Below are 72,089 nucleotides of genomic sequence, written 5' to 3'. Positions count from 1 at the left end.
CTTGTGCTGCTCGACCTGTCGGCAGCCTTTGACACGGTCCCCCATTCACTGCTGCTTGACAGACTGACGGAGATTGGGGTGTCGGGCTCGGTATGGGGTTGGATTAAGTCCTTTTTGGATGGCCGGCTCCAGCAAGTCTGGATCCCCCCCGATGGTCTCGTCACCTCATCAAGTGGGCACGGGGGTTCCTCAGGGGTCTTCCCTTAGCCCCCTTTTGTTTAATATCTACCTTACTCCTCTGGTTGTTCTAGCGGGTTGGGGGCTAAGGTTATTGCCTATGCCGACGACACACAACTTCTGTGCACCTGGAGGGGACCTCGGTGGCCCTTGTGCAGAGGTGCTTGTCCTCGGTTTTTAAGTGGCTGGCGACAGCCCAATTAAAATGCAACAAGGATAAATCCGAGGTTTTGAGGTTCGGCGACTTCCCCCTAGGGTTCAGAGAGTCAATCTGGCCCCCTGAGTTCCCTCTGCCCGCTTCCAACAGTCAGACCGTGAAAAATTTGGGAGTTTATTTTGACTGTAATCTCGCCTTCTCCAGTCAAGTCAAACGTCTGACTGGTTGCTGTTTCGGTCTCCTAAGAATTTTGAGAAGAGTAATTCCGCTTCTCCCACAAGCGGCCAGGGAATGGGTGGTTCGGGCACTTATTCTGTCCCGCCTGGACTATGCCAACGCTCTTTATGCTGGGATCCCAGCTTATGCTCTCAATAAGTTACAAGTGACCCAGAATGCGGCTGCCCGCATGCTGGGTGGGCTGGTTCCCAGGCAGAGTGTACATGGCTACCGTCGCTCCCTTCACTGGCTACCGGTCAAGGCACGTGTGGCATTCAAATCTCTCACCATAGCCCATCGCGCTCTGAATGGGCAAGGCCCCGGGTATCTGCAGAAACGCTTCTCGTTTTATGTGCCTGGGAGATCCCTGCGGTCCTCATCCCTGAGGCTGATGAAGATTCCTGGCTTCCAGCGCCATCGGTTAGGGGGCGCTTCTCTGGTCGTGCATGCGGCCCGCGCTTGGAATGCCCTCCCCCTTTCACTCCGCACTGTCGAAGACATTGGTGTCTTTAAAAAACTGTTAAAAACGCACCTCTTCTCTTAAGGCTCGGTTATAAGTTGTCTGCTCTTGGGCCGCGCCGGGACACTCCTCGGAGTAGCTGCGCGCGTAATAAGTTCACATAATATGGAATACCTCAACTATAAAAAACAAATCACAGCTAGCTTCACCCTAGGTGGAACCCTGGTATTTTTTATTTTTTCCATTCTAAAGGTCGCTATGGCAAAAAAAGAATCCCTCGACATTATTCTACACTTTCTAAACATTGGCAATTTTTTTGAGCTAACATATTAAAGCTGACAAATATCTTTTTGCAATAAATTGGTAACTGCCTTTTGAAGTATTTAATTTTACATTTTAATTCTTCATGTGTGGGATCACGCTATTTCTTTTACATGAAAGAGCATGACACCAAGAACTTAGTGGTTTGCAGGTAGGGTGATGGTGTGATAAGGCATTATAACAAATAAAGCACCCTCTGTTGAGCATTTTAACAATACTGCAAGTAACCTTGGGTTCCATGACCAAAAAAATAAAGATACTTTATATCTTATATTACACTTCTGAAGAGAAAGAGACTGAGACTACTAGTTTTGAGTTACTAGTGGTAATCCTCAATAAGACAACATATATACTAAAAAAGATTGACTAATAAAAGTACACAGTTTAGATCTTGACAACATTTAGTAGACAAAAATGCCAATCTGAACAGCAACAATTTGTTAGACACCATCAGAAGGGATTTTGTGCCCTAGGAGTGACCGCCGTGAGAAGGGGCCAGGAGGAGGGCCCTAGCGCTATGTAGCACACCTGTTCTTCCCACCGAGCGGGACATCCTGAGAAGGGACTTTATGACCCAGGAGTGACTACTGAGAGAAGGCGCGAGGAGGAAGAGGGCTCAAGCGCTATATGAAACAGCTGTTCTTTTGGCTGCATGAGACAACATAAGAAAGGGGCATCTTGTCGAAGGAGTGACTGCTGTGAGGAGGGGCCAGGAGGAAGAGGGCCCAAGAGCTATATACTGCAGCTGTTCTTCCCGCAAGAAGCCATCAGAAGGAACTTTGTGTCCGAGGAGTGACAGCGGTGAGGAGGTGCTTAGAGGAGTGACAAAGCGCTTTATAGCACAGTTGTTCATTGTCTCATGGCAGACTCCATCAGATGTGTATTCGTGTCTCAGGAGTACCCCTGTGAGGAGGGGCCAGGAGGAGGAGGGCCCAAGCACTATATAGCACAGATTTTCTTTCTGCCGCATCGGACGCCATCATAAGTGACTCCGTGACCCAGGAGTGACCGCTATGAGGAGAGTCCAGGCCATGTCCTAGGAGTGACCGTTTTGACGAGGGGCCAGGAGGATAAGGGCCCAAGCACTATATAGCGCAGCTGTTCTTCCCACTGTGCGGGATGCCATCAGATGGAGATTTGTGTCCCAGGAGTGACCACTGTGAGGAAGGGCCAAGAGGAGGAGGTCCCAAGTGCTATATAGCACAGCTGTTCTTCCCATTTCACGGGATGCCTTCGAAATGGAATTCATATCTTAGGAGTGACATCTGTGATTAGAGGCTTGGAGGAGGAGGGCCCAAGCGCTATGTAGCACAGATGCTCTTCCCGCTGCGTGGGTACGTCATCAGAAGGGACTTTGTGTCCCAGGAATGGCCGCTGTGAGGAAGGGCCAGGCCATGTCCCAGGAGTGACGGTTGTGAGGAGGGGCCAGGAGGAGAAGGGTCCAAGCGCTATATTTCCTGCCATGCAGGTACGCCTTCAGAAGGGACTTTGTGTCCCAGGAGTGACCTCTGTGAAGAGGGGCTAGGATAAGGAGAGCCCAAGTGCTATGCTGCGGCGCTGTTCTTTCCACCACGTGGGATGCCATCATAAGGAACTTCAATTCCCAGGATTGACCACTGTGAGGAGGGGCCAGGCCAGTTCCTTGGAGTGACCGCTGTGGTGCCAAGAGGAGGAGGGGCCAAACACTACATAGTGCTGTTGTTTTGCCCACCACACTGGATGCCATCAGAAGGGACTTCGTGTCCCAGGAGTGACCGGTGTGAGGAGTGGTCAGGAGGAGGAGGGCCCAAGCGCTATATAACACAGCGGTTCTTCACGCTGTGCGGGATGCCATCATAAGGATCACTACAAACAAATGATGGACGGAATGCTGACAATGCAGACATTCTCCCCCAGTCAAGAGATCTGGGTTAAATCCATCGTTCTTTTGCCCACTACACCACCCCAGTTTAGACATGGCCATATGCAAATCAGTCTTGACCCTGTGCCTCATGGGAACAGTCCAGCCCGAACTGCCAAGCCATGTCTTCCCTGGACCGGAATCAAGCATCCTAGGACCGGTTTCTGGCTATCAGCCGTCATCAGCCAGGATCTTCATGTCCCAGGAGTGACTAGTGTGAGAAGGGGCCAGGAAGAGGAGGGCCCAAGTGCTATATAGCACAGCTGTTTTTCCCACCACGTGGAACGCTATCACAAAGTACTTCGTATACCAGGAGTGACTGCGGTGAAGAGGGGCCAGGAGGAGGAGGGCCTAAGTACTATATAGCGCAGCTGTTCTTTCCACTGCATGGGACACCATCAGAAGAGTCTTCGTGACTCAGAAGCGACTGCTGTGAGGAGGCACCAGGAGGAGGAGGGCCCAAGCTCTATTTAGCACAGCTGTTCTTCCAGCCGTATGACACAACATCAGAAGGGACTTCGCATCCCAGTAACCACTGTGAGGAGGGGTCAGAAGGAAGAGTGCCCAAGCGCTATATAGTGCAGATGTTCTACCCACGGGAAGCCATCAGAAGGAACTTTGTGTCCTAGTAGTGACTGCGGTGAGGAGAGGCTTAGAGTAGGAGGGTCCAAGCGCAATATAGCACAGCTGTTCTTCAAGCCAGGCAGGACGCCATCAGAAGGGTCTTTGTGTCCCAGGAGTGACCTCTGCGAGAAGGGAAAAGAAGAAGGAGGGCCCAAGCACTATATATAGCAGCTGATCTTCCTGTCGTGTAGGATACCATCAGAACAGACTTCGTGTCCCAGGAGTGTCCGCTGTGAGGAGGGGCCAGGGCATGTCCCAGGAATAAACTCTGTGAAGAGCGGGCAGAAGGAGGAGGGTTCAAGCACTATGTAGCGCAGTGGTTCTTCACGCTGAGCGGAACGCCATCGAAAGTGTCTTCGTGTCCCAGTAGTGGCTGCTGTGAGAAGGGGCAAGGAAGTGGAGAACCCAAGCGCTATATAGCACAGCTGTTATTCCCGCCACTTGGGACGCCATCAGCAGGGACTTCGTGTTCCAGGACTCACTGCTATGAGGAGGGGCCAGGAGGAGGAGGGAACAAGCGCTAAATAGTGCAGCTGGTGTTCCCACCATACAGACGCCATCAGAAGAGACTTTGTGTCCCAGAAGTGAAAGTTGTGAGGAGAGGCCAGGAGAGGAGCGCCCACTTACTAGATAGCAAAGCTGTTCTTCCCACCACGCAGGATGCCATCCAAAGGGTCTTTGTGTCCCAAGAATGACCGCTCTGAGAAGGGGCCAGAAGGAGGAGGGTCCAAGTTCTATAGCACAGCTATTCTTCCCTCCATACAGGATGCCATCAGAAGTGTCTTCGTGTCCCAGGAGTGATTGCTGTGAGAAAGAGACAGGAAGAGGCGGGCCCAAGCGCTATATAGCACAGCTGTTCTTCCAGCCGCATGGAAAGCCATCAGAAGGGACTTCGTGTCCCAGGAGTGGCCGCTGTGAGGAGGGGCCAGAGCATGTCCCAGGAGTGACAGCTGTGAGGAGAGGCCAGGAGGAGGTGGGCCAAGTATTATATAGTGCAGCTGTTCCTTCAAAAGCACGGGACGCTATCAAAAGTGTCTTCGGGTTCCAGGAGTGATTGCTGTGAGGAAGGGCCAGGAGGAGGAGGGCCCAGCACTATATAGCACAGCTGTTCTTCCCACTGTGTGGGACGCCATCACAAGGGACTTTGTGCTCCCAGAGAGACCGCTGTGTGGAGGGGCCAGGAGGAGGAGGGGCCAAGCGTTATATAGCGCAGCTGTTCTTTCCGCCACACAGGACACCATTAGAAGGGATTTTGTGTCCCGGGAGTCACCGCTGTGAGGAGGGGCCAGGAGGATAAGGGCCCAAGCGCTATGTAGCGCAGTGATTCTTCATGCCATGGAGGAGGCCATCAGAAGTATCTTCATGTCCCTGGAGTCACCGCTGTGAGAAAGAACCAGGAAGAGGAGGGCCCAAGCACTATATAGCACAGCTGTTCTTCCAGCCGCACGGAACGTCATCAGAAGGGACGTCGTGTCCCAGGAGTGGCCGTTGTGAGGAGGAGCCAGGCCATGTCCCAGGAGTGACAGCTGTGAGGAGAGGCCTGGAGGAGGTGGGCCTAGCCCCATATAGTGCACTTGTTCTTCTCACTCGGCAGGATGCCATCAGAGGGGTCTTTGTGTCCCAAGAGTGACCGCTGTGAGGAGGAGCCAGGAGGAGGAGGGCCCAAGTGCTATATAGCACTGCTGTTCTTCCCACAACACAGGACAACATTAAAAGGGACTTCATGTCTCAGGAGTGACTGCTGTGAGTAGGGACCAAGCAATGTCCTAGGAGTGACCACTCTGAGGAGGGTCCAAGAGGAGGGCATAAGCGCTATATAGCCCCGCTGTTCTTCCCACCACATGGATGCCATCAGAATGGACTTTGTGTCCCAGAAGTGAAATCTGTGCGGAGGGGGCAGTTGAAGGAGGGACCAAGCACTGTAAAGCACAGCTGTTCTCCCTGCCGAGCAGGACACCATCAGAAGTGACTTTGTGACCCAAGTGTGACCACTGTGAGAAGATGTCAGGAAGTGGAGGGCCCAAGCCCTGTATACCACAGCTGTTCTTCCCACCACGTGGGATGCCACCAGAAAGGACTTTGTGTCCTAGGAGTGACCGCTGTGAGGAGAGTCCAGGCCATGTCCCGGGAGTGACGGCCCTAAGGAAGGGCCAGAAGGAGGAGTGCCCAGGTGCCATATACCACAGCTGTTCTTCCCACCTCGCAGAATACCATTAGATGGGTATTTGTGTCCCAAGAGGGATCGCTGTTAGGAGGGACCAGGAGGAGGAGGACCCAAGCGCTAGATAGCGCATCTGTTCTTCCCACTGCGTGGGATACCATCAGAAGGTACTCCGAGTCCCAGGAGTGACCACTGTGAGGAGGGGCCAGAAGGAGGAGGGCCCAAGTGCTATATACCACAGCTGTTCTTCCCACCATGCAGAATACTATCAGAAGGGTCTTTGTGTCCCAAGAGTGACCACTGTGAGGAGGGGCCAGAAGGAGGTGGGCCCAAGTGCTATATACCACAGCTGTTCTTCTCACCATGCAGAATACTATCAGATGGGACTTCCTGTCCCAGGAGTGACTCCTGTGAGGAGGGGAGGAGCGATGTACCAGCAGTGACCGCTGTGAAAAGGGGCCAGCAGGAGGAGGGCCCAAGCACTCAATAGAGCAGCTGCTCCTCCCACTGAACAGGATGCCGTCATAAGGGACTTCGTGTCTCAAGAGTGACCGCTATGAGCAGGTGCCAGGCCATGTCCCGGGAATGACCACTGGGAGTAGTGGCCAGGAGTAGGAGGGCCCAAGCGCTATAGAGCGCAGCTGTTCTTCCCATGGCATGGGATGCTTTCAAAATGGAATTCATGTCCCAAGAGTGACATCCATGAAAAGGGGCTTGGAGGAGGAGGGCTCAAGCGCTATATAGCACACATGCTCTTCCAGCCGTTCGGGTACGCCGTCAGATGGGACTTCATGTCCCAGGAGTGGCCGCTGTGAGAAGGGGCCAGGCTATATCCTAGGAGAGACGGCTGTGAGGAGGGGCTAGGACGAGGAGGGTCTAAGAGCTATATAGTGCAGCTGTTCTTCCTGCCACGCAGCTACCCCATTAGGAGGGACTTTGTGTCCTAAGAGTGACCGCTGTAAGGAGGGGCCTGGAGCAGGAAGGGCCAAATGCTATTTAGTGAAGCTGTTCTGCCCATCATGTCGGATGCCATCATAAGGGACTATATGTCCCAGGAGTGACCACTGTGAGGAGGGCCAGGCCGTGTCCCTGGAGTGACCGCTGTGAGGAGGGGCCAGGGGGCCAGGAGGAGGAGTGGCCAAACGCTATATAGTGCAGCTGTTTTTCCCACCACACTGGATGCTATCAGAAAGGACTTCATGTCCCAGGAGCGGCCACTGTGATCAGCGGCCAGGAGTAGGAGGCCCCAAGCTCTATATAGCTCAGCGGCTCTTCACCCCATGCAAGACGCCATAAGAGGGGTCTCCGTGTCCCTGGAGCGACCGCTGTGACAAGGGACCAGGTAGAGGAGGGCCCAATCGTTATATAGCACAGCTGTTCTTCCCGCCATGCGGAATGCCATCAGAAGGGACTTTGTGTCCCAGGAGTGGCTGCTGTGAGGAGGGGCCAGGCCATGTCCCAGGATTGACATCTGTGAGGAGGGGCTTAGAGGAGGAGGCCCTAAGCGCTATATAGGACAGCTGTTCTTCAAGCCACGCAGGATGCCATCACAATGGTCTTTGTTTCCCAGGAGAGACCTCTGCGAGAAGGGAAAAGAAGGAGGAGGGCCCAAGCACTATATAACGCAGCTGTTCTTCCTGCCATGTAGGATACCATCAGAACGGACTTCGTGTCTTAGGAGTGACCGCAGTGAGGAGGGACCAGGTCATGTCCCGGGAGTAAACTCTGTGAGGAGCGGCCCGAAGGAGGAAGGTCCAAGCACTATGTAGCGCAGCGGTTCTTCACGCCATGCAGAACGCCATCGAAAGTGGCTTTGTGTCCCAGTAATGACCGCTGTGAGAAGGAGCAAGGAAGCGGAGGACCCAAGAGCTATATAGCACAGCTGTTCTTCCCCACACTTGGGACACCATCAGCAGCCACTTTGTGTTCCAGGAGTGACCGCTATGAGGAGGGGCCAGGAGGATAAGGGCCCAAGCGCTATATGGCGCGGTCATTCTTCATGCCATGGAGGATGCCATCAGAAGTATCTTCATGTCCCTGGAGTGACCGCTGTGAGAAAATACCAGGAAGAGGAGGGCCCAAGCACTATATAGCACAGCTGTTCTACCAGCTGCATGGAACGTCATCAGAAGGGGCACCGTGTCCCAGGAGTGGCCGTTGTGAGGAGGGGCCAGTCCATGTCCCAGGAGTGACAGCTGTGAGGAGAGGCCTGGAGGAGGTGGGCCTAGCTTCATATAGTGAACTTGTTCTTCTCACTCTGCAGGATGCCATCAGAGGGGTCTTTGTGTCCCAAGAGTGACCACTCAGGGGATGGGCCATGGGGAGGGCATAAACACTATATAGCCCAGTTGTTCTTCCAACCACATGGATGCCATCAGAAGGGACTTTGTGTCCCAGAAGTGAATTCTGTGAGGAGGGGCCAGTTGGAGGAGGGCACAAGTGCTTTATAGTGCAGCTGTTCTTCCCACCACCCGGGATGCCACCAGAAAGGACTTTGTGTCCTAGGAGTGACCGCTATGAGGAGAGAGCAGGCCATGTCCCAGGAGTGACGGCCCTAAGGAAGGGCCAGAAGGAGGAGGGCCCAAGTGCCATATACCACAGCTGTTCTTCCCACCACGCAGAATACCATCAGAAGGGTCTCTGTGTCCCAAGAGTGACCGCTGGTAAGAGGGGCCCGGAAGATGTGTATTCGTGTCTCAGGAGTACCCCTGTGAGGAGGGGCCAGGAGGAGGAGGGCCCAAGCACTATATAGCACAGATTTGTTTTCTGCCGCATAGGACGCCATCATAAGTGACTCCGTGTCCCAGGAGTGACCGCTATGAGGAGAGGCCAGGTCATGTCCTAGGAGTGACCGCTTTGACGAGGGGCCAGGAGGATAAGGGCCCAAGCACTATATAGTGCAGCTGTTCTTCCAGCAGTGCAAGACGCCATCAGAAGGGACTTTGTGTCCCAGGAGTGACCGCTGTGAGGAGAGGCCAGGCCATGTCCCAGGAGTAACTGTCCTAAGGAAGCGCCAAGAGGAGGACAGCCCAAATGCTGTATAGTGCAGCTGTTCTTCTCGCCACACAGGACACGATCAGAGGGGGCTTCATGTCCCAGTAGTGACCGCTGTGAGAAGGTGTTAGGAGGTGGAGGGCCCAAGCGATATATAGCGCAGCTGTTCTTTCCACCACAAAGGATGCCACCAGAAAGGACTTTGTGCCCTAGGAGTGACCACTGTGAGGAGAGGCCAGGAGGAGGACAGAGGCATTATATAGCACAGCTGTTCTTCCCGCTGCACAGGGTGTGCCCGGGTCAAGGGCAGGCCCACCTGTGCCTGTCAGAGCCCGGAAGAGGCTGGGCCACCTTTCTGGGATCTTGCTTTTTGTTGACCTGTTAAATGTTGTCGAAAAACAGCAAAGAACTAGTAAAACAATAGTATCTTTTTGAATCATGCTGTAGGGGAACTTACAGAAGAAATTTCCAGTGTGGAAGACCAGTTGACTCTAACACGCCTTGAGTCAGACTTGTCCAGGGAGTAAACGCAGGTATTGTCGAGGGACATTTTTGTACAAAATACAAATGATATATATGATACCCAGCGCTGCTCTACTATGCAGGATATGTTGGGCAGCGTTGATGGAGCGCGGGTCACCAGCTCTGGTCACTCATACACCTAATACTCGCCTGGGCCCAAACCACATTCACACAGTAAGCTAGTGAAACCCCGCTGGCATCAATTTTGAGTAATAATACCTGTAATTTTGTTATTCACTTTTACCATTGCATCTCAACCTATGTGAGTGTCTCCGTGATACAGTCTAGTCATAGGTGAAAGCATGCTGTCTGGAAATACAGGTCTATCGTCTAAGTAAACCCACACACCATCTTCAATCCTTTGTGTACAACCAATGTTCACCCACTCCTCTTTCTCTTTTGTTTCTGCTTCTTTCCATGTTTGTAACCCCGACATTAGCATAAGTTGGCAGCTGTTTTGACAATTTTCAATGTTTCTGTTTATTGCCATTCGGTATTTGGTACAATGTTGGGTGACCTGGTCAGCATACCGATTGCCTGCAATCACACGGTCATTTCCTGACTGGTGTGCGGCACATTTGACCACTGCCACTTCTCTTGGTAATTTTATTGCTTCTAGTAATTCTTTGACAAATTTTCCATTTTTAATGGAAGAGCCCGAAGAAGTCAGAAAGTCTTGCTGCATCCAAAGCTGGCCAAAGTCATACACAACCCCGTAACAATACTGACTGTCATAGTAAATGGTTACTCTCCAATTGTTCCCCTTTTTGCAGGTATTGATTAAAGAAATCAATTCGGCTAATTGTGCAGACCTGACTCCTGGTAAATAGGATGCTTCGACTATTTCAGCCAACGTACACACAGCATAAGCAGCGCTTAATCCTCCCTCCTCATGGCGCATGCATGAACCATCTACAAAGAATTCATGTTCAGCATCTTTTAGTGGCTCATCTTGTATGTCTGGACGTGGTTTTGTACTTAGTTCTGTTACATCAAGGCAGTCATGTTCTGGGTCATCTTTTACTTCCTCATTATATGGATCTGGTAACAGAGTAGCTGGATTAAGTACAGTACATCGAACAATGGTCACATTCTCTGCACCTAAAATGATTCTTTCATATTTAGTTAATCTGCTCGGGGGGAGGTATTGGGTACGTGTTCGTGTTAAAAGAATAACAACTGCATGGGGGCCCTTTACAGGGTGTCCTATCACAATTGTCTCCCTTTGCTCCAGACTCACGCATGTTGCTGCCACAGCTTTAAGGCATCCTGGCAAAGGGGATGCTACAGGATCTAAGGTAGCAGAAAAGTATGCCACTGGGCATCGCATCAGGCCATGAATCTGCGTTAGAACTGAGAGGGCACAATTATCTCTCTCACAACAGAATAAAGCGAAATCTTTTGAATAATCAGGCATACCTATGGCAGGGGCTTCACATAAACAATCTCGTAATTTCAGAATAGATTTCATACTCTCATCATCCCATTCTATCTGTTCTTTTGCTCGTTTCTTTGTCATTTGTTTCAAGGGTTTCACCAGCATGGAGAGCCCCATAATCCATTGTCTGCAATACCCCACTACCCCTAGGAACATTCTTATTTCCTTCTGGCTTTGCTGCAACTACTTTTGTTTTATTATTTTTATTCTTTCAGAGGTCACTCTCCTTTCTCCACGTTCTATCTGGTGTCCCAGATATTTCACCTCTTTTCTACAAAACTGTAGCTTTTCAGGGGACACTTTATGTCCACCTTTGGCTAAATGGTTCGACAAAGCTATAGAATCTGTCACACAGTCACTTTTTGTTTTTGAAGCGACTAAATGATCATCAATATACTGTACGAGAACACATTCTTTAGGCATTACTAAAGTCTCAAAACATTTTTTCAAAAAAAATTGATGGACTTTCTGTGTACACTTGAGGGACACGATTCCAAGCATAAACATGATCATCACATTTAAAATAAAATAAAAACTGGCTATCTGGATGCAATGGGATGGTATTTGGTACAGAATCACTGCAGGTTTGGGCAACACTGGACAACAGGGGACAACAATCTTATTAATCTTTCGTAAATCTTGAACTACCCTATATTTGCCAATTGGTTTCTTAATGCCAATTATAGGTGAGTTACAGGGACTACTTAAAATCTCTTTTAATATGCCTTTAATATGCCTTGTTCGACCATTCTGTTTATTTCTGCTGCAACACCCTCTTTGACTTCAGGACTTATTTTATATTGCCGGGTGTTTGGAAAAACCACACCTTCCTTTACGGTTACTTTTACAGGGTCTACATCTGTCATTAATCCTACTTCTTTTCCAGTGAAATCCCACACATCTGGATTTACAGTCATTTTTACTTCTTCTGGCAAGTCATCCTGAGTTATTATTGAATATAACTCATTTACTTCTGCTTCTTGCTTAGCTAACATGATTTTGTATATTCCGTCTTCATCTGGGGTTTGAATGGCAACACCATCCGTTGTGCAGAATATGGTGCAATTCATTTTGCACAACAAATCTCTTCCTAATAAATTCTCAGGACTGGAGTCACACACTACAAACTTGTGCATCTCTGAAGTTTCCAATGCATACTTCCATTGGCTTTGTACTAGGGGTCCTAATTTGTTTATTTGAAATGCCCACTACTTGGATCACTTCTCCCGAGAGGGGTAGGTTTGGAATGCCTGCTGTTCTCAAAGTAGAACAGGTAGCGCCAGTGTCCAACAAAAAGGTAATGTAATTTCCCTCTACCTTCCTGTCGATATACGGACCTGACTGATCTGCCGGTAAGGATGCGCCAAGTATGCAATCCTCATCCCCCCTCTCAGGCACCGTCATTGATCTTGGTTTTCGAAATATGAATCCTGCATGTTAGGTAATTTTTCTTACCACTCCCTTCTTGAAATCTGGTGTCCATACTGTACTTGGCTTGACTCACAAATTGTGGCATAGGGGCAGGTGGCAATTGATTCTGCAGGTTTACAACCTGTTGTGGTTGACTCATTATCACCTCATTCTGCGTCCGGGGATTTAACCTCTTCTGTGCCCTGGAGCACGGTCGCGCTGTGCCCATGACGAGACTATCTCGTCATGAAACCCACCCGCTTGGGAAACGCCGGGCACAGGAGGGGGAAAGGGCGTGGCACCGAAGGGGTTAAATTTTGATTTGGGCTATTATTATTTTGTATATTCTTACACTCGTTCTTCCAATGCCCCAATTTTCCACACCCATGACAAGGGAATTTCTTCTTCGCTTCTTCTCTACTTAATCGCTCTTTTGGTTTTGCCCCATTATTTTCTCCATTTCCCAGCCCTTTTCCTGATTTCCCTGCCATGTTATTTAACTGAATTTCCTGCTGTTCTGCCAATTTACCCTGAGCCCACATTACCTTTTCTTCTAAAATCTTTCGTCTATTGTCAATTTCATCTCCACAGTAATTTGCATATTTTAAAATTTCGTCTATGGGCTTTGCTTGGCAACACAAATTATGCTGCTTAATCATTTCAGAAATTTCTTTCTTTAATCCATTGTTTGAACACCTGTAGCAGGCGCTCATAGTACGCATGGACTGATTCATCTTTTTTCTGAGTGGTTCTATCTATTTTTACCCAATCTGTCTCCTTTGGGGGAATTTTCCCTTTCAAGAAAGCTATGACCTGATTATATTTCCTGGTTACTTCTTCAGCTGGGGCTCCTGTTTTCTTGTCCCTTGGATACTCATCATTTGGCCAATCAACCGTAATTTTACATTCAGCCCACAAATCAGCGTGTACCACTATGTCAAACAACCCATCCAAATCTTTCAACAGAACTTTTGAAACCTTCACAAGCCTTTCGACTTGTCTATACCATTCCACAGGCTTCTCCCTTAGCTTTGGGAAATAATTTGTAAATGACAATATATCCTGTCTAGTCCATGGGACATGTACATATCCTCCCCCTTCAACTTCTCTCATTGGGTACAACCCTTCGGCATTTTCTGTTTCTTTCATTAAATACTCTGATGTTACTCGAATGGCCTGTGCTTCTTCCTTTTTCTTTGTCCACCTTGCTTTCCATCTGTCTAGGTCTCCCCATTTTTGTAATATCGCCATTAATTCTTTAACTTGAAATTTTCTCCCAGACACGTTCATAGTTTCTAAATCTTTATCAAATTCTGCTCTATAGGGTTTCTGTAGAACCTTGGATCTTCCCACATCGATTCCCATTTGTAAAGCCAAATTAATTAATTTTTCATGAAACATTTTTGTATTTCGGGTTATACTTCTGCAAATGAACAGTAATTCTTCCTCATTAAAGGTATTCAACCTTTCTAACCCTACATTTCCCGCTATCATCTCTTCCAATTCTACTCTTAGCTTAAAAACATCTAGTATTTTTGGAGGTGGATCAGGTTTCTCAATGTCTCTTGTCCATCGGTCTAACTCCTCTGGTGTTATTAGTGTGACACTCTTTGTTCCTGCGGATGTCTCAAGTCTCACTTCTTTTGAACAACCTGGTGTGACTCTTCTAGCTGTGTCATTTATTTGCCCTCTTATCGGCAAATCCAGCAATGAAATTGCAGATTCACAATCACTAGCTTGGTCATCGACGATTATTTTTCCTTTTCTAGGTTCAATGATTGGTGGGGTCATGACAGGAGTTTGATTTATCTCCATAAAGCGGGACAACAGGACCTATAGTCACAGCTTCAGGATGTGTGTTTAGCTGAGTTATCTTTTGTATTAATTCTTCCCTATTTTTATTTATTGCCTCTCTTTCTTTTTCTTGGAGTACCCTTTCCATTGTTCTATCTAAGGGTGTCTCTAGAAGTGGAGCGCTTGGGGCAATTTTACTTGGCCCTTCCAGATATGGCGGAGGACTTTTCATTAATATCCCATCTGAATAATTTTCATCAGTCTCCTCCACCTGTCATTAAGTGTATTTTCTTTTCTGTGCATTTGCTTCCTGCCTGTTCATCAGCCATTAATACAGGATATAATCCTTCAGTTAACATGGCTTGTCTCCATTGTTTCATCTGTTTGTCTCGAGTTTCACATGGACATTTTGGGTAGAAATTACTCAGATTCCTGTTACACCTTGGTCTATCTCATTCAAATGCCTCAGTCTCCCATTCTTCTAATGCCTCATATACTGAGTCATCCTAGGTCTGGGTTCTAATTCATTCATTTTTGTACGTAAATTATGTAAAATTCTCCCATTAAATGTTCTGTATTCTGGGAAAACCAAAATTCCATCATCCTTTGTATATTCGATCCAATTTTCTAACCATAAACAAGTATGGTAACCTCTTTCTACCATCATGTATGATGCAGGAGTTTTGGGAGGAGGAATGAGAATTCCGTCTCTCGTTTTAATGGGCTTATCTTTTTTTAAGTAATTCTTTATTTTCTGCACCGTACATTTTTCGTGATCTTCCTCTCAAGTATTGCTGGTAAGCAAACCCTAAATAATTTCTATCTGGGCAACTCCCAGATAATGTGGGATCGTACATACACAATCCGTTGCCTATTATTATTCTTGGGACTTCTATGTTTATAGTTACTCAATCTTTTTCCTCCAATACTAGCGTGTCTCTTATTTTCGTATCCAATCAGAACTCAACTTACTCTGTGTGTTTAGCCAATGCCAGTGCGGCTTTAAATAACGTCAGTATCACTCCTTTCAACTGACCCCTCCTTTACAAAAAAAACTTGCGTAAGTCACACACCTGCTGTCCTACCAATCCCAGCGCTGCTCTTTGTGACGTCAGTTCAGCACCCGCAACTGACCCCTCCTTTACAAGGTAATGCGTAACTTAAATTTCTCAGTACTTTTCATAAGTCGACAACATAAAACGTTCACTACTGTCAGATTCTCTAAATTCCAAAGAATAGTCAGTTTTCTTTTACTGCAAGTAAACTTTTCCGCTTACCCTTCACACACTACGAGTAAAAACCTTTCTGCTTACTCTTCTCTCAAGCATCAGAGAACCTGCTACTTTTTCAGTATTACCCTTTCTGGGTGATATAAGACCAAAGTTTTGCCAATGACCTCTTTAGCTACCAATTACTCTTACTTACATACAGAAATAATCCCTAAAACAGTGCTTCTAGTTTTACCTAACTTTCCGCACGTTCTTGAATACTGACAAGTAACCTCACTGCAGTATGGTTTCCATTCACCATCCGCTATTCAATATTCCCGGGAACTTCAGACAACGTGAATAACGATGACAACAACAACAAATGTTAATACATATATCAATAATTTTAATTACAATATTCCCTACCTAACTAACTAGAACCTAACCATGCTTCTGCTACCAAGAAAAACTGATGGAGCGCGGGTCACCAGCTCTGGTCACTCATACACCTAATAGTCACCTGGGTCCAAACCACAATCACACAGTAAGCTTGTGAAATCCCGCTGACATCAATTTTGATTAATAATAACTGTAATTTTGTTATTCACTTTTACCAAGTCTTATCAATTCAATAAATTTCATTTCATTTCCTCGACGAATCAGGTTGCTAAGCTAGTTTAAGATAGAGGGACATTTACCTCTTTTCTCTGAATAACCACAGACGCTTTGAAAACCTTTATCTAAATGTTGTGAGTTAAGAATCATTTACAGTAACCGCCTTCAATTCAAGAGGCAAAATAAAAAAAATCAATCATAGCAGAGTTACAAAATGATCAATGAAGACGGTACCTGAAGAAGGAGGGAAAAGGAAAAGCAGGCATAAAGACAGATTTATGCTGATTATATTTACCTATTGGTCAAAGATGAACCCAACTCCGTAAATTGGGGGACCAGATAGAATCTCCAGGACAGGTTACAGATAGATGATCAAGCAGATTCAGATCTGGGAGGATAACTTCTTCTAAAGTACAACGCCAGCATTGCACCCCTCTCTGGCACTACTCTCCAAGGTGTCCCTTTTCCGCAATCCCTCTAGGCGAATAGATTTATCGATCAGTATCTCAAACTCTCAGACAGTGTTTCTGGCAGCAGCAGGGTCTGAGACAGTGTCTCGGACAAAAACTGGAGCAGCATACGTGTTGGGTCAGTGACGAGTCGGAATAACAGATCTGACAAGTCGGACAGAGTTTCTAGCTATCTTACCTCAATTATGCTGCTCTTGATTCGTGTACCACCCCCCCCCCCCCCCCCCCAAGTATCAATTCTTACGTTTTCCCTTATTCTGATTGGTTGGGATGAGGAGGTGAGTTCATCACACCACTTAAAAGTTTACATTTCTCTATGAACCATTGTCTATGTGCCCGCCCCTTAATTTTCTTTTCCTATAGCTGTATTCCCACATGCATTTCCCATTACTCAGTAAATTAAACATTTTATTCAACATTGTTGCATTCGTTGTGGTCATCAGCACGATGTTCCCAGACTTCTTCATTCAAGGTGTCCTTGGCCGAGTGACACAGGAGCCATCTTTGTTTCCGGCCAGTCTTTATGCGCATGCGTGCATTTCATACGGGTAGAGATTCCAGTCACCCTCCGAGGCCCAAATAAGAACTAATAATAAAGTCAGAAAAAGACACATTAGAACACAGAACAAATGATTTCACTGTATACCACTTATCTCTACTCTATCCCCATTTACTTATTTAAATCTTTTGCATTAGTGTTTAATACAACTTACGAGGTTTAGTTTATCAGCAGCAGATGCATTAGTGTGTGAGTGCAAAGCAGCCACTTTTAGTGCCATTACGCAGCTGCAAAAGTTTCCGACCAAAAGCGACAGAGTCATACTACGTTGATGCAGTAGACGCATGCGCAATAGAAATCCCGCGTTTTGTCGGCCATTTTAGGACATTCATGTTGCGGGTTAGTAATGCACATAGACAAGCTTCCCCTAGATAAAGTGTTTGTGGTATATTTGCGTTTTTAGTATTTTACAAACAGATTGATTACATTGTTACATGTTATTTGAGAGAATTGAATCCAAGCACGTTTCTTTTACGAATCCTTGCTCCATCAGCGTCATAAATAAACAGGGCCAGGGTTGTGCTGAGTCCCCAAAACTGTCTGGAGTTGATGGGGAAGGTGCCAGGCCCAAATGTAAAAAGGGGATGTTGCCATGTACACCCCAATCGGGCAAGAAAACGAGCTGGGGTAACAAAAGGGGAAGTCTGGCCAAAGCGCATGTAACATTTTCGGTGTATGGTAACAATCAGGATCTTTTTTCAAAACCAGAAACACAAATCTCAATTATTTTCGAAGCCCTTATTAAACACATTACTAAATTGAAGGAGGCAGAGGGTAAAACAGGAGAAACAAAAAAGTCAATTTTCTGCTATCGAAGAATATCTCAACCAATATGTCTTCTTCAAAAACCTTTTCCTTTCACATTTCCAACTCAGTTCTGGAGGATGGCCCCAACAGGCTTTTCCAGATTCAACCATCAAGCTCTGAAGGGGGTGTGGGGAGCTTTGGTAACTTAGAAATCAACTCCATGTGTATATCCCGAACACTGCCCAGTGTTCATTCAATACCAAAGGGAGCCACTTCAAGGTCTTTAGGAGGGAGAGCTTACACTCAACACTCCGGCCCACATACAGAAGAAGACCAGGATGGGCACTGCATATTTCAGGCAAGTCTCCACCCTCTCCCCAGTAGATACACCCTGTGATGTGGTCATTTAACTCCCTCCTGCTTTTACTCTCTATGTTATAGTACTAGTCAACCTCTCCCCCCCCCGGTACATAAAAAAATGAAAATTACTAGCAACTTAAAAACAAAGTTGTAAACTGGCTGTCTGAAAGGGTCAATTTTAATATTAGGCAGTATCTTTTTAAAGAGATCAGGAGAGTGGATTGGATAGGGAATCCTCTCAAAACTTGTCATGGAGACTGCATCGTCGTGAATTTTTGTAATGCTGGAAGGACAGGCTTTATACTGAACAATCTCACATCTAACACAGCTTCCATCAGCAGAATTATGGTGTTCCCCCGGGGGTTTTCCAAAAGCCTATGTACTTGGGAGCGACATGGCTGGAGGGGTGAATTATTGTATTAGGGGGTGACTTGACCACCAGAACGATCAGGTTCAGATATATAACCTCGCTTTGAGCAATTGTTTTGAACCATTGACTGGCCCCTGAGACTGATAATCTAGGTAACCCAAGAGTTCCTAGCTCACAAAGAGATCTGAAAGTGATAAGTTGGAATATTGCTGGTGTTCATGGCAAACTTTATGTTGAAGAATGGTATGGGTCAGATGATTAACTCCTATGATAACATTAGTCTTCAGGAGACTTTAGACACAGAGGGGGTCATACATCTAGGCAGGTATGCCACATTTACCTCCAAAGCTATATCCTCTACCCGTGGGAAAGCAAGAGGGGGATTAGCACTGTTAAAAGAATTGGATTTGAATTGTAAACTGGAGATGATTATATCCAATTCACCCTTTATACTTGGCATTCTCATGTCCTATGCAAATAAGTACAGGATCCTGTCTGTTATTGTTTACAGCTCAGTTTTGGGGAAGGTGAGACATGCTGTACTTATGGACCTCAGTAAGTTTTTTTTTTTTCTCTTGCACTTCGAAATATACAACGGTGATGCTGATAGGTGATATTAATCTGCATACCTGTCGGGATTGTTTCTTTTTTTTTATATATATATCTTTTTATAAATATAATATTCAGAATTCATTTTAAATCTATGAAACTGTCATTCAAAACGTTTCATACATTTATAATACGCAATTCAACAAAGAAAAAAAAAGAAAACTTAGAAACAATTAGGAAGAAAATACAAGATCAATTATGATTTAGAGCTGCAGGTACAATATACGAAACCTTTGGTCATGATATACTAAAAAGCTCAAGTCCAGTTCAATATAAGTAATTGTACTTACCAAACTCATAGATTGTGGTGAAAATGAAAATGAAATAAGGCATAATTAAAAGTGGTATTTATTCAACAACAAGAGCACCCATATACGGTCGGCCTGGGACCATGGGAATCATGTAATTATAAACAACAAGGGTCCCTAGGGGCAGGTAAGATAGGGAAGGGGATAAATAAGGACCCGATCAGTGCTTATTTTCATAGACTTGTCCAGCCGGACAGTGGTCATAGGTTTTTACTGATATAGTAATTAAGCGGCAGTATACAGAACAAATTCTCAAAGTTGGACACAAGCCTGTGACCCGTACATTTAAATAGGGAAAAAACATACATAACAAAAAAGGTTCAGGCAAAGAGTTGTTTGTTACAATTGGGCAAGAAATCGCGGATGAACTTTAACAAACAATACAAAAAACAACCTTATGTATAGAACATATTATCATTAGAGACATATAGGGTGTGTACTGGTGTCGACGGCGTTTCGATCCTATTAACGCAGTATAAGGATCATCATCAGGACAACATAAATAATGCCTGTACAATAAACCTGAGTAACGGGATAGGGCAAGAAGATGGTGCGGTGAACTTGATCCAAGTCACAGAGAGGTGAGGAGCTGAGGCATCACGGGCGGTTGGAATACATCGCGTAGTGAACAGGGTATTGCGTGGCAAGGCACGGGAATTTAGATAATTACTCCAGCTCGTAGTGAGGCAATTGACATGAGAGCGGATCCAGAGAGTCCTGGGGCTCACGGTGAACCGCGGCAATGCGCGTGCAAGAGTGAATGTCGAGGTCCGGCAGTGCGTGAAGCAAGTTCCGATAATACGGCTGCTGTCGTTGGGGTGATCACATGCACGTTCCACCCCAACGACAGCAGCCGTATTATCGGAACTTGCTTCACGCACTGCCGGACCTCGACATTCACTCTTGCACGCGCATTGCCGCGGTTCACCGTGAGCCCCAGGACTCTCTGGATCCGCTCTCATGTCAATTGCCTCACTACGAGCTGGAGTAATTATCTAAATTCCCGTGCCTTGCCACGCAATACCCTGTTCACTACGCGATGTATTCCAACCGCCCGTGATGCCTCAGCTCCTCACCTCTCTGTGACTTGGATCAAGTTCACCGCACCATCTTCTTGCCCTATCCCGTTACTCAGGTTTATTGTACAGGCATTATTTATGTTGTCCTGATGATGATCCTTATACTGCGTTAATAGGATCGAAACGCCGTCGACACCAGTACACACCCTATATGTCTCTAATGATAATATGTTCTATACATAAGGTTGTTTTTTGTATTGTTTGTTAAAGTTCATCCGCGATTTCTTGCCCAATTGTAACAAACAACTCTTTGCCTGAACCTTTTTTGTTATGTATGTTTTTTCCCTATTTAAATGTACGGGTCACAGGCTTGTGTCCAACTTTGAGAATTTGTTCTGTATACTGCCGCTTAATTACTATATCAGTAAAAACCTATGACCACTGTCCGGCTGGACAAGTCTATGAAAATAAGCACTGATCGGGTCCTTATTTATCCCCTTCCCTATCTTACCTGCCCCTAGGGACCCTTGTTGTTTATAATTATATAATTAAAAGTGGGCTACAAAATAATTCAATGCAGAAATCGCCAGATTCTATCACGTTTTGAAGAAGAGCCTACCCTTTTAGCATATAATGTTTCTCGTTTGAGACCTCTCTGCATTTTTATAAGCCATTAATGGATCGTCGGAACCACCTTGGATTTCCAGTTTGCCAGGAGAAGAGATCTCGCCATTAATGTTGCAATAAAACTAAATTGACGTTGACCTAAGGTCAAGTATTCGCTCATTTCCATTCTGCCAAAGAGTGCAGTTAAAGGGCTAGGAGGAAGATCGATTTCCAATTTTTTACCAATTTCAGGAAAGACATCTTGCCAAAAAGTTTTTAAGTGGCACCATGTATACGCAACGTGAAGCCAGTCCCCAGTTGTAAGACCACATCTAAAGCACCTAGGATCAACAGTGGGGAACATTTTGTGGAGCCGATAAGGAGTATAATAGAACATACATTTGCTAAACCATGCCATCCTCCTTAGGTTGGCAGCCCTGACTGTTTTGTAGCTCATTTTGTTATAATTCTGCTATTGTTGCAAGTTGAAAGTTCAACCAGTAGATGAGCTAATCTTCTCCAGGTGGTCGAGGATCACCTGCTTACTCTCCGCTGATTTCAGTACTTTGTGCCAGCTGCCTATCCCCTTAGTTATGGAAATAAAATGTGCCTTCCCAAGGAGAGCGCCTGGACAATCTTTTTTGAACGTTAGGCCTGCACAGAACTGTTTAACCTGTGCATATCTGAACATTATGAGACTGCATATATTACTCTTACAGTCTAGTACTTGCGGCCAGGAAATAAACCTTTCGTTTCTATAAGAATCTTGAAGAGTAACAAATCCCAATTTTTCCCACTGACCGCAATTTTGACGTGACCATTGTAGCCCCAAAGGAATGCATTCATTTAATTTCAACTGGGGATGGAGCCATAGAATATCATATATTTCTGATATTTTTTGAGAGAGCGAAGAAATCGCCCTTGGAGTCTTATAGCATGTTTTTTTGGGGAGTTTGGGTAACGTAAAAAGGGTGCAAGGTCGATCTCTGATTACTTAAGCATAGTTGTAGGAAAAAATTGGCATCCATCAAATCCTCCAGAATACTATAGTTTAGCCAGTTGAGAATTGAGGCATAATAATATAGCCGTACATCCGGCAAGGCTAGACCTCCATCCTCTGCTTCTAATTGAGGAATTTGTAGTTTTAATCTCAGTTTTTGTGCAGACCAGATAAAACGTCTAAATTCTGACTGAACAGAATCGAAAAAAGATTTTGGAATTTTGATCATTATATTGGGGGGGGGGGGAAATAACGGAAGAATGTTCATTTTAAAGAGGGCAACCCGCCCCATAATCAAGATGGGGAGATTTTCCCATTGTTTAAGCAGGTTGCATGTTTTATTTAAAGTGGAGATAAAATGTAATGGATATAAGTCCTCCAATCTGGTGGTCACAAAGATCCCTAAGTATCTTATTGGCTTGGTTGCTATATAATGTTCTCGCGTAGCGAGGGGCAAGATATTGATGGTGCTATTAAAATGAAGCATGTCTAATTTGGCATGATTTATTTTATATCCTCCAATGTTAGTAAACTCCCTAATTTTATCCAGGATTATCCCTATCAGCTGCTAAATAAAGTGCCATATCATCGTCAAATAATTTAGGTTTTGTCGAACCCGGTAGGGGAGTGGCTATAGCATAATCCAGCCAAATAGCACATGCCAGAGGCTCAAAAAACAGGGAAAATAGCACAGGAGAAAGGGGGCAGCCTTGGCGTGTTCCCCGACTGATAGAAATTGTGCCTGCGATATCCCCATTAATAACAATGGACGCTTTTGCATTGTGGTACAGATTTTGCACCACCTGGCAGAATACACTTAGGATCACAAATTTGTTTAAGATTGTGAATAAAACATGCCATTGTACTCTGTCAAATGCTTTTTCAGCATCACGCATTATTACAGCCGCCTTGGTTTTATTAGTATGGAAGTAATCAATTGACTGTACTAAATAATGAATGTTGGAAACCAAAATTCTGTTTTTAAGAAAGCCATTCTGATCATGATGGATAATTAAAGGGGCAACCTGAGCAAGTCTATTAGCAAGAATTTTGGAGAGAAAATATCTTATAGATCTTGGAGGGGATTCCATCTGGTCCACAGGCCTTGGCTGCCGGAGATGAATTTATCGCCAGTGTAACTTCCTCAAGAGAAATAACTGAGCTCAAGAGCTCTTGTGACTCAGGTGGTAATATAGGGATGTTTATTCTGTCAAGCCAAGCTAAAGCAACATCTGAGCTAGTGTTGTGCATTTCGGTATAGAGGTCTTTGTAGTGATTAAGAACCACCTCTGAGATTTCTGAGGGAAGAGACGAAGAACATAGAGTAGTTGGGTCTACTATTTTTTTTATGTGGTTGCTATTTGATCTCTTTTTAGTAGACCAGGCTAGAAATCTGCCTATGCGATCGCTCTCCTTGTATCTTTTCTGTAAAACAGAGTCATGATGTACAATTTCTTTAGCTACAAAGTATTCTTGTAAGTTGAACTTGGCACCAGCGAGTTTAGCTTTCCCTTCTGGAGATGGGGTAGCAAGATAGTCTGCTGTTGTGCTGCTTAGCGTTTTCTCAAGCTGGATTCTTTGAGTATCCTCTTTCTTCCTCTTAAAGGCCAAGTACGCGATCACCTCGCCTCGAAAGAAAGCTTTTAAGGCGTTCCAGACAATAAACGTAGAAGCGGTATTAATATTTAAATTTAAAAACTCCTCCAATGCCAAACGCATATGCGAGACCCATTATTCATCAACAAAAGAGATTTATCAAATACCCATCTGTGCCTAATTTTTTATTGAGTTTTAATTTCAAACTTCACAGTAATCAGTGCATGATCTGAGAAAGGATTTTCACAAATCTCAGACTCAGTCTTTATAAGAGTATGTGAAATAAAAAAAAAAGTCAATCCGAGAGGAGGAATGAAATCTTCCTGAATGGCATGTATATTATCTTTTATCTGGGTATTGGTCCCTCCAACAATCTACTAGTGCAAAGTCCCTTATAAAATATTGATACAGCTTTCTGGACTTAGGTTTAGTTTGTGTTTTATTGGCCCTGGAGCAATCAATAGCTGGATTTATCAATAGATTAAAATCGCCCCCTAGCACAAGATACCCAGACTGATTGGTTGCAAAATCATACAGGGACTGCAGAGATGTTGGTGAGTCCTCAATAGGGCCATAGTAGCTCACAAAGTTAAAAAAGTGGTCTGAAATCTTCATCTGCACCCAGAGCCACCTTGCACTATGATCTTTATGAACCATAAGGATCTCACATTGGAGTTTCTTAGTTACTAATATATCAACCCCTCAAACAGCTGCATTGGAGGAGGTGTAGAATTCATGCTGAATGTAACCAGGGGGTTTATCTAAGGGAAAGCCCTCCTTATAGTGTGTCTGCTGTATGAGCATTATATCGGCTTGTAAAGATCTAAACCAAGCCATCATAGATCGTCTTTTGACTTTGTTATTAAAGTCATTCACGTTACAGGACACTACCTACAGCATTTTAGTAAACATTTTTTTTCTCTCTTTTTTTTCCCCACAATAAACTCTGCCTGATAGCAAAACAAGAAGAAACAGAGTGTGACCCCCAACACAACCAACCCACAGGCCCCCTTGACCTTGGAACCCTTACCCGTCTAGGGATCCCTGGGTGCCCCCCCTTCACAAGTGACCCCCTCCCACCCCCTTCGTGACCCTACCCTCCCCCCCTTCTCCCTGTGTTGGGGTGCAATGACATGGCGCCCAAGGCGATGCGCAGGCGGCTAACGCTATTCACTGAAAGAATGAAGAGAAAGAAAAAGAGAAAGGAAAAAAAACCTACATAATTGAATCCACTACTATATATAGCCATCCATAGTTTGGAAAACAAAAACAAAAACCAAAGAAACAGGAAACACTAGCCCTTTCTCCCATCCCCTGCATGCTGTAGGGAATGTACGAACTCCTGAGCTGTTTCAACAGAGTGGAAAATCTTGGCATGAACTTTATGTAGAACTTTCAGTTTAGATTGCTGAATAATAGCCACCGGGGCCCCTAGCTGCTGAAAGGAATTAATCATGCCTCTAAACTCTTTTCTCCTCCATGCTGAGAAGGCAGGCATATCTGAAAAGACTTTAAATGTAAAGTTATCAGAGGTCTGAAATCCTTTGTCTTAGATGGCACGCGCCAGAATCTTATCCTTAATTCTAAAGTCGCCAAAGTTAGCTATAATAGTTCTTGGATATTTGGAATTGGGATACTGGACAGCTGGGACACAATGGGCTCTAGTAAGAGTGAAATCAGTTCCCTGAGATGCAATTTCAGGACAAATATATTTAGAGATAAGGTCAGAAACAACTTCCACTACAGTTCGGACATTCTCGCTGCCCTCTGGAACTTCTAAAAAGTGAAGATTACATCTTCGTGATCGATTTTCTGCATCGTCCACTTTAATTTGTAGGCTGATGAGCTCAGATTGCAATTTTGAGATATGACCTGTCTGAACAGGCATTTTGTCTTCAAGATCTCACACCCGTTGTTCTGTGTCCGTAATCCGTGATGCAAGTTGCTGAATATCGGAGTGTATTGAACCCAGCTGAGATTCCATTTTTTTGTGTGCTTCCACCTGTGAAAGCTGCATATTTTGAAGTTCTGTCAATATCTGCTGAAGTAAAGCATGTGACATAGCCTCTGATGTTTCCGGAGTTTCCATAGTCTTAGATTGAACAAACACTGGACTAAAGGGAGTCTCCATGGATGGGGTTTCACCCGGAACTTTGATAGCAGTAGTGAATATGGAAGTGCCGGGTCGCTCGACTGTCTACTCTTCCCCTGTGGTGCCTATCTCGTGGTTGACAAGATTAAGGCCTTGCTTCGATACTGTAGGGTTGGCTGCTTTAGGATGGGTTTTCGTGCCAATACCTGCGAATAATGAATAGGTTCCCTGTTGCATCTTTTCTGGGAGCAATTTCGTTGAAGGTGTTACATCCGGTACCAATGCACTAGCTTCTAGATTCGAGAGAGAGACCTGGTTTGCTGCACGTGGAGTGTTACCTGTAGAATCGAGGAAGCCTTTAGCGGATATTAAACTCCAAGGCACGGCTGGTTTGCGAGCTTCCTGCTCAGTGGATTTCTTAAAGAACAAATCCTCTTTAGGAGAAGCACCTTTAGATCTCCCACTTGGCAGCCCGGAATCCATCTCTTTTGTAGATAAAATCCTATTACGGTTTTTTGCAGCCCGTGAGGAATTGGCTACTAATCGGGGTTTAACAGTGCTGTCCCGGGAGATTCTTTTCATGACTTTTTACGGAAAAAAAGAAAAACTGAATGAGGACAGCCTAAAAGGAGGGTACTCTCTTGGAGGCGGTGGTCTGGTCTAAAAAGTCTTGAAAGTCTTTTGAAAAAGAGAAGAGGGAACCAGAAACCAGGAAGTATGATCAAAGCAGCGCACGCAAAAAAATACAAAGTCTCTAGCCTGGTGATAAATAAGTAGTGGGCTCACATACCTGAGGAGCATGAAGAATCCTCCAGAATCTCCTAACTTGAGGCAAAAATGTTGCCTTGAGAGAGGAGCTCCAGACGAAGCAGGTAAGACTGGTAGAACAGAGCTATGAATGAGGCAGCTATTCATTGGTCAGTTGTCATCCGGCTCTACCTCCTGCCGCTCTGTCTGCAGGGTTCTTTTTGATATCTCTTTAATATGGCACATTCAAAGCCGAGACCTCAATCCTCGCTGGCCCTGACCAGGGAGAGGAAAGGAGAGAAAGAAAAGCATTGTCAATGTCCTTTCCCAAGGCTGTGAAAAAAACCAATCACCAGCCGTGGATCAGCTGTAAGCTTCAGTCTGTAATTAAAGCGCCACCGCTTGACATCCAGCGCCACAGGGAGAAAGGAATAAGACCTGCCTTTTTCTCTTTGCTCACAGTTGGAGTGCTACACATCGGAGTACCATCGGTAAACCTGCCGTGCACCACCTTCGGTAATTGGGACACCGCAGGGAGAGAGTCGAACCAGCTTTTCCTCTCGGCGTTACCAAGAACAAAGTGCCGTCAGCCGCCCAGCCCGCCTCACCTTCACTCGCAGAGCATGACGGGAGTCTCTGCCAGGGTTCTCCTCCTTCCTGGATTGCTTCTTCTATGGCGTGACCAATAATGAGAGTGTAGTCAGTGATCAAGAGTACACCTCAAGCACACTGAACAGGGGGCTTTGTTAAACTATGTGACTTTAGATCATTATTTAGTTAACTTCCTTATAAAGGGACAAGCTAATCCGTAAGAAAGAATGCCTACCTTTAAAGGTGCACGGCCAGGTCCATAATCAACTATATTTTTGTTTCAGCTGGTCTATTTTCTCCAGTGATAAATTTTAATCTGGAATGGGATATTCACAGTAATCACAATCCGCTTTTGGCCACTTTCAGTGGGGTATGAAGCAGGTGTATATAGGCTGTTTGTTTAAAGAACCTGTCATCCTCAAAGGTCAGGGGCAAACAGCAAAATGGGCCCCTGGGGTTTTCAACTCAAAATTGTTTGTCTATTTGTTAATCTGAATTCCAGATCTGTTTGGATGATGATGTCTCTGGTGTTTGTGTCTTGAGAGCGTTGGAGTCCCTGTGCTGACATATCATGTCTGCCCTCCCTAAGTCGGGGTGGCTCCACCAACACCTCTCCACAGGTGGTTCGACTAAAATTGTTCAAGGGCTCATAAAGAGCTGCTTGTTGCTTTAAAAAAAGAAGCCCCATGATAGAAACGAGGTGGAAAAGGCCTGGACTTCATACCATTTGGCAGTGAGGAACAGAAAGAGTATTCTTAAAAAGGAGATGAGGGAGAACCTACAGACGGCTAGCGTATTGTGGAACAGCACTGCCTTTTGGAGGGTTGTTAATCACTCTCTGTTTAGTTCAGAACAGGTTTCAGATCAGATCTTAACAGTCCTGACTAAGGTTTGGATTGATCACTTCTCAGCCCTATATCACTTTGAAGATGTCAAACATCCTATTTCGAGTGTCCAGACGGATGCAAGGATAATGATACAGTAGGAAGAAGACAGGAAAGCAATTCTGTCTTTGTCCACAGTTAAGGCACCTGGACCTGATGGTATTCCCTGTGATCTGTTTAAGTCTTTAGTTGATCTCTGGGCATCTATCTTGACTCAACACATAAATGCAGCCATTCGTGGCTCTTTACCCTCTTGGTGGCATCACTCTACCATGGTGCCAGTATTTAAAAAGGGGGACGGATCGGACCCTCCTTGTTTTAGACCGATGTCTTTAGTGGACTCGGAGGTTAAGATCATAGGTCGGGTGATCTTAGAACGACTCAGTCTTTGGGCAAATAAGCATGGTATCCTATCCTTCATTTAGAATGGGTTTAGACCAGGTCGGGCATGGTGGAGCAAAACCTTAATCTGTATTTGTTAATATCTAAATATACAAGAGCAAAGGGGGGCTTTAAGCACCTGGTCTTCATGGACCTCAGCCTGGTGCTTGACTGGGTAAATAGAGCTGAGCTCTGAGCCGAGTCGCAGTCCATGGGGGTTGATTCCGCTCCTGTTGGCCTCTTACAAGACTTATACAATGACCTTACGGCATCTGTAAGGTATATTCCCAAGGGGGAATGTACACAGCATTTTAATCTGAAGAGAGGAGTGTGCCAAGGCTGTATCCTGGCCCCATTTTCTTTTTATTCTGTACACTAATCACCTTGAGCAGGTTCTATCTGAGCAGGGGCTGGATGTCCAGAGGATGGGAGGTAGACCACTCCCCGCCCTCTTATAGGCAGATAATGCCTTCTTAGTTTCACGTACAACAAGAGGTCTCCAGCGCCTGTAAAAATGTTTTATCAATTTTATGGGCAGACTTGATCTGTCAACTAATTTTTTTTAATCCCATGTCATGGTGGGAGCCCCAAAAACACTAAAATGCAAGCATTTGTGGGAAAAGGCCAACAGATAATCAGAGTGGTAAATTTTTCTTACCATGGAATTTTACTTAGTTTGAGTCTTAGCTCGCAGCCTCTGGTAATGAATAACATTAAGAGGGGCATTTTCACCTTAAGAATTTTTTGGGCACGGCTGGGACATAACCCAATCAAGATACTGCTAGACATCTCAAAGCCAAATGCATTGCTATAGCTAGCTTTGGTTGTGAAATGCGGGGCTATGTTTTCACCGCACTGATCCAGGTAGCAGAAAACATGCTCATGGGGGTCTTTTAAGTGTTATAATGGAAGTCAGCGCACTACTTGTATAATCATCTGAGACAATGTTAATCAATGCAATTTCTCCTCTAGAACTTGAACTGCGTGCAAACCGGAAAAAGGTAGCCACCCTACTGAAACATGAGAAATCAGATGCTATGCATCTGTATACCGGTTGCACAGCTTTAAATGTTGCTTCTACCTGTATTCCACTAATTCAATGCTTTAGTTCATTTATTAAAAAAATATTCTGCTGCATAATCATACATTTTGCATTTTACTCATTGAAATCATGAGCTTGTTGCTCCTATTGAAAACACAAACTGTTTGTTATAACCTACTAATAAATGATCAGTTATTTAACAAAAAATACATGAACTTGTCGATGTTGCTAGTAACTATTCCAAAAAGCAATTTTTATATTCCAGAATGACGATCGAAGATGATGTAGCCCAATGCATTTCGGGACTTTCAGTAATCCCTTCTTCAGGGGCCTGTATATGAAAGACAAATAAAAACACAGAAACATGTTCATGTCAATTAACCGACACGTTATACTATCGTAAACATGTGAGCATTGACGGATGCACCGTCTGAATGACCAGAATGGTGTTACACCTTGTACTTGTCCAACACGCATGGAAAAATATAGAGAGACCAAGTGCCAAAATCGTGTATTGCTGTGCTACTCATTAATAGTGAAAAGCCTAATACCGCGAACGTGTATAAATGTGCTAATAATAGAAGGAGAAATGAGACCCGAATCCCAAGCAAAAACCTGGTGTGCTCTTGTGCTGGTTGATTTTGAGAACAAGTGTTTAAAGATATCACGCAAAGTGAATGAAAATGATAATAATGAAAATAAACTAAGAGGCTTACATAAAAAACGTCGTCTGTGTAAGAATTGCTGAAAATCAATGATATCCTGACCGGGAAAGCTCAATTGCGGTATGGAAAACTCGCAAGCTCTGTTATCTCTTTCAACATCTGGGGAGTAGTGAATACGAACTCTCGCTTAGAATCAAACACACTGGCCAGGCGCCTGTATAGATAGATGGAAAATACGTTCCATCACTGTGCTGTTCCATGAGAGACTATTATCTGCCAATCTCTATGAGCAAACTAAATCATACCTCTATCTTGAAGTGATTGAGTCCGTGTGTAAAAAACAATTCAGTAATTACAGATGCACGCCACCTTGTATCCTCGTTCAATGTACAGAAAAACTCTGCACCTGCCGTGATAGAACAACAAACCCAACCACTGATTACTACTTCAGATAAAACCAAAACTCTAACTTTCTATACTGTTACTTTCCCACTACAACCAATATTCCTTACCTAGATGTATAAACTTCCTTTATCCGCTGCTGCTCCCGGTCTAACAGACGAACGCCGTCACCACGAGGATGCGCGGTTGCTGGCGATCTTACAAATCAACTGTGGCATGTGTGCTTTTTACGCTGCCGTACATGTGCTATAATACTGGAGGAAGGACTGAGAATACAGCCCTCCCGTGCCTGTTCCAAAATGGCGCTCCCTGCACCCTCCGATAACTGAACATTAACTGGTATTCTACCACCCTCACTCGAAGCTGCTAAATATAGATAATAGTGCCTCCTAAAAACAATCCCGACTCGCTGAAAACTGATAACCTCGGGAATCACTGAATAAACAGGTCTGCCAAGATGGCGCGCCTTGCGCCCTCCAGAAACCAAACATCACTGATGTGATACCGCTATTCCATGGGATTACTTAGATATGAACAGCTTAGTATTCTAAGTAAAATCTAATATATTGAAAACTGTGCAGCTTACACTGTCACTTAATAGACAGATCTCATGTGATGTCCTAATCCTTAGACCGGTGGTTAAGGCAAAAATAATGAAATTTGTATGTGCAAAGATGACTGAATAAAAAAAGGTAAAAAAAGGTGAAAGACCAATAACGCTACATATCTCGGAGAATGTGATCATTGTAAACTCTGTGAAGAACTGAAAGTTAGAAAAAGTGTAATGACCCATAAAGGAATGGTGCGGACAGTACTTACAATCTAAATATTTTTACAAAAAGCAGGCAAATTCTATTTTGTCATTTAAACCTCCAGGTACTAGTGTGTGTAAAAATTTCACCCACCAAACCTCTCTTTGTGACAATAATCTGGAAGAATCAAGATCCACTTTCACTGGTACTACTTCAAGTATAGTGAATTTTAATTGAGCTATGGTATGTTGGTGTTCAATCCAATGTGTTGCTAAATGAGACTTCTGGTTTTTGGTCCTAATTGAACTTTTATGTTCCGAAATCCGGATTTTGACTTTCCGTGAGGTTTTACCCACATATAAAAGTCCACAAGGACACTTGATGGTGTAAGTCACGTTCACGCTGTTACAATCTCCGGTGTACTTCAGTTTAATAACCTTCCCTGTGTGCGGGTGATTAATCACATTCCCTGAAATTACATTGTTGCAATTAACGCAATTGAAACATCTACGCATGCCTGTAAATGGTGTTTGGATTGCTGTTTGTGGTCTTTTAAGTAATTCTTTTATGTTCCTGCTACGTTTATATGCAAACAAGGGCTGCTCTTGAAATAAACCATTAAAGTCAGATTCATGTTGGAGTATTTCCCACCTATTTTTGATAATTCTGCTAATAGATGGTGATGTGGTGGAGTATTTGGATACAAATAGTTGCCTGTTATGACTGCTCCTAGGTTGTGACCTAAGTAACTCACTGCGTTCTTTCACACTAGTTTTGCTCAATGCTGTCTTGAGAATTTGTTCCGGGTAGCCACGTTCAATGAACTTCCTACTCTGGTGAAGTAATGCTTCCTCTAGTTGGTTTGGATCTGATCGTCCAAAAATGACAATGATTCTACACTAATGTTGTGGGTGAATTTGATGCGGCTATTCTTGTTGTTCAGTTCTTTGATGTTTGATTCTAGTTTAGCTTGTGTGTTAGTCCAAATCAAAAAAATGTCGTCAATGAACCGCACGTAAAATGCTAAGTTCATGCTCCAATCAGTGTTGTTAAAAATGTGATCTTGTTCAAATTTAGACATTAAAGTATTGGCGTATACTGGCGCCCCAGAAAAACCCATGCTAGTGCTGCTAATCTGGAGATAATACTCTTCATGCCATTGAAAGTAACTATGTTGAAGACAGAATGTTAATAATTCTAAAATGAACACCTTATTGACCGCCAAATCAGGCAACTGCAAAAGAGCCCATTCACATGCATCTATACCGTCTGATAAAGGTATTGACGTATAGAGAGATGTTACGTCTATAGTGCACAGAAGCCAAGATGGAGAAAAGTTCTCTGTGATATTATTCAAAAGGTTCAAAAAGTGTGTTGTATCCTTGACATAGCTTCTCCATGATTGAACGAATCTTTGGAGGAAATGGTCAATAAGTTGACCCGCTGGTGTGAACAAGGACTCACAACCTGAGACAATGGGCCGGAAAGGAGGATCTTGTAGATTCTTGTGGACCTTGGGCAACATGTATATTGTTGGTCTTCTAGGCTGTGTAACTGTCAAGAAACTACGTGTTCTTTGAGAGATCCACGCCATTTCCTCTGCATGATCTAAAATCTGAGACAAAATGTCCATTATCTTTGCTGTGGGATCTTGGTCTAATTTCAGATATGTATTAATGTCTTGGAGATGCTGTTCTACTTTCCTGACATAGAATGTTCTGTCCATAATGACTAGTGCTCCTCCTTTGTCTGCTATTTGAAATTCGAGTCTTTCATCTTTGGCTAAATGCCGAATTATAGCAGCCTCATGTTTCTTAAAATTGGTGACTGATGGTATTTGAAATTTAAGTAGAGACATGTCCTTCCGAATAAGTGTCTCGAAAGTGTCTAATGTTTTGTGTGATATAGGTGGCATAAACACACTCTTAGGTCTAAACTTGCTAAGTTCTAGTTCTGAATCATCTTGTATAAGGCTCTGGTCTGATGAGCTGGGAACTATGTTGGTGAAGAAATGTTTAAGTCATAAATTCCTCATGAATTTGAATATAGCTACCTGTAGTTCAAAGGCATTAGTTTGGTAAATGGGTACAAAAGATGTACCTTTATTTAGGACCTGCAATTGACTCGATGTTCATTCTACAGAGGAAATGTTGATTACAAGATTTTCCCTCTGCTTCTCGTGTTCCTGATGTCTCCTTCTTTTAGCCCTCCTTGTTTTTTTAAATCTGGTGGGCGACCGGTTGACTGGCCGCTCGCTAAAAAAGGAGAAGTAGATTGTGCTTGGGATGTTGATGGTTGAGGTACTGATGTTGTTGCTTGATCCCCTGAGCTAGTTGATTCTAATTGAATGTTGACAGGGGCCCTAGCAGGATCTAATTCATGATCTGACACAACTGATTCTTGAGAAGAAGTGTGTGGTTTCTGGTAAGGTTGTCTGCGAGCATACACTTCTGCCCATGTATATACCTCATTTAATTTATAATCAATTGTGTCACGTCGAAATTTGCGCAGTTTCCTCTCTTGGATTTCTTTACCATAGGTATCTAGCTTGTTGTTAAGATCATCTAGTGTAAGTTTCCAATAATCTGCATCGCATCGGACCGAAAGATCTGTTTTTATGACATTCATTTCCTCTTCTAGTTCTCTAATGGTACGTGATAATTCTTCTGTCAGTAAAAGAATTAAATCAAGAGAACACTTATTAAGAATTGCTTGCCATTTCTCCATAAAGGTCTTATTGTATTGGAATTTGTAAAGGAGAGGCTCAATAGGTAAACGTAAACCCCGCGGGATTCGTTGAACCTTATGATATTGTATTAGTGTAGAAGCATGTAATCTTTGGCTTAATGCTCTTCGTGCTATAAATTCCAATTGTCGGATCTGTTGCGAAATGGACCCACTCTGGACGTTGAAAGACGGTGTGTCCTGTATTAATGCATAAATGTCCTTTACTTCTGCTGCTGAGAATGTCAATGTTTCTGCTCTATTGACAGTTAAATTTTAAATGCTGTCAAAAGACATGGTGTTTGACGTGTTGAGTGTGCTGCTGGCTAATGTTGGCTAGAAATACTTAAGCAATATAATGGAAGTCAGCGCACTACTTGTATAATCATCTGAGACAATGTTAATCAATGCAATTTCTCCTCTAGAACTTGAACTGCGTGCAAACCGGAAAAAGGTAGCCACCCTACTGAAACATGAGAAATCAGATGCTATGCATCTGTATACCGGTTGCACAGCTGTAAATGTTGCTTCTACCTGTATTCCACTAATTCAATGCTTTAGTTCATTTATTAAAAAAATATTCTGCTGCATAATCATACATTTTGCATTTTAGTCATTGAAATCATGAGCTTGTTGCTCCTATTGAAAACACAAACTGTTTGTTATAACCTACTAATAAATGATCAGTTATTTAACAAAAAATACATGAACTTGTCGATGTTGCTAGTAACTATTCCAAAAAGTAATTTTTATATTCCAGAATGACGATCGAAGATGATGTAGCCCAATGCATTTCGGGATTTTCAGTAATCCCTTCTTCAGGGGCCTGTATATGAAAGACAAATAAAAACACAGAAACATGTTCATGTCAATTAACCGACACGTTATACTATCGTAAACATGTGAGCATTGACGGATGCACCGTCTGAATGACCAGAATGGTGTTACACCTTGTACTTGTCCAACACGCATGGAAAAATATAGAGAGACCAAGTGCCAAAATCGTGTATTGCTGTGCTACTCATTAATAGTGAAAAGCCTAATACCGCGAACGTCTATAAATGTGCTAATAATAGAAGGAGAAATGAGACCCGAATCCCAAGCAAAAACCTGGTGTGCTCTTGTGCTGGTTGATTTTGAGAACAAGTGTTTAAAGATATCGCGCAAAGTGAATGAAAATGAAAATGAAAATAATGAAAATAAACTAAGAGGCTTACATAAAAAAACGTCGTCTGTGTAAGAATTGCTGAAAATCAATGATATCCTGACCGGGAAAGCTCAATTGCAGTATGGAAAACTCGCAAGCTCTGGTATCTCTTTCAACATCTGGGGAGTAGTGAATACGAACTCTTGCTTAGAATCAAACACACTGGCCAGGCGCCTGTATAGATAGATGGAAAATAAGTTCCATCACTGTGCTGTTCCATGAGAGACTATTATCTGCCAATCTCTATGAGCAAACTAAATCATACCTCTATCTTGAAGTGATTGAGTCCGTGTGTAAAAAACAATTCAGTAATTACAGATGCACGCCACCTTGTATCCTCGTTCAATGTACAGAAAAACTCCGCACCTGCCGTGATAGAACAACAAACCCAACCACTGATTACTACTTCAGATAAAACCAAAACTCTAACTTTCTATACTGTTACTTTCCCACTACAACCAATATTCCTTACCTAGATGTATAAACTTCCTTTATCCACTGCTGCTCCTGGTCTAACAGACGAACGCCGTCACCACGAGGATGCGCGGTTGCTGGCGATCTTACAAATCAACTGTGGCATGTTTGCTTTTTACGCTGCCGTACGCGTGCTATTATACTGGAGGAAGGACTGAGAATACAGCCCTCCCGTGCCTGTTCCAAAATGGCGCTCCCTGCACCCTCCGATAACTTAACATTAACTGGTATTCTACCACCCTCACTCGAAGCTGCTAAATATAGATAATAGTGCCTCCTAAAAACAATCCCGACTCGCTGAAAACTGATAACCTCGGGAATCACTGAATAAACAGGTCTGCCAAGATGGCGCGCCTTGCGCCCTCCAGAAACCAAACATCACTGATGTGATACCGCTATTCCATCTTTTAAGTGTAACACAAGGCATCCCTTCTGAGATTGTACATGAAGAGTTGGGGATTGGGTATATATGAGACCTAATACGCCTTTATCCCCTCTTACTTTGGCTCTTAGTCTGGTCGAAGGAGGAGCTAAATCTAAATAAGCTAATTATTCATGACTGTATGGGTCTGGACAACATACTACATTTTCCATGGCTGTATTACATCATGTCCAACCTAAAAGAATTGGGGAGACCAGAGCTCTTCTTTGATCCTGGTCAAATTGTCAAAGAAGAGTTTGCTTGGTTGAAGCAGGACTTTTCTCACAGGGTGGTAACAGGGCGTGAGTCTACTGCCTTAACCAAGTGGTCCATGCATCAGTATATCTTGGTGAAGTCGGTAAGTGAGATGGAATCTTTACCTACACATGGCGATGCCTAGTTACCACCGTCGGTTGCTGGACTACTTTAGGCCTGGCATGTTTAGCCAGATGATGTTCCCAAATGGAAGTTGATTTAAAAAATCTAATCTAACTGCTGGCGTGTCATACAATATTTCAATTTTTGAACTTTGCACATTGTTTGTATTTGCCCTAGACTTAATACGCCCCGCTACAAATACATAAGGCCCCTCTTGCTGTCTATGAATTTCAGAAAGGTGAGACCAGCGCTCTTATTTTTGCAGCTTTTATCAACACCTAAAATATGCTTTTATGTGACATGATTTTCATCAGGAGTGTCGAGTTTGCGTTAATAAGACTCTTGTTGGCATGTGGTCCTTTGACACACTGCACATAAATAATCACATCTGCTATACCGTATTCTCTGATGGAGAGCCTTTACTATCATGTGTTTTCAGACTTTGTAACAGGGGATGCCTTCTTGCCTATGTACCGAATGCATTTTCTTCCTGAAGGATGTTTTCTTCTTATGAAATTCTCCATGAATGTACTTGATATGCTGCTATTCTCATTTGTGTTTTTTTTTACATAATCGTATTTATTGTATGTTCATTTGAATTTAAGTTGTACTTCTTAATAAAGTATTTTTTCTGTTTTTATTTTAAAAAAACTCGAATACATTGTATACGATGATGAGACAGAATGGAGAATGAGATGTCTGATTGTTTTATGAGATGAACGCGTCGCAATTTGGTAGCTTCCGGTCTTTTTGCTACATTACAAACATCCATATTTGTAAAACGCACACATTTGCATCTATGTGTATTTCTCTGTGCAGATGTGTAATGGTTGTCACTGTAGGTATGAGTCATGTGACGTTGGCGTACGGCCTTTGGAGCTACTGATAACACCTTCCAGTGAGGAGACAGCAATGCATTCTTTTGTCAGCCAGTAAATTATATGCCGCGGTAGTACTGCGATTTATATTTCTTCAATATATGTGACACCTCTGTACTTACAATAAAAGCTAGCGGCAAGGACGTAAAGGTGAGACATCGCCACAGTCCCCCAGGCCTCCAGCAGGCAGCAACAGCTGTGCAAAGAACTGCAACCCGATATCTGAAAGCAGCCTAGCCTGAATCCACCCTCTCCTCCCCCACAGAGCAGCTCTTCACAAATCGAAACAAAAAGCGGGAACGTGGCTTGAGCCAGCACTCCCACGCCATACCACAGAGCATCTACGTGACAAACGGAGAATTCGAAAAACACAAAAAATTAAATTGGACGATAGACACTACCAGCCTTAACATCGATTTACGTACTATGAAGTTTTATGCATTTCTTACACGCATTGCGTTACTTTGTAAAAGTTACATATCTGTTTTGTATTTTAAAAGAATTGTAAAACGATTGGTAGGTTGCTTTATTGAACGTAAACAGATGTTAGCAGAGAGTGTGTTAAAATGAGGTTTTAATGATCGCTGGTACAGTGCATCTCCTACAGGCCAAATTTCAGCAGAAGGTTGTGGAAGGGAACATGTGAATGATGCTTACGTCGTCTGACCTATTTAGTAACGTATTGCATTGCTTGTGAAAAAGTGCTTCCATTCCACCCAGCTGCGATTATTGTGTTTTTTTATCCAGCTGCTTCAGCTTGAAAAGTCAGGGGCGCTCACCTTTGTCACGCTGTTCAAGTGTTTTACATAATTTACAATGTTTTCTTCTGGCAGCAGCACGGGTGGGAGGAGGGTAGTTATAAGGAATGTATTGCAGTCCCAGCACTCTCCCATTCGATCACTACCATTAAAGTGATTTTAACTTAACGTGTATTTGTAAAGTGCACGTTCACCCGTAGGTATCTTGGCGCTGAATAACAGGTGTTTCTTGTTACCCAACTCAATGGTACGTATTTTATCGACCTCAAATGGATGAAAAGCTGAGTGGAACCACCGGGATTTGAACCTGTGACCATGAGGCCGAACACAGGCCCCTTCAGTGGATGCATTAGTCCACTGAGCCACCAGACCCGGGTAAAACTAGTTTAATAATTAACAAGACAATAACACTGGTTATAATAAGATGGGCAGGATTAACGAACAAGCCTCAATGAAAATAATTTGTTTAGAATGCATAAAACTGTAATGTTATTCTAGTTACGCGTACTAGGCCTCAAATGGCTAAAACATTGCTGCTTGACAAACAAGCTTGAATAGATAATGATAAATACGCATAAAATGTTTGATTTTTGACCTCTCTATGAACATGTTTTTTTCATAATATTAAGTTATAAATATAGTTTAAAGTATTTCCACAAAATGTTTCTATATACACAGACCACTGTTGACACATGATTAATTTTTTTTGTTTAATGGGATAATGAAGAATTCATACATTGAAAAGCAGAGTCTAAAATGCGAACTCGACTTTCTAACCTACTTGTTTTTCTCAATCAATAGTTATTCTACAAAATGTTTTCTTTTTTCATTAATACAGATGTTTCGACTTCTACATAGACTATTGTTTAGAGATTTGATACAAGAAGGTTTAAGATGTAGTGAATATGTGGGAAACTAGGCCTGAATAAGGCAAACCCCACGTGAGCACATAATCGCAATAATTTAGTTACAAACGTAACATTGCTGTCTGTGGACTATTGTATTCATGTGACAAGACGAAGAGTGATCCAGTTCCCAGGAGAGCATCAGGCGCTGATTGGCTAACGTGAGACGAGAAGAGCAACATGTTGTAAAGCTTTGTGAAATGTGATGTCTATAATAGTGCGTGTTCCTAGAGTAGGTTACCCTTTCTTGCCATTGAGAATTTGCCCGCTTTTCAGACCTTTTTCCATGCCTTTATATTCAGACGTAGACTATATGTTACACTGCTTGAAGACTCCGCTGAGTTTCTTGAATCTCTCTTTATGGGAAGTTCTGTTTTGACATTTTGATCTTTTTTAGCACATTCAAATGCTAAAGTGTTATACTGTTCTGTTACTCTCTCGGACTAGAATTCTTTATGGGTTCTGACTAACTCAATTTTCACCCGATTCTTAGAATAGGGGCTCTTTCCTTTATGGAACGCTCTTTAATGCATTTCTTCTATGATTTGATTACCCAATACTGATTTTATATTTCTCTTATATATTGACTATTGAGATTAATCTGAATTTACCTTGCGATTTGCAATAAAGATGATCTACTAAAAGATTTTGCTTAATAAACCCTGTAAACTTATACCAAGTTTCTTTATTCACTAAAATTAGACTAATGATTGTGATGCTAATTTTTCTGCTGTATTGTTTTCTACTTCTGCAAAACAACGGCAAAGATCCTTACGACCAGAGGCAAACAAACAGAGTGGGAATTAGCCTGTTTAATGGTAAACCAAGATACTTTATATTTTAGAACTGATTCCTACCCCAACAAATTTGGTAGCAGGAGGATGGTTTACATTATGAAAAAAAGAGCTATAAATATTTGCCCTGAGTTAGAGTAATGACTGAGTCCCATAGCCCAAAGCCCAAAATCTGAAGACCGACAAGGTGCAGTTTCTAAGGCAGTTGCTGTATTGGAGGTGTGAATATTAACAGAGTTACGCGATTGCAATTGTAATTGTTGATGATATGGTTGCGTGCTGCAATTAGAAGAATTATTGATGTTTATGTGCTTATTGTGAGGAAGATGGTGAGGTTATCGGGCTAGACGTAGTCTAAGATCACAGGATATTGAGATAAGTGTAAAATACACTTTATATGGTTTTCTTGTCTGCTAGAGAATGTGGTGTGGGTCATGAGGAACAGTTGAGTACACAATTGACATAGTAGTAGTAGATTAGCTTTATTCGATTTTTGTTACATAAAATCATAAAAGCAACAATTCATATATATACATATCAATACAAATCATTACAATAAATAACATTTAATTAAAACAGTATTAAATCAATTCAGACGAGTTCGCTAATCTCCAAGTTCCGTTTTCTAAGAACACTTTTTAAAAAACCGGACATAACCATAGTACAGGTAGCATTTCCCAATTGCTGCAGACTAAGGAACGCAGGACGGCATTGACGACAAGCACCTTGCTTCAAGTACTGTTTGATCCACCTATTACGCTCACTCCCATATAATTTACAAAACAATACTACATTGAAGATGGATTGTGCAGAAATACTATCACAAGGGCAAGGAGCCAGGGCTCTAGACCAGTCATTTTTGGTTGGATATGTAACTAACCTATGAAATAGGTTAAACCTAAATCTTGTCAAAATGAATCGGTCGAAGCCCAGATTACACATGGTTAGATATGGCTGGATTGTGTAGGTGGTCAGTGACAATTGATGTTCACTCACTGTTTTCTTTGTTATTTCTCCTACACACCTGAGAAGTTCAAAATGGGCCATACATAACCTCTTTAATTCTGGTTTTGAAATATTCAAAATTGAAGCTGGGATGCTGAAAAACTCCGGCCTTTGGATATCAGTAAATATTTTCCTGATATACTCAAGCCAGGGTATACTCTTGGCGTTATCTAGGCCCATGACATCTTTTATTATTTCCTGATTTAAACCAAGGGCCACTGAGACCCATACTCTGCGCCAGAGTAGGACAGGTTGCAGTTTAATCAGGTCGGATATATAATCCATCCCCAATTCCTGGTGGCAATTAAAGACTGAGGTACCTTTCGGTAGAGCTAATAAGTATCTGAAAAAATTATTTTCTTCAACTTGTATCGCCGATGTATCCTGGTACCCCCAGATCCCTGCCCCATATAGCGCAACACTTCTGCATTTAGATTTATAAATCTTTAGCATGATCTCAGGGGGTCTTTTGCCAAGCTTAGCGACGAAGTTCTTTAATGCTCCTATGGTGCGTTTAAAGGATAGGGTCCTATTCTTGACCTCAGGCCCCCAGGAGCCGGAACCCTCAATTATAATCCCGAGGTATGGAAAAGTTTTAGTATGCTCTATTACAAGCCCCGACGCTCTAAGATTTTTACAGCTTGGACGAGCCTTACCACACTGCATCACATATGATTTTTTGGCATTTATCATAAGGCCCCTTTCTTCAATAAATTCAAGATATTTTGTAAGGGCTTTCTTTGCTCCGACCTTCGTTCTCGCCATTAGTACCGCGTCGTCCGCGTACAGAAGCGATACAATTGTCTTGTTGCCGTACTTTGGGGAGTCTATTTTACAAGCGCCCAATTCCTCCTCAAGTTTATTCGTGTAAAGGGTAAAAAGAAAGGGGGCCAATACACACCCTTGTCTTACCCCTTTTTCTATCCTGAAGGGGCCAGTGCACTCCCCTCTCAGCCCAAATCTAACTTTGGCCGTTGCCCCTAAATAAAGTTGCCTTAGAAAGAGTATAATGGCAGGATCGACTTCCATTTCCTAAAGAATTTGCCACATCTTGGCATGTATCACGCAATCAAAGGCGGCAGAGAGGTCAACAAAAATGGTGTATAATTGTCCTTCCTTAGCCCGAGTGTATTTGGCTTGTAACAAAACAAAATTTAGGACCTGCTCTACCGTGCCCATCCCTTCACGAAAGCCATACTGTACAGGGCTCAAAATATCATGTTCCTCGGCCCACAGTTGCAATTTATTTAAGACCACCCTCCCTGCCATTTTCATGAGAGAGTCTAATAAAGAAATAGGTCTATAATTAGATGGGCAGTCCCTGTCCCTCTTTTTGTATATCGGTATTATGACCGATTCCGACCAGGTACCGATAAAACCTATGGCACAACAAGCCTCTAGGACCCGGGTACAAAGTGGGGCCCACAAATCTATATTTAATTTATAAATATCATTAGGGATCCCATTCGGTCCCGGGGCTTTGTTACTTTTACTAGCTTGTAGTGCCAGCTCTACTTCCTGTAGGGTAATCCCCATGTTAATGGGGTAAAAATCACTCCCTCTCAATGAACACCCTATCAATTTGTCCTCTTTCATGAGAGACCCCTCGGCATTTTTATATACCTTTGAGAAGAAATCAATCCAAGTTTTTTCATCAATAGCGATGTCCAACCTTTCTGCCTCCTTCTTGGTAAAAAAGGGTGCGTTGACTGCCTCCCAGAAAGCCCTGGCGTCTTTGCTCTGTGAGGCAGTCAGCAAGTTCTGCCATGCTACTTCTTTGATTTCCTTTTTCCGCAGGCACCTTGCCTGGGTATACGCCTTCCTACAGTATCTAATTGCCTTGAGGTCCCTTGGTTTAAAGCTTAAGGCAGCCTTAAGGGCAGTATACGCCTTGGTACACCTGGAGTCAAACCAGCCCACCCCTTTATTGAGTTTGTTCCTCTGTACCCTGGTTAGATTATCCTGGATCACCCTAGTAATTCTACCAAAGGCCTCCAAGGTTTGTTCTTCTGAGGTACTCTCATCCAAACATGACAATATATCTGTTAGAGCCCGAGTGATTATTTCTTTAAATTTATTGACCGAATCTACGGTGCTCCACTTAAGTGTCATCCCATTATAGCGAGCTATGGCGATATTTTGTGTCCAAGTGAGTGACTCGATAGTAGTAATACTACTTAGCTCTCCTGTGGTTATGGTCATGCTAAGAGGGAGGTGGTCACTTAGGCCAATTGCTGGAATCACAAAGTTTTCTACACAATGTGAAAAACTATTTGACACAATCACAAAATCAATAACGGAGTGACACCCTCTAGCTAGAAATGTGGCACTAAATTCCACCTTAGGTGTACACATTAGGTTTGCAAAGCCAAGGTCCAAATTGGCCATAATGTTATTTAGTACCTCTCTTTTTACTGAATGCGTAAAGTGACACCTGCTCACATTTTCCCCCCTGCCATATTCCTGAAAACCACAGATTTCTTGGTCACAAATGTTCAAATTAAAATCCCCTACCCATACCAACATTTTGTTATCCCCCCTCAACAAATTCTGAGTATTTAATTCACCTTGCAGGCTACCTAGAACCTCTGCAAAAACCCCATTTTTTATGTTATCATAGAAGTTAACTATTAAAAGCTCAACCCGCTGGTTTAAGATAACTGAGACCATCTGGTAGTAATGTGTATTACTTCTTCTTACGATTTTGGCAACTTTTAGCAGATTAGAGACAAATACAAATCCCTCCTTTATGTCTTCCAGACAGGGAACGAACTGCTGGAGTATGAAAAGTTTTAAAACCAGGAAGATGTATCTCATTAATAAGCCAGGTTTCTTGTACACATAGGATGTCAATGTTTTGGACAAAATCTCCCCAGATAGTATCGAGCACTTTACTCTCTAACCCACATACATTCCAGGAGACAATCCTCACTAGACCACCCTGCTCCCTGAATTTATTCTGTTTTGGCAACAATTTCTCCTTGTCGGTGTTACGCGATTGCAATTGTAATTGTTGATGATATGGTTGCGTGCTGCAATTAGAAGAATTATTGATGTTTATGTGCTTATTGTGAGGAAGATGGTGAGGTTATCGGGCTCGACATAGTCTAAGATCCCAGGATATTGAGATAAGTGTAAAATACACTTGATATGGTTTTCTTGTCTGCTAGAGAATGTGGTGTGGGTCATGAGGAACTGTTGAGTACACAATTGACATAGAAATTATAACAAACTGTTCTGAATGTACTAATATTGACTGGGTTTGGCAGAACCAAATTTAGCAAAAGGTGAAGCTACATTGATTAGGGTGATTTCCTGCTGGTCGATCTTTCATTTGTGTGTGTCAAATTCTTTTTTGTGTGAAAAGTAGGAGGGTGTAAAATCCTTAATATTCCGATGGTTGAATTACTTTTTGTTTTCTTTAGTGGAGCAGACAAAATTTTTTATTTGTGTTCGCTAAAAATTGTAGAACTTGTGTGTACAAGAGAAATTGTAAAGGAGGGTGAACCATTTGAAGGAGTGAGATCATACTTCATAGTGTGCCATGCTGTGATTGGTTAGTTGGTGTACTGTCACTCTGCTATTGGTTGATGATGACACAGAGTGCCCTGCTGCTATAGGTCAATTTTTGTGTAAGTGCTGCATTGAGATTGGTTAACAAGCCCTCAAGTATGAATGCTTATATGGGATTGGAGAAACAAATTCTGACGTTTACGAAATAGAACCAAAACTATTGTGAAGTTGAATTATGTTGTTTGTGAGCTGTTGAATAATCAGAGAGCATGAAATGTTTTGAGAGGATATGTAACAATTCTGGTACTGGAAGGTGAAGAGGTGCCTCTAGAACGTACACCAGCACATTATATGACAACAAATGTGGGATTACATACATGTTTGGTGCTTCGTCAATGGTACAAGATCACTGAAAAAGAAGGTCCTTTGAGCTTTCCAAGAAATGGTACATTTGAACTATGAGTAATTGAAAGGTTGAGAGAAACGTTATTTGAGAGGAAGCCACCACCTAGACTCACACAATATAAAACATTAAACATTTGGGAGAAAACTGCATATTTTAAAGAGAAAGAGAAACACAAGAATAAAATTACAAGAGCAGTGCGTAATTATGCAGATGCTCAATGGGATGAGGAACAACAGAGATGGAGCAAAGTTATTGTCGAAGCGATTAGATATGCCCAGATATTGCTACTGACAAGCCTGAGAAACCAAAAAAGAATGAGACACAAGGAAAAGATGATGAGGGAGCTGCAAAGAAATCATATTCTGAGAGTGATTCAGAGGATGACATTTTGAATGCATTGTTAGCCGCTTGTCCACCACCTTATGTGGCTTCTTTAACAAATGCTGAGGGTACTTTGACATCTAATGTAACAATGGCTACAGCCTCTGTTGACCTGAATATAATTCAAATTGAAAGACCATTACAGATGACATAGTCTGTTGTACAACCTGTTATATCAAATGATGTACCTGCACAAATTGAGAATTCTACTACAATGATGACTCCCAGTGTTACTGCTTCAATTGTAGCTGTTCTAGCATTTGTTACTAGGGTTGAGACAGTACACCCATTAGAGATTCGCACTACTGCTCCGATAAATATTGTTACAAATACAGTAGCTCAAGGAGCTTTTGGAGAAGCATCTGTGGCAGGGTTTATCCCAACGTCACCGAATTCACAGATTGTTGCTAGGACACTACCGCACACAGTTCAGTCATTGAGAGAAGGGAGAAGGATTGTCTTTACGACACTAACAAAACAGGGTGAGACTACACTATTTGAGGTTGGAATTCTTGCTCTATTTTTTGAAGAAATGGCAGAGAATAAAAAGACCAAGAATGAGGTTCCCATTACAAAGCAGACAGAAAAGGAGAGAACATTAAATGTCCCCAGATTAAAAATATAATTAGAAGAAATTATCAGATGATGTTTAGATCTTAAGCATGTGAATCAATACCAAGAAAAGCAGCTTATATATTTGTTTAAATAAATTGCCAGACTCTGTAAAAATTGGTTAATTTGAAGAAAATCATCAGTTTGTTGCCTGTGATTCTAGTCCTGTAAACCTGTTAGGAAGAGATTTATTGTGCAAGTTAAGTTGCACCATTTAATGTACACCGGATGGTGTTGAGTTTCAAACACATAATGACGATGTACAGTTCAAAATGGCCCGAAAAGAAACAGCTATAGGATTGTATTCAGTTAAGACAATTGAAGAATTGCCTCCATATTCGAAAGAGACCGTGAACCCAGAAGTGTGGGATTTTACAGGAAAAGATATCAGACTGATTAAAAGTGTAGAAGCTGTCCGAGTTACAGTTAAACCTAATGGCATGTATCCTAGAACACCACCATGCAACTTGAGCCCAGAAACAATTGCAGGAATAACACCAGTATTAAAAGACATGCTGAGGAAAGGGGTTTTAAGAGAAATTGTTGGAAGCCTTTGCAACTCTCTGATCATGGGTTTACAGAAGCCCAATGGTAATTATCGGCTTTTGGACCTCCGAAAGATTAACAGCATTGTTGTTCCATGTTGTCCCTTGGTACCAAATCCAGCTACCATACGTTTCCAAATTCTGTGCACCACAGAATAGTTCACTGTTGTGGACTTGTGTCAGGCTTTCTTTTCTGTTCCACAGCATGAGGACAACCAGTTCTTGTTCTCCTTCATGTTCAGAGAGAGAGAGAGTCTTGACATGGTGCAGTGTTCCACAGGGGTGTACAGAGAGCACTTCCATTTTCAATCAGATCTTGATTTTTTTTTTTTATCTCTTCGGATGCCCTACAGTTCAGTTCTTGCGCAATATATTGCTGAGCTGCTTATGGCATCAGATACAAGAGGAGCTTGTAAACATGACACTATTGCACTTTTGAATCACCTGGCTGAGAACAGACACAAGGTGTCTCCAGGTAAGAAGCAATACTGCTAGAAAGAGGTCCTGTACTTGGGAAATATCATTGAGAAATGAGCAAGAAAAGTGTCACCTGAGAGAGTTGAGACCTTCTTACAAATGAACCTGGCCAGAACACAGAGAGAAGTCAGAATGTTTTTGGAAATGGTTGCCTACTGTAGACAGTGGATACCGAACTTTTTCCTAATGGCTAAGCCTTTACTAAGGCTGCCACACAAAGATGTGCCTGATCTGCTTCCATAGGACAACAAGTGCCTAAAAGCTTTCCTAGAGCTGAGAGAAAGTCTCTGTTGTGCCCAGCATTAGGAATGCCTGATTACAGTAAGATGTTTACATTGTTTTGTAGTGAGAGGGAGGGCTCCTCTCTCACATTGCTTACTTGATGCATGGAGATGCAAGAAGACCTATGGCTTATTTTTCGACTACTCTTGACTACCTGGCTCCCTTAAATTGGTAGCAGCATTTGGAGTTAGTATCAAGAAAATGAGAACATAGTGATGGGATACTCTTTAACTGTTATGGTCCCTCACTCTGTTGACATTTTGCTCACCAGAACCATAGTACAATACATGACTCACAGTAGGCTTACTAAATACGAATAATAGATATTGGCAGCGGAAAATGCCACATTCAATTGTTTGCCAAATTCTAAATTCATAAACCCTACTGCCTGTGAATAATGATTGCAATGGAGATGTAGTTGAGCATGATTGTCTAAATGGCATGGACTTATGCACCAAGCGAAGGATAGATATAAAAGATTAACCTTTGAATGAGCCTGATTATGCAATGTTTATTGATGGCTTGTGTCTGAGAAACAATGAAGGTACCTTGAGAGCAGGTTACGCTGTCTTAATAATTTGAGAAGTTGTAGAAGCTTCCTGGTTTCGAGATGTGAGTTCAGCGCAGGTTGCAGAACTAATTGTCCTTACAAGAGCTTGCAGTTTAACAGCCCAATTCAGAGTGACTATATTTACAGATAGTCAATATGGTTTTGGTGTTGTTCATGATTTTGGACAGTTATAGTCACACAGAGGTTTCTTGACTTCATCTGGAACCCCCAAAACGAAATTGAGAACATTTAGGAACATTTTTCGGAGCATTGAAGAAACTAGCAGAAATTGCAGTTCTCAAATGTGCAGCTCATACGAGTGACTATGGATATATCAATGTTGGAAACAATTTGCTGACAAAGTTGCACTGTATTGTGCCCTTGTGGCTTGCACATTTAATGGGGCTTACTCAAATGACTCTGAAGAGGACACTGTTTTCTCAATGTTGATGTTAGTGGCTGATACATGGGAATAGCTTGAGATTGCAGGAAGATGTCTCAGAAGCAGAACAGCAGGATTGGATCAAAGCAGGATGTGAGGAAAGTGAAAATGACATTTGGATGTCAGCTGATGGAAGACCAAGAATGCCAGTTTGTTCTTTACAATGACACAATACTTCCACGGTTCAACACATTTAGGAAGAGATGCAATGGTAAGCATATTCAGACAGAATTGGTTTAATCCAAAATGTAGGATGCTTGCAGAAGAATTGTGCCATCAATGTGTGACATGTCAATAGATGAATGTAGGGAAAAGAACATCAGTAACTCTAAGTCACATAGGGATATCAGGGGGACCCTTCAATAGGATGGAAATGGACTTTATCGAGATGCCTGTTTATAACTGTTTGAGATACCTCCTGGTTATAGTGTGAATTTTCTCTCGATCGGTGAAAGCCTACCCAGAACGGAGAAATGACCGTCTCACTGTAGCTAAACTTTTGTTGAGATAGATGATACCAAGGTATGGTTTACTGGTTTTTCTGGGGTCAAGTCATGGAACACATTTTGTTAATGAGGTCCTCAGAATGATTTGTGCAGAATCACAGATTGAGCAGAGATTACACTGTAGTTATCAAACTGACGCTTCTGGAATTTGGTGTTGATGGGTCTCTGAAATATTCCTGACAAGAAGACTGGGTTGTCCCCTCATAAACTTTCTATGGAGCATGCAATGAGACTGCCTGCTGTATCTTCAAATGCACTTTTGAATATCACAGATGATATGATACTCGACTACTGCAAAGAACTGGCTGATGTGGTGCATTTTGTCTCCCACCAGGTTGAAGCTGTCACCTTAAATGTGCATCGAAACAGTGCCACGACCTAAGTCGCGGCAACTGGGTGTTGGTCAAGAAACATGTTCGGAAGTCTCTCTGGAACTGAGGTAGAAAGGCCTCTACCAGCTGATCCTCATCATGAATACTGCTGTTGAGTGTGTCGTAATACAAAACTGGGTGCATGCGCTGCATACCCAGAAAGTGAGAAATCCATATGAAGAAATAGTGTTTTATAAGCCAGAACGAAGAGCACTAGTGACAGAACCGTCACAGGTTGGACAACTGCAAGAGGCACAACAGCAAGAGAGAAAGGGGTAAAGAAGGACAAACAATTGCACCAATCCAGGTTCCTGTGATTTCTTCAAGTGCCATTTAAGTATCTGAAGAAGAAGAAGAAGAGACAAGATCGCAACCTGAGAGAACAGTTGAGATAGCACTGATACAAGCGGACGATCTGGGTGAAGGAACAAGTACTCAAACTAGAAGAGACACCAGCACTGCTGAATGGCCACAGTATTATGGTCAAAGGAAATTATGATCAAGTGTGTCAGATGATCGCATACTGCCAAAAATTGCGGAAGAAACAGAGTTTAGCGGTATAAATGACAAAGAATAAAACCAGAAAAACCTAAGACGGTCGAAAAGAGAAAGAGTGCATTGTCGGCGGTATTCTGCACTTGAATGGACATATTACACTAATCAAGTGTTAATTGAACCAGAGGCAAACGTGCGTCCTGTGAGACCAGAACAGTTTGAACCCCATGACATCATATTGAAAACAAATTTGGGAAAAAAAGTAATTTGAAAAGATTTCTAAAAGACTTTGTTAACTGAGAAAGTGCAAAAGACTGAAATATTTTTTATTTTAAAGAAGATTCCCTAGGGCAGCTGAAGAAGAGTAGGGATAACATATTTAGAAGAAGATTGAGTAAGGGTTATTAATAACCATACCAAGATCATTGTATATAGACTGAAATAACTGATTGCTTTAAGAAAAGAGACTGTTTAAAGAAACTAACTGCACAAGAAAAAAATTCTTTCAAGAAACTGCTTTGATACAATCTGAAAACAACTGTGAAATATTGCTGCTATATTTTGCTTAATGATCTGATTGCAGACAAATATGTGTTTACTAAATAGGGCTAGATACAAGATCATTATGGGTATTACATTTTTTGTAACAGTAATTGTTACAACATTAATCGAGTTTTATTTGACAACTGAGGCAAAGAAGCCTATGTCTACACCTGAAACTACAACATTGACACACAAAGTAGATGAGAGAAAATGAAAGGCTTCATTCGTGAGTTACAAACAAGAAGATTACTCTACTAATGTTTATTATAGATTAGTGAAATAATATATACAGGCACTAAATGCAAAGGATTGCTACATCTTTGGCAACTTAGCATCATCAGCTGCAGAGAAGGCGAGTTATCACCATATACTTTTGTCATATGCAATACCATGTAGTATTTTGCTTTCATTAGTATATAGGCGAGAGCACTATAGATACTTTTACGCTAATTATGATTTGGTTGTTTCCAGAGTTCCATTCGTGATGAAAATAAATTAACACTCACAAGCAAAAGAAATGTACAGAGCCTGGTATTACTTTAGACCATCCATGCCTATAGATCGTGTTAAGACATACAAAATCAATTTGACTTGCTTAATGAGACCCTTTGTAAAAGTAAAAACAACAATTGATGGACAGAATGCAGAACAATGTCATACATTCACCCCAGTACAGAGATCTGGGCCTAAATCCATCGTTTTTTTGCTCACCATGCCATTCCAGTTTGAACCCAGCCATATGCAAATCAGTCTTGACCCTGTGCCCCATGGGAACAGTCCAGCCCGAACTGCCAAGCCAGGTCCTCCCTGGACTGGAAACAAGCATCCTAGGACCGGTTTCGGGCTTTCAGCCCTCATCAGCCAGGATAGCTTGATTCCAGTGGCATGGAGAGCAAGGGACTCACGTCTGAGCATACCCTTCCCACTCGGGGTGACAAATGCAAAAACAACAATTGATGGACAGAATGCAGAACAATGTCATACATTCACCCCAGTACAGAGATCTGGGCCTAAATCCATCGTTTTTTTGCTCACCATGCCATTCCAGTTTGAACCCAGCCATATGCAAATCAGTCTTGACCCTGTGCCCCATGGGAACAGTCCAGCCCGAACTGCCAAGCCAGGTCCTCCCTGGACTGGAAACAAGCATCCTAGGACCGGTTTCGGGCTTTCAGCCCTCATCAGCCAGGATAGCTTGATTCCAGTGGCATGGAGAGCAAGGGACTCACGTCTGAGCATACCCTTCCCACTCGGGGTGACAAATGCAAAAACAACAATTGATGGACAGAATGCAGAACAATGTCATACATTCACCCCAGTACAGAGATCTGGGCCTAAATCCATCGTTTGTAAAAGTATTCATCATGACATTAGAGGGAAGAAACACAAACATTTCACACAGTAAAAACAGTGAGGAAGATATTTAAAAAAATGTTTGAAAGAAAGAAGAAAATGAATTAAAAAAGAAAATCTTCTATCCAAAATTGAAATTAGACACAAGATAAAAATGGAAAATATGTGTTTACAAAAGAAGAACCGGAAGTAAATATGTAGGAATTAGTAGCTGTGAACACAAATGTGAAATTATGGGAGGTACATGGCAAGAAGAAACAGTAATTCCTGAAGTTTATTTTGTTTGTGGACAAGATGCTTATTTTCATTTGCCGGCTTATTGAGGGAGTATTTGCTACTTAGCTTTGCTCTTTCCTGAAATGTATCAGGTATATAGTATAGACGCATTAACTATTGCACCATCACTTAGACAGACATATAGTATAGGTGATGGAACACAACTGGTTGGAGACATTGTTGGAATAATCATACCACAAGTAGGAGTAGTTTTAACTGATGAGAAAATGTGAAATCTTTCAACAGTTGTTAACAAATTGGCAACCAGTACATCTGGAGCTTTATTGGTTGTATATACAGAATTCTTGCAGAGAAAGGTGGTATCTACAAGATGCTTAAAGGTCAGCATTGCTGCTCATACATTCCTGATGAAAGTTAAAAAAAATGCAGAATTCATAAAGAACATTTCTGACCTGAAACCTGAATTAGAACCATTGGAGACAACTAGTGTTTAAGAAAATGTAATCAAAAGTTTTTCTGTTACTGAAGAACAAGTTACTTACCTTCGGTAACGATGTATCTGTAAGAAATATTAGTTAGTTAGATTCCTCACCTTAGAATATCCCCAGGCGTCAGGCTGGATCTGGAAAGATTTTTCGTCAGCAATACCCCTTGCTCGTCGCTAGGCGTCGTCTGCGGCTCCGCGTCCGTCGTTGGCGTCGTGCGCCGGAATGACGTCGTCGGAGTACTTAGACGCCGCCCTCGCGCGCTGACGTCAGTTCTGGTACATAGCTTTCCGCGCCAGGGACGCTGAGCCATGCAAGAGACCAACACTGGTGCCAAAAAATCTAGGGCCCTGAAAGGGAGAACCTTAACCCTAGATGTCGGTTCGCAGAACGGGGAGGCTGGGTGGGTCGGTGAGAAATGTAACTAACTAATGTTTCTTACAGATACATCGTTACCGAAGGTAAGTAACTTGTTCATCTGAAAGAAACACGTTAGTTAGATTCCTCACCTTAGAATAGATACCCCAGCAATACCAACCCCGGTGGTGGGTCTGCGAACCAAGATCACACCAGAAAGTCCTGGAGAACAGAACGGCCAAAGTGGCCCTCCCTCCGGACTTGGCTGTCCAGGCAGTAATGTCTCGCAAACGTGTGCAGCGAAGCCCACCTCGCCGCCTGACAGATGTCTTGCAAGGGGACTCCCCGTCCCAGTGCAGTCGTGGCCGCCGTGGCCCGAGTAGAATGGGCCAGTAGCCCAACAGGAGGAACCTTTTTCGCCAAAGAATAGCAGGTCTTAATACACAACACGACCCACTGAGAGATGGTCTGCTTGTGTACAGCTTTACCCTTCTTAGCCCCAACGTACCCAACAAAAAGTTGGTCGTCCACCCGGAACTGTCTTGTGCGGTCCAAATAAAAGGATAGCGCATGTTTTGGGTCCAGACGGTGGAGCCTCTCTTCATCTTTTGAAGGATGCGGAGGCGGAAAGAAGGTGGGCAGCGTGACAGATTGCCCGATGTGAAAGGGAGTCACGACTTTAGGCAGGAAAGAAGGACGTGTCCGGAGGACAACTTTGTCCGGATGAACTGAAAGGAAGGGATGCTTGGATGACAAAGCCTGGAGCTCACCCACCCGCCTAGCGGAGGTGATTGCTACCAAGAAAGCAGTTTTCAAAGTCAAAAGACGGATGGGACAGTTATGAAGGGGCTCAAAGGGAGCGCACATCAGTAAAGTGAGAACAAGGTTCAAGTCCCACTGAGGCATTACGAAAGGAATAGGAGGGTACATATGAGTAATGCCCTTGAGAAAGCGTGAAACAACAGGGGACTTGAAAAGAGAAGGCTGATCAGGAAGCCGAAGGAAGGCAGAGATAGCAGCAAGATAACCTTTCAAGGTGCCCAGAGCAGAGCCCTGCTGGGCTGAAGAAAGAGGAGAACCTCAGAAAGAGGGGCAGAGAGGGGATCCACAGCCTTTGCTGTGCACCATGCCACAAATTTGTTCCACCGGCAGGCGTATACCGTCTTTGTGGAGGGACGCCTGGCTGCCAGAATGACATCACAAACTTCAGGAGGCAAGTCAAATGTCATCAACTGCCGCCGCTTAATCTCCACGCATGCAGGTGGAGGCTGGACAGGTTCGGGTGGAGGACCGTCCCCCGCTGCTGCGACAGAAGATCCTCCTGAAGAGGCAGGCGTATCGGGGGATCGATGGACATACTGAGTAGCTCGGGATACCAGTACCTTCGTGCCTAATCCGGAGCCACCAAGATGACTTGGGCCCGGTCGCGCCTGATCTTCTTCAGCACTCTGGGCAGAAGTGGTAAAGGCGGAAAGGCGTACAACAGACCGCAACTCCACTCGCGACGAAAAGCGTCGCCGAGCGAGTGCCGCCTTGGAAACTCCAACGCGCAGAACTGCTGACATTGCGCGTTCTCTTCGGTGGCAAATAGATCTAACCAAGGCTCTCCCCACTGCAGAAAGAGACCTTGCGCCACGTCCAAGTTCAGACGCCATTCGTGATCCATCATGCATCGGCGGCTGAGTTTGTCCGCTCTGGCGTTTAGAGAGCCCGCCAGATGTTGAACCACTAGGGTGATGCCCTGGTGTTCCAGACATGTCCAGAGGCGCAGGGCCTCCTGACAAAGGGTCCACGACCCCACCCCGCCCTGTTTGTTGCAATACCACATGGCGGTGGTGTTGTCTGTGAACACCTGCACGACACTTCCCCGGACAGAGGGAAGGAAGGCTTTCAGTGCAAGTCGGATCGCCCTCAGCTCCAAAAGATTGATATGGAGCCGAGTCTCCGCCGGAGACCAGAGTCCTCTGATCTCCGCCTCTCCCATATGGCCCCCCCATCCCAGGAGGGACGCATCCGTCACTACCACGTGCTCCGGTTGGGGAAGGGAGAGGGATCTGTCGCTGACCCAATCGTGATTCGTGAGCCACCACTGCAGCTGTTTCGCAGTGCCCTCCGAGATCAAGACGTGGTCGGACAGGTTGCCTCGATGCTGGGCCCACTGAAACTTCAGGTCCCACTGCAGAGCCCGCATCCGCCATCTGGCGTGAGGTACTAACAGGATGCAGGAGGCCATCAGCCCCAGAAGCCGCAGCACCAACCTGACCGAAATCCAGGACAGAGGCCGGAAGATGGGAATCAGGGCTCGAATGTCCAGGACCCGCTGTTCCGGCGGATAGACCCGGAACTGCGCCGAATCGAGAACCGCCCCAATGAAAAGGAGCTTTTGGGAGGGACTCAGGTGCGACTTCGGCACATTGATGGAGAACCCCAGCGTATGCAGGAGGTCTGCCGTAGTCTGGAGGTCAATCAATCAATCAATGACATTTATAGAGCGCGCTACATACCCGTAGGGTCTCAAGGCGCTGGGGGGGGGGGGTGCCGCTACTGCTCGAACAGCCAGGTCTTCAGCTTCTTCCTGAAGGAGAGGTGGTCTTGGGTCAGGCGCAGGTTGGTCGGGAGGGAGTTCCAGGTCTTGGCGGCCAGGTAGGAGAAGGACCTTCCTCCTGTAGTCGCTCTTCGGATGCGGGGGACGTCGGCGAGGGCGTGGTTGGTTGATCGGAGGTGGCGTTTGGGAGCGTAGAAGTTGACTCGGCTGTTGAGGTAGCTCGGGCCTTGGTCGTGTAGGGCTTTGTGTGCATGGGTGAGGAGGCGGAAGGTGATTCTTTTGTTGACGGGGAGCCAGTGAAGGTCTCTCAGATGTCCGGAGATGTGGCTGGTTCGTGGGATGTCGAGGATGAGTCTGGCTGAGGCGTTCTGGATCCACTGGAGTCTCTTCTGGAGCTTGGCGGTGGTACCGGCGTAGAGGGCGTTGCCGTAGTCCAGTCGGCTGGTGACGAGGGCCTGGGTGACGGTCTTCCTGGTCTCGGTGGGGATCCACCAGAAGATCTTCCGTAGCATGCGAAGGATGTTGAAGCATGCCGATGAGACGTTGTTGACTTGCCTGGTCATGGAGAGGGAGGAGTCCAGGATGAAGCCCAGGTTGCGTGCATGGTCTGTCGGTTTGGGTGCGGTGCCCAGGGCGGGAGGCCACCAGGAGTCGTCCCAGGCGGAGGGTGAGGAGCCCAGGATGAGGACCTCCGTCTTGTCCGAGTTCAGTTTCAGGCGGCTGGTCGTCATTCATTCGGCTACCTCTTTCATCCCTTCGTGCAGGTTGGCTCTGGCGGCGGCGGGGTCGTTGGTCAGGGAGAGGATCAGCTGGGTGTCGTCGGCGTAGGAGATTATGTTGAGGTTGTGCTGGCGTGCGATGGCCGCGAGGGGGCTCATGTAGACGTTGAAGAGGGTGGGGCTCAGAGAGGATCCTTGAGGGACGCCGCAGATGACTTCGGTGGCCTCTGACTTGTACGGTGATAGACGGACTCTCTGTGTTCTTCCGTCGAGGAAGGAGATGATCCATTCCAGCGCCTTGTCCTGGATTCCGACGTTGCTGAGGCGTTGTACTAGGGTGCGGTGGCAGACAGTGTCGAATGCCGCGGAGAGGTCTAGGAGGATGAGGGCCGCTGTTTCTCCGTTGTCCATCAGGGCTCGGATGTCATCGGTGGCGGCGATGAGGGCGGTCTCGGTGCTGTGATTGGCTCGGAAGCCGGACTGTGAGGGGTCAAGGGATCCATTCGTCTCGAGGTGGGAGACGACTTCCTGGGGCGAGCCCGCCTTCAACAGCCAGTCGTCGAGATAGGGGAAGACTGGGACCCCTGATCTGCGCAGATGAGCTGCGACCACCGCCATCACTTTCGTGAACACCCGAGGGGCACTGGTGAGGCCGAAGGGGAGCACGGTGAACTGAAAGTGCTCCTGACCCACCGTGAACCGCAGGTAACGCTGGTGGGCCGGCAGGACGGGGATGTGGAAATAAGCGTCCTGCAAGTCCAACGCTACCATCCAGTCTCCAGGGTCTAGGGCAGCAAGAACCTGAGCCAAAGTGAGCATCTTGAACCGTTCCTTCCGGAGGAAGGCGTTCACGCTTCTGAGATCCAAGATCGGGCGTAGGCCCCCTTTGCCCTTCTTGGGAACCAGAAAGTAGTGGGAATAGCAACCACAACCTACTTCTGGACCAGGAACGCGCTCGACGGCCTCTTTGGCCAAGAGGGCCGAAACCTCTTCCCGGAGAAGATGCAAATGATCCCCCGACATACGGTGGTTCTGCGGTGGCATGGCTGGAGGGGTCTTCTCGAAGGGGAGGGAGTAGCCCCTTCGGACGATTTGCAGCACCCACCTGTCCGAAGTGATGGAGCGCCAGTGGAGCAGGTGATGGCGAACTCTGCCCCCCACTGGCGTTGAATGGGCCTGAAAGCTCGGACTAGGAGGGCTTTGAGGCGGATGCTGCCGGGGTGGATGTGGACTGACCGGCACGTTGTCCTCCAGAACCGCCTAGGCGGAAACCACGTCCGCGACCACGTGCAGGTTGGTTCTGCGGCCGGTGGCTGGGCGGACGTGAGGAGGCGCCCCTTCCTTAGCCACGAAAGGGGCGAAAGGCGGAAGTTTGCGGCCGCGGGCCGAAAGACCCAAGGACTTGGCCGTGGCCCGGGAGTCCTTGAACCGGGCCAGCGCACTGTCCGCCTTCTCGCCCAAAAGGCGAGTGCCATCGAAGGGCATGTCCATGAGGGAGCTTTGGACATCCCCTGAAAACGACGTGGACCTCAGCCAGGCGTGACGCCGAAGCGCCACCGTGGTGGAAATTGCCCGACCCAGCGAGTCCGTGGTGTCTAGTCCACATCTAATGGCGTGCCGCGCTGCATCTCGCCCGTTAGCAAGTGCTTGGGTGAGTCGCTCCCGGGCCTCCTCCGGGCACAAGGGCAGCACGTCCTCCACCGCATCCCACAGCAATTAGGAGTAACGGTCCAAAAGGCAAGCGGTATTTAAAGACCGCAGTCCCAAACTCAGGGACGAGAACAGTTTCTTGCCAAACTGCTCCAACCTCTTGGATTCCCTATCCGGAGGAGCGGACGGGAAGGAGGATTGGGAGGTTGAGGCCTGGATAACCAGGCTCTCGGGGGTGGGGTGGTGGGAGAGGAATGTGGGGTCGCCCGGAGCAGGGCGGTGGCGCCGGGCAACGTTCCTGTCCACAGGAGGGACTGTGGAGGGCTTGGACCAAGTGCCCTGAAGAACGTCAATGAGGGCCTCATTAAACTGCAGCAGAGGCTCAGTGGAGCTGGCTGTCGGTCGAAGGACCTCGGTGAGGACGTTAGTCCTCACAGCCACAGCAGGCAACTCGAGCCCCAGGGCTTTGGCCGCCTTGCGCAGCACCACAGAAAAGGCTGCACCTTCCTCTGAGGCCACAGTCGGAGGAGAGATGAATCCAGCGTCTGGAGAGGTATCCAAACCGCTGGCGTCCCCCAATTCCTCTGCCCAGTCCTGAGACAATTGGGCCTGTTCGGCCAGAGGGTCCTGCGACCCCTCCCAGTCACCCTCATCATCCGATTCCTGGTAGACAGGAGGAATGATTGGAGCCGGACGGTGGATGAAGCGGTCACCCATCGGCGCCGGGAACGGCGTCGGACGGCGCCGTACCGGCGACGGGTCCGGAATAGGGCTAAACTGAGGCTCGACGCCGTGCGGGGACGGCGTCGGGGGCGGAACCGGTGTCGGCGGAGGAGGCGTCGTGAGGTCGACCGGCACCGGCAGAGATCCAGGCCTGGATCCCTCGGGGACCTGCGGCGTCACCCAGTCAACCCTGCGGGGCCGGCAGGCGTCGACCGCGGAGCCAGATTCCTCATGGCCGAGAGGAAGGCACTGACCTCCGCCGGAGTCGCGTTTGTTCCAGGGACCGGAGGGTATGGGGACAAGCGCGGCTCCTGCGGCTCCGATGGAGCCGCGGGGGTGGAACCACCCGGACCCTAGGCCGGGTCGAGCGACCGGCGAGGGGAGTCCTAAGAGCGAGGACGCCGCTTGGACTTCTTGGAATGTTTGGAGTGACGGGACTTACCCGAAGATCCCGACGAGCGATAACGATGGCTGCGTCTCCGCGAACGGTCCTTGGATCTCCTCCTGGACCGGGACCGAGAGCGACGCGGAGCCGAGTGTCGAAGCTCGAGTAGCTTATGGGACCGCTCCCGCCTAGCTTTCGACGTCAAGGCCTGACAGTCGGGGCACGACTCCGCGTCATGGTCGGCCCCCAGGCAGTACAGGCACCGGCGATGGTGATCCGTTATCGACATCAGTCGGTGACAGGCATCACAATGCTTGAATCCAGGCATCCTACCGGCACCAGATGTCGAGTCGAGTAACCAAAAGAGGTCAAAAAGTTAGTCAAAAAGTGACTAGTGGTAAGCTCTTACCGGATCGGTGCTTACTGGCGCGGAAAAAAGAATAACTGACGTCAGCGCGCGAGGGCGGCGTCTAAGTACTCCGACGACGTCATTCCGGTGCACGACGCCAACGACGGACGCGGAGCCGCAGACGACGCCTAGCGACGCGCAAGGGGTATTACTGACGAAAAATATTTCCGGATCCAGCCTGACGCCTGGGGATATTCTAAGGTTAGGAATCTAACTAACTTGTTTCTTTCAGATATTGGTTCACAACAGCTGGAAAGGGGATTATTGGGGCAACCTTCATGCCAATATTATTTGTAAAGATGTGCATAATGACCTTGTTTGCAATTTACAAATTTTGTAGATTTTGTTTCAAAAGAAGAAAGATCAGAGAAAGAGACAGCCGAATGGAAAGGGATTTAGCATTAAATGATTGTATTTGTGATGAATACAGAAAGACTAAATAATAGGAACACTTGAAAGGCAAGAGAAAAGACTTAACTGAGAATGAGAGAACTTTATATATTCATTTATGATCAGAATGTGATGGTTAAAATAGCCATCAGATAAGGGATTGATTAAGAGATTTTAAAAAATGACAAGAAAATAACACTGGTTATAACAAACTGTACAAGCTTTGTTGAAAGTAATGTATTCAGAATGTATAAAACTGTAAGTTATCCTATTTACTCGTACTTGGCCTCAAATGGCTAAAGTAACAATGCTTGAAAAACAAGCTTGAATAGAAAATGCTAAATAGGCATAAAACATTTGATTCTTGACTTACCTATGAACATGCAGTTTCATAATAATTAATAAGTTAGTTATATAGTTTCTAGTATTTCCGTAAAATGTTTCTATATACACAAAGATCAATGTGGACACATGATTAATTTTTGCCATTTAAAGAGGTATGGAACATACTCCAATGCATTTCTTATATATATGATTTGATTAACCAATATTAATTTTATATTTCTGTCATATATCAACTATTGAGATTAATCTGAATTACTTGTGATTTGCAATAGATGATCTACTAAAAGTATTTGATTAATAAAACCCTATAAACGCATACCAACTCTCTTTATTGACTACATTTATACAAATGATTCCGATGATAATTTATCTTATGCATTGCTTTTTTCTTCTCTAAAACAACAGCAAAGATCCATATGACCAGAGGCAGACAAACAAAGCAGGAATTTTACCTTTTTATGGTAAAGCAAGATACTTTACATTTGTGAACTGATCCCTGCTCTAACACTGTTCTAGTGTCTTAGATGTTTTACAATGTTTTTCTCTGGCAGCAGCATAGGTGGGATGAGGGCTGTCATTAGGAATGTATTGCAGTCCCAGCACCCTCCCCTTCGATCATTACCTTCAGACTTCAGAGTGCAATTGTGTGTTTGAGAGAGCAGGGATACACTAATCTACATGAATTTATAGATCTAGCTTTGCAGTGCAATTGTTGCCCGACATTACATGATTAATAAAAAAGAGTTTTCATAGTACTACTGAGAGAGAGGCTTCCACCCACGTTAGTTTCTCTGAGTACAAGAATTGATTGGGCTGAATTTGTGTGCACTTTTTGGCTTGTGGCACAGCTTATATTCGAAACAGCACGACTGAGTTGGTTATTGTGGCAAGCTAATGATCATGGCTAAAGGCCTGATCTGTTTATTTTATAATGTTATGATAAAGGCACTAGGCCTGACATATGTATTGTGAGAGGCATATGTTAAAGCCAATAGGCATTTAAGGGTGGATTGTTATTACTTTATTTGGAGACCTACAGGTAGGTATTTTGATGTTTAGAATCTCATAGATTAACTTAATGGGCGATGGTTTTGATATTTCTTCCAGTGAGGAACAAACTGTGGATATAAAACATTTGCTCTGTGAGAGTTCTTGTTTGCCCCTCTTAGGGCAGATAGCATTTTGCTTAGCCAACTGTAATTTTGTATACTTTTCTAGTGTTAGGACTGTTTTTCTGATGGTTGCCTTGTAGAAATGCTTACACTCAAAACTGTAGGCCTAATTTGGTTCTGGTGACAAGCAATAGGCCTGATTTGTGCACTCGGAAACAATTTGTTCATTGCCATAGGTCTAGTCAGTTTATTAGGAAATTTTATGACCGAGGCAGTTGGTCTAGCTTAACTTTGAAAACATTTGTTAAAGCCAGTAAGCTTTTAATTATTGGTTGCTACCAAAATGTTTTACAGGCTATAGACAAATATATTTTATATTTCATTTTATTGATTACCATAGTAGGCATGGGTTTTGGCTTTCCATTTTTGACAAACCCTTAGGTTTTTCAATGTGATGATTTTTTATAGGTGTTGTTGAGAGGGGTTGCATAATGTTTTGCATGCTGTAATTTTCTATATATTTGTAATATCAGAACTATAGGCATAATGGTTGCTAGTTTATGCACACTTGAATACACTGGTATTGGGTAAGGTGTAAAGCAAAAGGTAAAGGGCAACAACTTCATTGACTCATTGGGAAAAGTCATACCAGATTTTATAGGTTTGATCAGTTCATTGTGAAACGTTATAACAAAACCAATAGGCCTGACCTCCTTATTGCAAAAAGCATGTGTAAGGCTTTTAAGGATGGATTGCTATTACACTGTGCAATACCTCGAATGCAGATATTTTGTTACACTGAATGTCACAGATGACCATAATAGGCAAGGGTGTTGATGTTTGTTATCCACCGGAACAAACCGTGAGGATGGAAGATATGCACTACAATAATCCTTGTTAGGCTCTCTTATGAGAGATAGTATTTTGCTTTACCAACTGTAATTCTGTATACATTGGAATTGTATTAATGTATGCCATATGGCTGTTTTTGGAAAGCAAATGCTCAGTACAGTAGTGTTAGACCTGTCAGCCTTAGGGTGGACTTCCCCCAAACTTTTTGCTTATTCCTATCCTATTTTTGCAGAATTTGCTTTTATTGGCCCTAGGACTCTGTGCACTTAACCACTGCTAACCAGTGCTAGAGCGCTTATACAGACTCCCTAAAATAGGGTTAAATTGGCTTACACCTGAATGCTATATTTAATTTACTTTTAAGTCCGTAGCAAGTTGGTATACCATATACCGAGGGCTGGTAAACTAAATGCTACTAGTGGGCCTGCAGCACTTGTGCCACCCTCTTAAGTAGCTCCTTATGAAGTTTTAAACTTTCAAATCGACTTGGCTAAATAAACCTTTTGCCAAGCCTAAAAATAAATTTTTAATACCATTATGTCACCCCTAGGGTAGGCCCTAAACAGCCCATAGGGCAGGATGCATTGTATTTAGAAAGCTTTCAAATTGTACATGTCCTGGTAGTGAAAAACTCACATTCATTTTTGATTACTGTGAGGTATACCCCACCCATAGGATAACATTGGGTTACCTCATTACATTTAATAAGTGATAACCATTGTTTGGGAGCAGTAAGAAATGTCAAAGTAGATGTTTAAGAAATTATTAATTATAATCTTTTTTAATGGTAAAGTTGGTTTTTAGGTCACAATTCTGAATCTGCCACTTGTAGAATCTTTTTAATAAAGAGAAACAGGGGTTGGGCCAATACCACGGCAGCAAGACTAAGCCACTAACAATAGAACAACAATTGAATTGCCAACACTGATGATCCCTTAATACATTCACTTGTTACGTGGGCGCGCCAATTTAATTACTGCGTTCACCATTTATTTTTTTGTATTCTGAAATATTCATAAATCATTTTGTGCATCAAATACTCATAGTCAGTTGAACAGCATACATGAAAAACAGCACCAGCATAATTGTTTAGCTTATCACACTTATTATCACAGCTGAATGTACTTCGTTTCTAACAGAGCTTGGAAAGTTGCACAAAGAAAATCTACTCAACAAAGGAGAATCAAATGACGAATGTCTGCTTTCATGAATGGTTTATTTCTTAAAGGAATAATTCATAAGTGTGCAAAAAGTGAAGAGAAAAATCCTGTAAATCGACTCTCCCTGTAAGATGCAGCCCATTACTGTCAAGTTGGCTGTGCACTAGCCCATTTAAAAATTATTGGGACATTCACAAAGAAGGAAGATTGGGAGGACCATACTTTCAGTTCTGCAGTACAATTAAGTATCCAGTTGTTTTCCTTCCTGTGAACCCTCAATTTATTTAGGATTCGTAACACGTCAACATTATTGCACACCAGAGAGTGTGTTTCAAAGACATTATTGGCATACAGGGAACATGATTAGGTTGAAATGATGTAAAGAATATATCCCTGGCACAATTCATTGAATTCAACTTATTTTTGACACACTTCTGGTTTTGCCCAACTGATAGGAGCTAGGTGAATGATTAAATTACTGTGGCTCTCAGTGGGATATTTAATTCAGAACCAGGATACAAGGTTAGGTAGATGTACACAGAGATGTGAATCTGTTGTTGATTTTGCACATTTGCAAGTTAGGATTTTCATCAATTGTGTTGTGAGTTACTAATGTGATGAAGGGAATAAATACACTGGTATTGTTTTTCATGTATGTTGGTCAACTGTCTATGGGTTTTTGAAGTAAAAATGAATTATGAATATGAAAAACAAACATGGTGGTTGCAGTAATTAATTTAGCACCCACGAAACAAGTGAATGTATTAACGGATCGTCAGCATTGGCAATTCAATTTTAGAATTTTGGCATTCCTTGTCCTAGTCATTTGGTGCCTGCAGGCTGTTCTCTGGGTAACATGACAAGGTAATATGTTCCTTCCAATAAAGAGCCTTGGTGGTGGCAGGATGGGCCATCCAATGCAGGATGGGGAATGGAGCTGTGCAAAGCCTTACATGAACTTCAAAGACACTGTATCAGTTCACACACAAATAAATTTGCACTGGGATATTGTGCCTGCAGGCAGACTGGTACCAGGGTAGGAAGGCAGGAAATTCCAGACGCTTCTGTAGTGGGGAACACTCCATAAGTTTTTTCATTTTAAACTGGGCACCAGGTACAAAAATAGGGGCCCTCAGACCCACACTTCAATCTACTTTTGGACATGCAGAACGGAATGACACTCAGAGGACTGTCCTGCTGCCTGGGGCCTGCAGTGTACTTCAGAAGACGTCCCTGCTGCACGAAGAGGACAGACCGGCTCCCTGAAGCCCGCCCTGTGCCCTCAGAGGAATGCCCTGCTGGTTGGGACCTGCTTTCCTGCTTGAACCCCAGGCTTCCAGAGTGACACCAATAGTTACTTGGCTGGCCTTCTGATCAGAGCCTCCAGAACAGAAAAGGCTCCAACCAGATTGACCCCACACCTGGATCCAGCCTGAGTGAGCCCTGACTCTCCAAGTGGGTCCCCTTCAGTCCCAGACCCTTGGAAGTGGTGCAAAAGGTGCCCAGATAACCCTAATTCAAAACGTAGTGCTCTGAGAACCGAAAGGAGACTGGGACCTACCTGCTCGCCGATCCGCTCAAGGTGCATTGCTGGTTAGTCTGACTTTGTGGCAGTTCCCTCTACTTTATTCTCTGCAGCAGCAAATACTCATCAGCGGCTCCTCGTCAAAGGGGTATCCAGCCTCATGGAGCCCTTGTCTGCTGCAACCTGCAGCTTCCTCCTGCTGGAGATTTTCGACTTCCAAAAAAGAAACTAAATCGAAAGTAGAAATCTTCACTGTGACTTCGTCCAGTGGATCACCGACGACGACACCTTGTCCTCGGCACCTCCAGCTGCCTTTCCTCACTGAACTCAACCTTCTCAGACATTTTTCTTTAAAAATTCTTCTGTGTCCGAAGGTGAGCGGAGACCGGGCTCAATGCACTTGCATATCCGAACCGCACTTCATTGTGGTTAGCTATAACTTTCGACTCTGCTCCAGTCTTGTGTGACTAGATTTCTGCTGTTGGTGCTTTGATATTTTAGGCACTATTTTTCACTTTAACCTTTAAAAAAATCATAGTTCCAGTTCTACCGATTGGAATATTGTCATTTTGAAGTCAAATATTTTATGAAAATTTACTTTTATTGTCAGATTTGTTTTGTGTTTTCACTTTATTAACTGTTTAGGTACTGCATAAATACTTTACACATTATCTGTCTGCTTTTGGGCCAATCTACCAGAGGGTTTAGCACAGGTTAATTAAGTGACTTGTATATTGTTTTGCCAACAGCAATTTTGTATATATTTGTCATTTTATAAATGTATGCCGGATGGTTGCCAGATTAGGTGTATTTCAGTAGGCCTGTGTTGTATATAGTGTCAAGCCATCTGTAGAGGCTAGAGGCCTTATTAGTTCACTGGAAAAAGTTATGTTAGATTCCTTAGGTTTGACACATTTATAATTAAAAGTTATGAGAATGTGTTTAAGAGGAACTGTTCTATCAGTAAATAGGGTGATGATGCAAGGGAGAACTCATACATGAGTAGCTGATAGCCAAAGGCCTACATGAAAAGCGAGGTTTCCCAGAACCTGCTGAAGGTAAGGGTAGGGAAATGACTCTCTAGTCTTAACTTATCCAAGAGCATTATTTATCGAAATCAGAACCCTGCTTAACAATAAAGGGAATACATAAATCCATCAGGAATCAGAGATGGAAAACTCAATTGGTCATGTAGATATGTATTACAGTGTGAGTTATTGTGACAATGTAGTCACAGCTACATCAAATTCTTCATAGGAAAATAATTTTTTTAATCTTCAATACACTTTGGGCCATTTCACAAAATGACGGGGGGGGGTGGAGTTATATTGGGATCCTAAAAGTGCTCAACATGTTAATTGCGACGGAAAAAAACACTCACACTTCTGGCTAAAACCGTTTGGGACATTTTCAAGAAACTAAAAAGAGTTAAAGCTGCCTGCCCAGCTCATGATCATGAAAATCTCTTCACAGGTTTTTGCAACAAAGGTAAAAAAAGAAAAAACTAGAGCTCAAACGAGGTATAAAAAATTAGATATCTTGACATTTGGTAAAATAATTTTGCCAAGCAATTTCAGTCAATCTCTTTTGAATTTTTGGGAAATGTGATTAGCTGGTTAAGGTTTAAGTTTTTTTCTTCTAGGCATCTTAAAATAAAGATTTTGGGCAAAAATCATGATTTTGGTGTGGTGTAAATACACGTCTCTGGGACCAACAGGAGGCATGGTGGGTTTTAGTTAAGTTGAGGGACATGTAAGCAGTGCTTACAAGAGTTGACAAACCGCACTTTGCCTAGAAAAACAGAGACAGTCAGATGCAAAAACACTATTTAGCACATACTCAACAGGAAAGCATATTGAGGCTAGTGGTAGGATATCAGGTTGCACCAATATGTCAAATAGACTCAGAGTTAAAAAAACAAAAGGATGGGGTCAAAAAAGATTTGATTCGCTAACAAATTTGGAGCTGTTTGACTAATTAAAACAAAATTAGGCAGATGTTTAGCACATTCAGTTTAGTTTTATTATGTTACGTTCTGTGCCTTTCTGTCAAGGGAGATCAAAGTCAAAGCTCCATTACCCATGAAAGCAACTGTGCATTACTTTTGGTGGTGTGCAGCTGGTTTGGAAGCAACAGCAGCTCAGTGCAGGATGTGGCTGAAAAGAACACCATGACCCAGGCCTTTGGCGCATAACCCAGGCCTTTGGCACATGGCCCAAGCCTATGACCAGGCTCTGCACACAGAATCTGTTGTGCATGGCTAAGAGATGCGTGCTACCAAGATTAGAGAGAGGCAAAAAAAATATAAAAAAGGAAGTGGGGGAGGTGACTAAGTAAACAACAGTGAATCAGAGAGAAAAAGAGAGAGGAAAGCGAATATAGAAGCACAGAATATTTGGAACATGTTTAGATAAAAACACAAATTTGTTTTACAGCATACCATGTAGTGTACTTTCTTCCCTCATCTCAATGGGGGCACGTTTGCTCTAAAACTTTAATTCAATACCAATCACTTTGGGGAGCAGTTGGCCTAACGGCTAGGGTGGTCGACCTCGAATTTGGGGAACCGGGTTCGAGTCTCTGCAATGACGCAGAACATCCTGTGATTCTGGGCAAATCACTTAATCTCCCCGTGCCTAAAAAAAAAAATGAACGTGTCCTCATGTAACGCAACTGGTGCTATTGTAAAGCGCTCTGATACCCGATTCCTTCGGGTCAAGTTCGCGCTATATAAAACTTTGTAAAAAGAAAAATCACTGTTTTGAATGTGGAAGGTCACATTTCCGTTTTCCACCAATTTATAGGGACAGTCATGTAGGAATGTGGAATATTATGTGTTAAGGCTAACACATACAGTAGTTTCCAATAGGGAAGGCCAGTATAGGGACATATAGGCTTGCACTTATATGTCCTCACCTCAAATATAATACTCCCTGCCTTCTGGGCTGAGGTGGTCATGCTTAGGATGTGCCTTACATATATTAAAGGCAGTGTGTGTGACTGTGCCACACATGGTGAGAGCAGTTTGCGCTGCACCTACAGTCTGCAATGGCAGACTGCCTGTCAGTAGGTTGCATGGATTGCTCGAGCTGGTACAAACTTGTGGTGCAGCTCTGGGAATTCCTTTACCACCAACGTCCTGGGTACCCCTGATAATATGTACTAGGGACCCATAAGGGGGTAAAGCTTTTGCCAATTCGGAGTTACCAAGTTGAACAGTTTTAGGAGACAGCACAGGCACTGGGGTCTGGGCAGCAGAATCATAACCATCAGTATTTGGAGCAAAAAGTGGGGATGACCATACAAAAAAAGGGCACTTTCCTACAGTTCACATCATAGATGATGGCAGTATATAGTTTGACTAGCAATGAGTGTCTAAGTAAATGCAGTATGCAGAATGCAGGTGATTGGATAAGAAACAAAGAGAACTAAATACAGGGGCACGTATGATTACAAGGACCAGAAAAGACCTTGAGGGATCAAGAGTAACAGAGGGAGTTGGAGTTAAAGAGATATAAGCACGAGGAAGTGACTGAGGGAGTGTGAGAATTAGGTGAGTCAGAGATGTAGAAAAAAAGAGAAAATATACAGTAATATATTAACACATGAGTTATAGAGCTCTGGCGGAGCACCTGTGCTCTGGGAATGGTAGAGAAACCTGAGAAGACTGAGCAACATTGCCAGCACCTCCAAATTTAAGTTGTTACTCTCTTCTGAAGAAGGACAAATATCCTGAAACATGTGTCTAGAGATACACAGCATGGACTGCATCAACAATTGTGAATACTAATACCTTCAACTAAAGTGAGTGTCTTTTTTTTAACTCTGCAGTTACTCGTCTTCAATCCACCATTATGAGAGGGCCAGCAGGCTCAGAAATGCCAACAGCCTGGCGAGGGGGCAGTGAGAACAGGGAGGAGACCCGGAGCATCTATCGGTACCTGACGGAGGGCTGCATGCCGAAGAGGCGGCAACGGGGCCTTCTCTGCCATGCTGAGGAATGCGGGGGGAAGTCATCCCACCTCCTCCTGCGGTCGTGTGAGCTGGGTCGGCTGGATGGCCTCTGAGGAGGAGCCCAGCATGGGTATCAAGGCCAGTTGTGGCACCTGGAGCTGGCCTAATGTGACTACGGTGCTCTGGTGAAAGAGAGGGCCTCCCATGGGAGAAAGGCACTAATGGGCGCTGACCCAGAGGCTTCAGCTGGTAAATAGCACCTAGGAGGCACTGTAGAACCCTGAAGGAGACTCCCACGAGCTGGCTCCCTCTGCATGAGTTTTGGGAGCTGCAGGGGCAGTGGCGATCCTTGCCCCCAACTCCACACGCCACTTGGCGTAAAGGGGCTGAGGAGCAATCCAGGCAGCAAGTGAGTGCCCTCAGTTGCGGCACACAGAGGACCTTAGACAGAAATGACTGGGGGCTGGTGACTGACCCCCCCCCCTAAAAGGTTGGAATATTAAATAAGGGGTTGTCCGCCTGTTGCATATACTGAATCTTTAGCTCAGCTGTACAAGGTTAGTTTTCACACCACGGATGGCATGAGTGAACTTAGTCCAATGCACCAGTGCTGAATGTTAAAGACAGGCTATTATAGCCCCACATAACTCCACCCAGCATATAAATGGGGTGGTGTCAATGCTTTTGGGTTTGGAACAGAGAGCAGCGGTAATCCAATCCAAATAATCATTCATTAATGACTTGTACACTCAAGATCACTAGAAACAGAATATGTATTTCAACATAATTATTTTAAAATAGTTATTTTAAATTGCCAGGATCTAGTGAACACAATATTGGTAACATCGCAGAAGATAATAAAAAGCAGCTAAGCTTTTCAGCAACAGTGAAAACAGGGAAAACCCCCAACATCACAATTTAGAGCCGCCACACTCTCACTCTGCTTCTTTAAGAGCTATGCTAGTTCTAGCCGATGAATGAATAATATGCCTGAATTTTGGAGTTGGTGTGTATACCTGGACAACAGGGCTTTTTTCTGTTTGGGATAGCTTGTCAGCTATTTTGAGCACCAGGCCAAGAGCTAGGAGATTGTGTCTATGAGAGAATCTAATCCTGGCACCAGTACATGAAGACAGTATGGAATTCTTTACAGAGCTTCGAGAAGTCTTGCGTGGGGCTTCTTCGGTCGAGAGGGAATCTGGTGCCGTGCTCATCTGGATCTGGATGTTTGATCTGCGGCTGTGACCTTGGTGAATTGTCTCTCTTAACTAAGTGGTCAAGTAACAGAAATTGTATACTGAATTGTATTAGAGACTAGAATTTCTGACATAAGTTTAGGAACAACGTTGGGTGTTCCGTCTGGGCACACATGTGATGGGTCTGAATGATGACATACCATGGTCACAGCTGTCATAGTACCATGTCTCTCTCCTTTCTTCGCTATGTATGACCTACTAAATCAGAAGTGGCAACCCCATTCTGGTACAACTTTCAGAAATCCTGTCATCATAGAAACTACCATTTTGGATACTTGTACCATCATTTAAAACAATCCCTTTAAGCCTCCGTGCTAATCCTTGTCAGAATAACCCCTTTTTTCAGTCTTAGTATAGGATACGGTGGGCTGTAAATATTACTACCCGAGTGTCAGTCCTCAAGTATGACTTCCTTCACTGGGATATTTCTCCCTCCCTGTCATTATTGCCCGCTTTTACTCCCCATTATAGCACTGCTACCGTATCTCCTGATACGCGAGAGATGCCTCTCGTTCTCTCACTGTAATTTTAGCCCGCATTTTACCATCCGCCTACAAGGATTGCAGTCACCATACGCGAGAGATGCCTCTCGTTCTCTCACTGCAATTTTAGCCCGCATTTTACCATCCGCTTACAAGGATTGCAGTCACCGTACCCTCTTGTGAAGGCGGTATGCCAGTGACACCTCCAGTTTTTTTAAAACCTTTATTTCTAATATCTTGTAATAACGAGTGGTTATGTTTACATAGGAAATATCATTCCGAAGACTCACATCGGGTCCTCACTTCCGGTTGACAAATATCTCCTCACTCAATCAGGTCTAGTCTTCCGTCACTCCCTGAACCGGAAGCTTTTGTAGTACACCGGGTGCAGCGAGTTTTCCCGTAATTCGACAAGAGCTGGCTGTACTTAAACTGGGCACTGTAGGGGTTTCTCCACATATCGACGGAATCCCGGGATGGGTGCACATTGAGCGATTGGCTGTTTAAGGATACGTGAGTACGGCTTAGCCGCTTGAGGATACCGGTCTCGGCGTTTCTCAAGGAGTAGTCAGGAGATAACAGCCATTTCTCTTTTTCCATTCTTTTTTCAGCATTGAGGCTCCTTATTGTTTTTCCCACCCGCCCTAAGGTTCATGAGGCAACACCTCACGTACACTTAAGTATGTATTCTATACATCACTGGGTCTATCTCTGATTATGAGTATAGTCCACGTATTTTTTAGAGTGTGTGTTTTCTGTTATCTGTTCGTAGTGTCGTGTAAGTCTCTATTTCTTTACAGGTCACCGCACTTTCTTCTGCAACAATTAAGAATTATGGCTAAAACTATCACGTTTTTGTCACGTTTGTGGCACACTTCTTATGTTTGCAGGTATGATGATTATATTTCCTGGGCAACTAAACGAGTACTTTTTTCTTTATTTTTTCACTACAGAATAAATACGCATACCATTAGGTACTGTATATTTTCGCATTTCTTCACTTATGTTGATAGTATTCTCATAAGTACATAAATTTGCACATAGGAGGGATCTTAACCCTGTCCTGATGAAGATGCCCTGCATCGAAACATGTTGACAACATACTAGGAGTAAACCGCACATTGAGTAGGAAGTCTCCGCACCACCTTTTTACTAGTACCAGCCCCCTCTGACTTATTAAAGGTCTTTTGTCCTAGGGGCCAGGTCCTTTTTAATCTCACATTCACATCTACCCCAGACCCTCCCATTGCACTACACATAGCACTTTATTATCAGTGCTCCCACGTATTCGTAGGTCGTAGCACGCCCCGTCCCGCAGTGGGGCGGGAAGACCCCTATGATGAAGCATGACACCATGGGTCATTCTTGGTGTGTGAGGGGTATTTAAACAACTCTGTGTATGTCCAACCATTGTGGGACACCCACACTCATTTATCCCCGTTCCTTTGAAACCCAGGTTTTGAATTTCCTCTTTTTCCCTAAAGAGATGGATCTTTATGTTTAATAATTAAAATAAGTTTAGGAATGTCTGACGTAGATGCTGGGCATCAAGGTGTGTGGCCCAGACATTTCTTTGTGGACATATAAGGTTAGAGGATATCAATTCAGACTATACTATTCTGGCTATGGATGTTATGTGACTTCGAATAAGGTACCTGCCCCAGACTGATGTAGCACTGGGGGTTTTGTTGATGTCTATATTCAAATGACTTGACACTTTTACAGTTCTTGGAAAGATGGGCACAGACAACAGATAACAGAAGATAGAATGTGATGGATAAGATATGGTTTGTTAACCAAGGTTGGTATGTAGCAATATCAGGCCTTCCCCATGGGCACCCCATTGCACAAGCCAGCATATGTCCTTCTTCACCACTCTCCAGCCAGGTTTTACATATTCTGGTGGCCTTAGTGACTTTTCCTGACAGGGCGATGGATTCTTGAGGAGGACTTCAAGTTGGACTGGACCTCTAAGACAGCAGGCACCGACTAGCATGTATCCCCGCACAATTTATCGAGGCCACGGGCATGGAAGATGCATGGCAAGTTTTGCAACTATAGGAACTGGGCTAAACTTTCTACTCTGGAGCCCACAAAGTTGTCTCTCGACTTGACTACAAGCTTATCCCTGGGTGAGATTCCCACATGGTGCAAGACACCCATTTTTACCCTTGTGGTCTCTCAGATCATTCTCCCCTGGAATTGTGGATACATATCGGACTGCAGCACTCACAGCTGGGCTGGCATCTAAATGCCTGGTGGCTTCAAGACGCTGAGGCCAAGACT

General features: G+C 44.0%; 2 long non-coding RNA genes across 2 annotated transcripts; both read right to left on the bottom strand.

Moving 5' to 3' along the window:
- Positions 1-15,767: 15,767 nt before the first annotated feature.
- On the bottom strand, positions 15,768-31,112 carry LOC146776014 (uncharacterized). Its single transcript, XR_014972112.1, has 3 exons — positions 30,556-31,112; positions 30,349-30,449; positions 15,768-17,053 (listed from the first exon to the last, which is right to left on the bottom strand). It is a non-coding gene; the product is annotated as an uncharacterized LOC146776014 (long non-coding RNA).
- Positions 31,113-34,473: 3,361 nt separating this feature from the next.
- LOC146776013 (uncharacterized) lies at positions 34,474-35,731 on the bottom strand. Its single transcript, XR_014972113.1, has 4 exons — positions 35,601-35,731; positions 35,394-35,494; positions 35,139-35,302; positions 34,474-34,747 (listed from the first exon to the last, which is right to left on the bottom strand). It is a non-coding gene; the product is annotated as an uncharacterized LOC146776013 (long non-coding RNA).
- Positions 35,732-72,089: the final 36,358 nt, after the last annotated feature.

This window comes from Triturus cristatus, chromosome 12 (assembly GCF_964204655.1).
Source record: "Triturus cristatus chromosome 12, aTriCri1.1, whole genome shotgun sequence".
Classification (NCBI taxonomy): domain Eukaryota; kingdom Metazoa; phylum Chordata; class Amphibia; order Caudata; family Salamandridae; genus Triturus; species Triturus cristatus.
The sequence above is the reverse complement of the archived record's forward strand: the minus strand, read 5'-3'. Positions and strand labels throughout refer to the sequence as shown.